Source organism: Onthophagus taurus, unplaced genomic scaffold (assembly GCF_036711975.1).
Source record: "Onthophagus taurus isolate NC unplaced genomic scaffold, IU_Otau_3.0 ScKx7SY_15, whole genome shotgun sequence".
NCBI classification, from domain to species: Eukaryota; Metazoa; Arthropoda; class Insecta; order Coleoptera; family Scarabaeidae; genus Onthophagus; species Onthophagus taurus.
In genome coordinates this window covers 1949957-2021824 of record NW_027248940.1, presented here as the reverse complement: position 1 = coordinate 2021824, position 71868 = coordinate 1949957, and the positions used below count along the sequence as shown (strand labels likewise).

The window sequence follows — 71868 nt, the reverse complement described above, 5'->3', positions numbered from 1 at the left end:
ATCTCAAGAACGAAAAAAGATTTTCAAAAACGGTTTATTTTATTAAAAAGGTAACACTTTCTTCTATAATAACTAAAAATTGCATAATGATATCTTCAGAAATCGATTTTTTATGATTTTTTGAAAAGGATTAATTAAATATGTGAAAAGGTAATTAAATTCAATTATCTCAGTATTGTACTTTTGAAACTGGTTTTATTAATTAATTAAGTCTTACTAGTTTCGGCCCATGGCCATCCTCCCAGACTAATTTTACAAGAGTTCACAAAAAGGTCATATCACAAAGTATAAAGTTCATAGGAGTAATTATTCAAATAAAATTCTTTTAACTTTAAGACGAAATAACAAGTTAACACGTTAAAATTGAAAAACATTCTTCATTTGAACCTATGAACTTAATACTTTGCGATATGACCTTTTTGTGAACTTTTATAAAATTAGTCTCTGAGGATGGCCATGGGCCGAAATTAGTAAGATTTAATTAATTAATAAAACCAGTTTCAAAAGCACCATACTGAGAAAATTAAATTTAATTACCTTTTCACAAATTAAACAACTGGTAAAATGGATTCTAATTATAATTATTAATTAAATAATTATAAATGTAAGATAGCGATGAGACAAAAAGTTTAATATGTCAAAAAGTAAGAAATATTTTAAAAAACGGCCTGTTTCGTTGAAAAGATCACAGTTTACTTTATAATTGGCGGTAGTTTTATAACGATTCATTAGATGCCCGATTTTATACGATTTTTTGAATTAAATCGAAAATCGTTGTATTCTCTACAAAGTGGGAAAATGTGTCGTTGTGTTTAAAAATTTTTAACTCAAGAACGAAAAAAGATTTTCACAAACGCTTTTCTTTATTAAAAAGGTAACACTTTCTTCTGTAATTACTGAAAATTGCGTAATGATATCTTCAAAAATTGTTTTTTTATGATTTTTTGAAAATGATTGATTAACTAATTTAAATATAAGATAGCGATAAGAAAAAGTTGAATATCTCAGGAAGTAGTAAATATTTTTAAAAACTGCCCTTTTCGTTGAAAAGACCACAGTTTACTTTATAACTGGCGATATTTTCATAACGATTCATTAGAAGTCCGATTTTATACGATTTTTTGATTCAAACCGAAAATCGTTGTATTCTCTACAAAGTGGGAAAATGTATCGTTGTGTTTAAAATTTTTATCTCAAGAACGAAGAAAGATTTTCAAAAACGGTTTTCTTTATTAAAAAGGTAACACTTTCTTCTATAATTGCTGAAAATTGCGTAATGATAGATTTAAAAATCGATTTTTTATGATTTTTTGAAAACGATCGATTAAGTAATTTGAATATAAGATAACGTTGAGACAAAACGTTTAATATCTCAAGAAGTAAGTAATATTTTTAAAAATGGCTTTTTTCGTTGAAAAGATCACTGTTTACTTTATAATTGGCGATAGTTTTATAACGATTCATTAGAATCCCGATTTTATACGATTTTTTGAACCAAATCGAAAATCGTTGTTTCCTCTACAAAGTGGGAAAATGTATCGTTGGATTTAAAAAATTTTATGTGAAGGATGAAAAAAAATTTTCAAAAACGGTTTTCTTTATTAAGAAGGTAACACTTTCTTCTATTATTACTGATAATTCCGTAATGATATCTTCAAATATCGTTTGTTTATGATTTTTTGAAAAGATTGATTAAGTAATTTAAATATAAGGTAGCGATGAGACAAAAAGCTTAATATCTCAAGAAGTAAGAACATTTTTTAAAAACGGCCTTTTTCGTTGAAAAGATCACAGTTTACTTTATAATTGGCGATAGTTTTATAACGATTTGTTAGATGCCCGATTTTATACGATTTTTTGAATCAAACCAAAAATCGTTGTATTCTCTACAAAGTGGGAAAATGTATCGTTATGTTTAATAGTTTTTATCTCAAGAACGACAGAAGATTTTCGAAAACGATTTTCTTCATTAAAAAGGTAATACTTTCTTCTATAATTCCTGTAAACGCTTTATCCATCGAACTTCCCAACACCACTCACAGAGGGGGCACCATCACGGAGTCACAGAATAACTACACTTAGCACATAATATCGTTTTTTAAAATAATTGTTATTTTTGAAATAACATGATTTTAATTTTTTCATTAATGAATGATTAAATCACTACATATCGCAGTTATTCGGCATTTCAGCGGAAGTTATTGCTTTTTCAAAAAATGTTTCGTACAATATTTGTTTAAAATGTCATTTAAAAACGATTATTAATAAAAAATTTTGATATCTCCACCAAGTGGTGCTCTGCATTGTTTTGGAGTCTTTCGCATAAAGATACAACCTCGTTTATAAATATTTTCATTAATATTAGGCGCCCATGAAAATCATGATGAATGTTGATATCAACAGTACTAGCAGTTTCTCTAGTTCACCTTCTTCTAGTTCGGGTGTACGAGCTGGCCTCTGATTCCCGTTATTTACATATCTTAACACTTTAAAATGAAGGTTGTATCTTTTTGCGAATAACTTGGAAACGATGCGTCTAATCAAAAATTTGTCAGAGTAAAAATAATTTGAAAATGAAATAGGTTTTTAGAATCAGTTGAAATAACTTTCGTGAACACCTGTATATCATTGATCCCGTGGTTGTCCCCCTGTATATAAATCAATGTTTTCGAGGGTATTTCAATAATTACTGATACAATCAAAACTTTTTATATACAACATTTGATTAGAATTGTATTATAAACAATTTTCGTTAATAAAGTTTTATAATATAGCGAAATTTTAATTTCCCTGTGAATAATACATATTCGAAATTCGGTATTTCCAGGTAAATCATTGAATTTTTCAAAAAACGTTTCCTATAATATTTGTTTAAAATGTGTTTTAAAATCGATTATTTTAATAAAAAAAATTAATATCTCCGTGGGGTGGTGCTCTATATTTTTATATAAATCAACGTTTTTGAGGTAATCTCAATAATTACGGATAAAATCAAAATTTTTTGTATACAACGTTTGATTAGAATTGTATTATAAACAATTTTTGTTAATAAAGTTTTTTAAAATAACGAAATTTTGATTTCCCTGTGAATAGTACATATTCGAAATTCGGCATTTCCAGGTAAATCATTGAATTTTTCAAAAAACGTTTCGTATAACATTTGTTTAAAATGTCATTTAAAATCAATTATTTTAATAGAAAAATTTAATATCTAAAGTATTACTTTAAAGTAAGAAGTACTAGAAGTAAGAAATATTTTTAAAATCGGTCTTTTTCGTTGAAAAGACCACAAGACCACTTTATAACTGGCGATAGTTTCATAACGATTTATTACAAGCCCGATTTTAAACGATTTTTTTAATCAAATCGAAAATTGTTGTTCTCCCTACAAAGTGGGAATACGTATCGTTGTGTTTAAACATTTTTATCCCAAGAACGAAAAAATATTTTCAAAAACTGTTTTCTTTATTAAAAAGGTAACACTTTCTTTTATATTTACCGAAAATTGCGTAATAATATCTTCAAAAATCGATTTTTTATGATTTTTTGAAAAGGATTGATTAAGTAATTTAAATATAAGATAGCGATGAGACAAAAAGTTTAATATCTCAAGAAGTAAGAAATATTTTTAAAAACGGCCGGTTTCGTTGAAAAGATCACACTTTACTTTATAATTAGCGATAGTTTCATAGCGATTCATTAGAAGCCCGATTTTATACGATTTTTTGAATAAAATCGAAAATCGCTGTATTCTCTATAAAGTGAGAAAATGTATCGTTGTGTTTAAAAATTTTTATCTCAAGAATGAAAAAAGATTTTCAACAACGATTTTCTTTATTAAAAAGGTAACACTTTCGTCTATAATTACAGAAAATTGCGTAATGATAGATTCGAAAATCGATTTTTTATGATTTTTTGAAAACGATCGATTAAGTAATTTAATTGTAAGATAGCGATGAGACAAAAAGTTAAATATCTCAAGAAGTAAGAACTATTTTTAATAACGGCCTTTTTGGTTGAAAAGATCACACTTTACTTTATAACTGGCGATAATTTTATAACGATTCATTAGATGCCCGATTTTATACGATTTTTTAAATCAAATCGAAAATCGTTGTGGAAATCGACTTATGATTTTTAGTAATTTTAACGTTTTAGGTTGCCAAAACTTTTGATTTTAGTTTTTTTGGGTTGGTATTGATTTAGTGGGAGTGGAGTGCCCTCTATGAGTGGTTTTGGGAAAATCGATGGATGAAGCGTTTACAGCAACCTGCAATATGTAAAGTCTGGTGTGTAGAGGAAAGTTGAATTGTTAAGCGATATAGTAGATGAGGTGCTTTGGTGTATCGCTTTATAAAGTAAGTATCTATCATCTTATGTTTCAGGTTTTAGAAAATTTTGAATAATAAGTAGATTAAATTTTTAATTTTTGTACTGTCGACAAGTGGTATTTCTGGACCTTCCGAAATGTCTGAACTGTTGATATCAACAGTACTAGCAGTTTCTCTAGTTCACCTTCTTCTAGTTCGGATGTATGAGCTGACCTCTGATTCCCGTTATTTACATATATACCTACTTCTGTCTTAAATTTTTTGTCTCACGTAAACGTATTAGACAAGTTTTTCTATCAGATTGTCTGCAGTTGGGACATTTTTCAATATCATCTCGCACCTGCGTTAGCATTCACTCTCCCAACATTATAAGAATGTCAGTTTGCTCACTAAAAACTATAATTATTTGCCGTTTTACAACTATTAGCAACTAACATATCTTAACACTTTAAAATCAAGGTTATATCTTTTTACGAATAACTTGGAAACGATGCGTTTAATCAAAAATTTGTCAGAGTAAAAATAATTTTAAAATGAAATAGGTTTTTAGAATCAGTTGAAATAACTTTCGTGAATACCTATATAGCATTGATCCCGTGGTTATCCCCTTGTATATAAATCAACGTTTTTGAGGTTATTTCAATAATTACTGATACGATCAAAACGTTTTATATACAACATTTGATTAGAATTGTATCATAAACAATTTTTGTTAATAAAGTTTTTTTATATAACGATTTCCCTGTGAATAGTACATATTCGAAATTCGTCATTTCCAGGTAAATCATAGAATTTTTCAAAAAACGGTTCGTATAATATTTGTTTAAAATGTCATTTAAAATCGATTATTTTAATAAAAGTTTTTAATATCTCCGCGAGGTGGTGCTCTATATTAATATATAAATCAACATTGTTGAATTTTCCAAAAAACGTTTCGTATAATATTTGTTTAAAATGTTATTTAAAATCGATTATTTTAATAAAAAAATTTAATATCTAAAGTATTACTTTAAAGTAAGAAGTACTAGAAGTAAGAAATATTTTTAAAATCGATATTTTTCGTTGAAAAAACCACAGTTTACTTTATAACTGGCGATAGTTTCATAACGATTTATTAGAAGCCCGATTTTAAACGATTTTTTTAATCAAATCGAAAATTGTTGTACTCCCTACAAAACATGTATCGTTGTGTTTAAAAATTTTTATCACAAGAACGAAAAAATATTTTCAAAAACTGTTTTCTTTATTAAAAAGGTAACACTTTTTTTTATATTTACTGAAAATTGCGTAATGATATCTTCATAAATCGATTTTTTATGATTTTTTGAAAACGATTGATTAAGAAATTTCAATATAAGATAGCGATGAGATGAAAAATTTAATAGCTCAGGAAGTAATAAATATTTTTAAAGACGCCTTTTTCATTGAAAAGATCACACTTTACTTTATAACTGGCGATAATTTTACAACGATTCATTAGTAGCCCGATTTTATACGATTTTTTGAATCAAATCGAAAATCGTTGTTTTCTCTACAAAATGGGAAAGTGTATCGTTTTGTTTAAAAATTTTTATCTCAAGAACGGAAAAAGATTTTCAAAAACGGTTTTCTTTATTAAAAAAATAACACTTTCTTCTATAATTACTGAAAATTGCGTAATGATAGATTTAAAAATCGATTTTTTATGATTTTCTGAAAACGATTGATTAAGTAATTGAAATATAAGATAGCGACGAGACAAAAAGTTAAATATCTCAAGAAGTAAGAAATATTTTTAAAAACGACCTTTTTCGTTGAAGAGATCACAGTTTACTTTATAACTGGCGATATTTTCATAACGATTCATTAGAACACCGATTTTATAAAATTTTTTGAATCAAATCGAAAATCGTTGTGTTTTCTACAAAGTGGGAAAATGTATCGTTGTGTTTAAAAATTTTTATCTCAAGAACGAAAAAAGATTTTCAAAAACGGTTTTCTTCATTAAAAAGGTAACACATTCTTCTATAATCACTGAAAATTGCGTAATATCTTCAAATTTCGATTTTTTATGATTTTTTTAAAACGATTGATTAATATTATTAGAATCCATAATGCGAGATTTAAATTAATAAAAATAAGATATAATAAAACAATAATGTGTTTTAAATTTCAGTTTCTCGCGTTTATTTTAAATTTCTTCGGTACCGGTTTCGACCTATATTGGGTCATCATCAGCCGAATGGTCAAGAATAAAACTAATTTGAAATTGGAAACATCTGTTTGGTCATTAGAGATAAAATTTCACACGTAACAAATTAAACTTATTTTCACGAAAAGACAACACTTAAAATTAAATAAAATTTATAATACATAAAATTTTATGTTTCATGTCATTGCGTTTAAAAATTTTTATCTCAAGAACGAAAAAAGATTTTCAAAAACGGCTTTCTTCGTTAAAAAGGTAACACATTCTTCTATAATTACTGAAAATTGTATAATAATATCTTCAAAATTCGATTTTTTATGATTTTTTGAAAACGATTGATTAAGTAATTTAAATATAAGAAACCGATGAAACAAAAAGTTTAATATCTCAAGAAGTAAGAACTATTTTAAAAAACGGCCTTTTTCGTTGAAAAGATCACACTTCATTTTATAACTGGCGATAGTTTCATAACGATTCATTAGATGCCCGATTTTATACGAATTTTTGAATCAAATCAAAAATCGTTGAATTCTCTATAAACTGGGAACATGTATCGTTGTGTTTAAAAATTCTTACCATAAGAACGAAAAAAGATTTTCAAAAACGGTTTATTTTATTAAAAAGGTAACACTTTCTTCTATAATAACTGAAAATTGCGTAATGATATCTTCAAAAATCGTTTTTTTATGATTTTTTGAAAATGATTAATTAAGTAACTTAAATATAAGATAGCGATAAGACAAAAAGTTAAATATCTCAAGAAGTAACAAATATTTTTAAAAACGGCCTATTTTGTTGAAAAGATCACAGTTTACTTTATAACTGGCGATAGTTTCATAACGATTCATTAGAAGCCCGATTATATACGATTTTTTGAATAAAATCGAAAATCGTTGTATTCCCTACAAAGTGAGAAAATGTATCGTTTTGTTTAAAAATGTTTATCTCAAGAATGATAAAAGATTTTCAAAAACGGTTTTCTATATTAAAAAGGTAACACTTTCTTCTATAATTACTGAAAATTGCGTAATGATGTATTCAAAAATCGTTTTTTTATGATTTTTTGAAAACGATTGATTAAGTAATTTAAATATAAGACAGCGATGAGACAAAAAGTTTAATATCTCAAGAAGTAAGAAATATTTTTAAAAACGGCCTTTTTCGTTGAAAAGATAACACTTTACTTTATAAATGGCGATAGTTTCATAACGATTCAATAGATGCCCAATTAAATACGATTTTTTGAATCAAACCGAAATTCGTTGTATTTCCTACAAAGTGGGAAAATGTATCGTTGTGTTTAAAAATTTTTATCTCAAGAATGAAAACAGATTTACAAAAACGGTTTTCTTTATTAAAAAGGTAACACTTTCTTCTATAATTACTGAAAATTGCGTAATGATATCTTCAAAAATCGATTTTTTACGATTTTTTAAAACGATTGATTAAGTAATTTAAATATAAAGTAGCGATGAGACAAAAAGCTTAATATCTCAAGAAGTAATAAAATTTTTTAAAAACGGCCTTTTTCGTTGAAAAGATCGCAGTTTACTTTATAATTGGCGATAGTTTTATAACGATTCATTAGAAGCCCGATTTTATACGATTTTTTGAATCAAATCGAAAATTTTGTATTTCCTACAAAGTGGGAAAATGTATTGTTGTGTTTGAAATTTTTTATCTCAAGAACGAAAAAAGATTTTCAAAAACGGTTTTCTTTATTAAATAGGTAACACTTTCTTCTATAATTACCGAAAATCTCATAACGATATCTGCAAAAATTGATTATTAATGATTTTTTGAAAACGATTGATTAAGTGATTTAAATGTAAGAAAGCGATGAGACAAAAAGTGTAATATCTCAAGAAGTAACAAATATTTTTAAAATCGGCCGTTTTCGTTGAAAAGATCACAGTTTAATTTATAACTGGCGATATTTTCATAACGATTCATTAGAAGCCCGATTTTATACGATTTTTTGATTCAAATCGAAAATCGTTGTATTCGCTACAAAGTGTGAAAATATATCGTTGTGTTTAAAAATTTTTATCTCAAGAACGAAAAAAGATTTTCAAAAGCGGTTTTCTTTATTAAAAAGCTTACACTTTTTTCTATAATTGCTGAAAATTGCGTAATGATATCTTCAAAAATCGATTTTTTAAGATTTTTTGAAAACGATTGATTAAGTAATTTAAATATAAGAACGCGATGAGAGAAAAAGTTTAATATCTCAAGAAGTAAGAAATATTTTTAAAAGCGGCCTTTTTCATTGAAAAGATCACAGTTTACTTTATAATTGGTGATAGTTTCATAACGATTCATTAGAAGCTCGATTTTATACGATTTTTTGAATAAAATCGAAAATCGTATTTTCTACAAAGTGGGAAAATATATCGTGTAACGAAGTTACATTTTGTTTATTTTCCGAAAAATTTATAACATCCGAATATACTTCCCACATTACCCCGACCTCCTACAGTTTCCGCCCGATTTAGAGAAATCCAAAAATTGATACCCTATTACCACCCACTTATGCAACTTTATTCGCATTTTCCTTAATTTCTTAATTTCCTTAATTAAACTTCAAATTTTCATGTTAAATCATTTAAAACCGTTAAACCTTTTTCCGAAAACGTTTCCTGACCGAGTTTCAAATAAACAAAAGCAATTAGTGGAAATCGCCGAACGACGTAATTACCGAAAGCACATGGTTTCTGAAAATTATTATTTAAAATAATTAAATAACACCACAACAAAGTAAAATACGAAGAAGTATCAGTAATCAGTGTGTTACTGTAAACAAGGCCGACCGTCCCGAGTGAGTTTCAGCAGCCAGCGAGCTACCGTTCAGCTACCGCACAGCGACTATTTTTTATGATGCGGAATTAGAAATCGTAGAACCATCAAACCGATTTCAAACAGTTACTAGTATCATGAAATAACCGTTGAATGATTCTAAAGACGATCCGATTATGAATAACATGATTATTAACCAAAATCATCCCGCATCTTAATTAATTAATTTACTTCATTCCTGATGGTCATCCATGGAAAATACTACCCGTATAGGATTGCCCCGGACACCGCCCGACTGCTGAAGCTACTTTGTGTTGAAGTGCGCGTTAATTAATACTGATTAATCGAAGTTAACGTGAAACACGCGGTCGGGAAAATGTTTTTGTATGTAAGTGCCGTAAACGCTAACCAATTTTGTAAATTATATTTTTGTAATTTTCCACATAAATAAGGGTATCTTTTGAATTATGTTATAAATTTTTCCGATTATTATTTTTAATTAATTGTTAATTACTCCGCTATTCCTTAATCAATTTAATCCGCTCAAAAAAGGGATTTAGTTAATTTTGTACCCCGCATCCGATAGCGCCGTTAAAATTTTGCTATTGTCATTAATTAGCCCCCCACATTGTAATTTAGTTTTGATAACTTGTTTTAATACGATCCCCCACTCGGAAAAATCCAGTTTTCACCCCGAACAAGTATAAATAGCCGGTCAAAATTTCATTTTAGATCAGTCTTCAACTGTCTCAACGAGTCTTCAACTGTCTTGATCAGTCTTCGACCGTTCTGGATTAGTCTTCGACATTCTTCAAGAGTCTTCAGCCGTCATCAACCGTCATCAACCGTCATCAACCGTCTTCAAGAAGTTCGCCAGACTTCACCGAAAAATCTCCGAGTTCTGGAAATAACCGAGTTTCATCGTAAGTTTGTTTTTGGTGGTGCAATTGTGGGACTTTGATTTTATTTTGCGAAATAAATTTTTATCCAATCTCCCGACCCGGTGTTGCTGCGAGTTTTCCGCAATACTCTCCCGACCTGGTATTGCTGCAAGTTTTCCGCAATACTTTCCCCGACCTGGTGTTGCTGCGAGTTTTCCGCAACACTCTCCCGACCTGGTATTGCTGCGAGTTTTCCGCAATACTTTCCCCGACCCGGTGTTGCTGCGAGTTTTCCGCAACACTCTCCCGACCTGGTATTGCTGCGAATTTTCCGCAATACTTTTCCCCGACCTGGTGTTGCTGCGAGTTTTCCGCAACACTCTCCCGACCTGGTATTGCTGCGAGTTTTCCGCAATACTTTCCCCGACCTGGTGTTGCTGCGAGTTTTCCGCAACACTCTCCCGACCTGGTATTGCTGCGAGTTTTCCGCAATACTTTCCCCGACCTGGTGTTGCTGCGAGTTTTCCGCAACACTCTCCCGACCTGGTATTGCTGCGAGTTTTCCGCAATACTTTCCCCGACCTGGTGTTGCTGCGAGTTTTCCGCAACACTCTCCCGACCTAGTATTGCTGCGAGTTTTCCGCAATACTTTCCCCGACCTGGTGTTGCTGCGAGTTTTCCGCAACATCTTCCCGACCTGGTGCTATCGCGAGTTTTCCGTAGCACTTCATCCAGACCAATTATTCCCTTATGAATAATCATATCAATTATTTGCACTAGGCCAGACACTTACCAATTATATATTTAAATAACGATTTTTGTTTTCTTCTTCCTCCTTAAACTCCTATGTTTATTTTTTTTCTTATTATTAATAAACTTTGATTTTATTTCTTAAATTTACGAACCGCATGTTTTTATTTTTTTTTACCCTCTCTCAAACACCCTGAATCTCCGACTGTAACCCCCAAAAGCTACTTGGAGGCGAAAGAGTTCCTTAACTCTTTAAACATAAGGTGGCGCCCGAGACCGATAACATCCCGAACATAAAAAAAGAGACACCAAGACCCCTTTCCTAGGACCGGACCAGGAAAGGACGTCGCAATCGTTATGTTTAAAAATTTTTATCTCATGAACGTAAAAAGATTTTCAAAAACGGTTTTCTTTATTAGAAAGGCAACAGTTTTTTCTATAAACACTAAAAACCGCGTAATGATATCTTCAAAAATCGATTTTTTATGATTTTTTGAAAACGATTGATTAAGTAATTTAAATATAAGAATGCGATGAGAGAAAAAGTTTAATATCTCAAGAAGTAAGAAACATTTTTAAAAGCGGCCTTTTTCATTGAAAAGATCACAGTTTACTTTATAATTGGCGATAGTTTCATAACGATTCATTAGAAGCTCGATTTTATACGATTTTTTGAATAAAATCGAAAATCGTATTTTCTACAAAGTGGGAAAATGTATCGTTATGTTTAAAAATTTTTATCTCATGAACGTAAAAAGATTTTCAAAAACGGTTTTCTTTATTAGAAAGGCAACATTTTTTTTTATAAACACTAAAAACCGCGTAATGATATCTTCAAAAATCGATTTTTATGATTTTTTGAAAACGATTGATTAAGTGATTTAAATATAAGAAAGCGAAGAGACAAAAAGTTTAATATCTCAAGAAGTAAGAAATATTTTTAAAAGCGGCCTTTTGCATTGAAAAGATCACAGTTTACTTTATAATTGGCGATAGTTTCATAACGATTCATTAGAAGCTCGATTTTATATGATTTTTAAATCAAGTCAAAGTGAGAAAATGTATCGTTGTGTTTACAAGTTTTTAACTCAAGAATGAAAGTATATTTTCAAAAGCGGGTTTCTTCATTAAAAAAGTGATACTTTATTCTACATGTATAGAAAGTTGCATACCGTTATTTTTAAAAATTGATTTTTTATTACTTTTTTACTGCATTTTGTACTCATATCAATATTGATATGTAAACGAACATTTTTGATGTTATCTTAATAATTATTGGTTATATCAATTTCGTTTATAAACAAACTTTGTTTAAGATTAAATTGCAAACAACTTTTATTAATAAATTTTTTTAATACAACGAGATTTTAATTTCCCTCTGAATAGTACAGTTCATTTGAGAATAAATTTGACATAAAAATAAAAACATTTTTCAACTTAAATATTTTATTACTGCATTAATTAACAAAAATATAAACTAAATCGAAACGAAAAAATCTATATTACAATATTTACATTAAATTAAATAAAAAAAATCATTTTCTTTGGATTTAATCATTTTCTACATCATTCAAAAATCACGAAATTTCTCTTTTAAAATTTTTTTAATTTCATTTATATTTATAGATAATCTGAAATAAAAATCTTCTTTAAATCGGGTACACTCCCCCCGGCCCCAGAAACGCATCTCACAAACGACTCCTTCTGCGCCAAATCCAACCCGGACCAAGTCGCTTCCGGTTTTAACCCGTTCACTTTCCCCAAATTCAAAAACCCCACCCCTCCACTCGTCTCATCCAAACACAAATACGAATAAGACCGTTGTTGAACATCGTTATTCGTCGTCACATAATCACTATCAATAAAAGCGCGAAAATTCTCCAACGATCGTTTCGAATTCGATCTTGTTATTTTAAAGTTACGGTTCACGTCGAATTTGGCACTTTTCGAACAACAATCCGAGGAGGAATTTATGGTAACATCTTTGTGATTCGATTTTGAAGTTAATAAATCTTTTTGGTTATGATTTGGTTTGAACGTTTTCAAGATGATTTGATTATTAAAAATTTCTTCTCTATCTCGTAAATATTCGAAAGTTTCGTGGCCATGCGATGTTATAAAATCTAATTGGGGGCTTTTTGGGCGGATTTCATAGAAATCAAAGTCACCGTTTGCTTCTGTTGTTATCGAAAACGAGCTCGTACTTGAATCAGAATCGAAATTGCTTGTTTTATTGATGTTAATGCTATCCGAAAAGGAATCTTCATCCGAATCGATTTCTTCGCTTAATTTCTCGATTTTATTAAAAGGGAGGAGGATTTTTCTTTCGAAATCTTCTCTCACCACAAAGTTTCGTTTCTCGAAATCTTCCAAACTATCCTCACTTTTCGATAATCTTAATTGGTGGTGATTAAACACCTTTTTATCCCCATCAATTGAAGCCATCCCATAACGATTTAAGCCGTTTTGACTCAAACTAACTCTTTTTTGATTACTATTATTATTTTGGATACCTTTTTGATGACTTTTAACCCCAATTTGAACCATTTCTCCTTTACTTTGATCATCACAACTCGAACATGAATACTCCAACTGATTAATCGCCTCAATTTGATGTGGTTTTTGAAGCTCTTGTTGCCTCAAATAAGTCGCGTGGACCCCCAAATTAATTAAATGACTACTTTCTAAGTTCCTCGATCCTTTGTGTCTCCGATAATTATGGATAATTGGAACCCTTCCATCAATACTTGTGTACAAAGAACCATTTGTGATGGGAAATTTCGGTTCTTGATTTAATTGGGTTGATTTTTGTTGGTGGTGGTGATGTTGGCGGTGGTGGATTTCGTTGTTGGAGGATTCGATGATGATTTCTGATTGTTGCGGGATTTCTGGGTGGTGGTGGCCCCCAAAGGGGCGAAATTTTCCATCTAATCCCACTAAAATTAGAAATAAATATAAAATTAATCAAAAAAAAATTGATTTTGTTACCTTGGGGTAATTTTTCGTTGAGCTTCTCCCGGTTTGAACAGCGATAAACGTTTGAGACCCACTGACAAAATCTGGTATCGACTAAACCAAGACTCAAAGGCACCAAGATGTCCTGAAGCAGCCCGAGGCAAAGTGCAGCGGTTGCTACACTCCATGGCGATATGAACCAAGGAAATAAACACAAAACCTATAAAGAAAAGAATGTGCTTTTTAGTGGTGAAAACCGCATTAAAAAAGCTTATTTAGTTCTTGAGATATTAATTTTTGAGCTAATTTCAATTTTTATTAACTTTGTAATTTTTAAAAATCGGTGAAAAATCGAATTCTTTTTGAAACTCCTTGAAACTATCACCACTTATAAAGGAAAGTGCGATCTTTTTAATGGCGAAAACACTTTTTGAAAATCTCGATTAGTTTTTGAGAAAAACAATTTTTAACTTGACCCAATTTGATTGAAATTTTTAGTTATCCCTCATTAATTAATAAATTCGTGAAAATTCGATTAATTCGAAAATATTTTTGTATACTTTACCACTAATAAAGAAAAGAATATACTTTTTAATGGAGAAAACCACATTAAAAAAGCTTATTTAGTTCTTGAGATATTAATTTTTGAGTTAATTTCAATTTTTATTAACTTTGTAATTTTTAAAAATCGGTGAAAAATCGAATTCTTTTTGAAACTCCTTGAAACTATCACCACTTATAAAGAAAAGTGTGATCTTTTTAATGACAAAAACAGTTTTTGAAAATCTCGATTAGTTTTTGAGAAAAACAATTTTTAACTTGACCCAATTTGATTGAAATTTTTAGTTATCCCTCATTAATTAATAAATTCGTGAAAATTCGATTAATTCGAAAATATTTTTGTATACTTTACCACTAATAAAGAAAAGAATATACTTTTTAATGCCGAAAACCACATTAAAAAAGCTTATTTAGTTCTTGAGATATTAATTTTTGAGTTAATTTCAATTTTTATTAACTTTGTAATTTTTAAAAATCGGTGAAAAATCGAATTCTTTTTGAAACTCCTTGAAACTATCACCACTTATAAAGGAAAGTGCGATCTTTTTAATGGCGAAAACACTTTTTGAAAATCTCGATTAGTTTTTGAGAAAAACAATTTTTAACTTGACCCAATTTGATTGAAATTTTTAGTTATCCCTCATTAATTAAAAAAATCGTGAAAAGTCGATTAATTCGAAAATCTTTTTGGATATTTTTCCACTAATAAAGAATGAAATATACTTTTTAATGGCGAAAACCACATTAAAAAAGCTTATTTAGTTCTTGAGATATTAATTTTTAAGTTTATATCAATTTTTATTAACTTTGTAATTTATAAAAATCGGTGAAAAATCGAATTCTTGTTGTGATTCCATGAAATTATCACCACTTATAAAGGAAAGTGTGATCTTTTTAATGGCAAAAACAGTTTTTGAAAATCTTAATTTGTTTTTGAGAAAAATAATTTTTAATTTGAACCAATTTGATTGAAATTTTTAGTAATCCTTAATTAATTAAAAAAATCGTGAAAAGTCGATTAATTCGAAAATCTTTTTGGATATTTTACCACTAATAAAGAAATATACTTTCTAATGGCGAAAACCGTATTAAAAAAGCTTATTTACTTCTTAAGATATTAAGTCTTGAGTTTATATCAATTTATATTACTTTACAATTTTTAAAAATCGGTGAAAAATCGATTTCTTTTTGAAACTTCATGAAACCAACACCACTTATAAAGGAAAGTATGATCTTTTTAATGGCGAACATAGTTTTTGAAAATCTCGAGTAGTTTTTGAGAAAAAAAAATTTTAACATGACCCATTTTTTTTGATATTTTTGGTTATCCCTCATTAATTAAAAAATTCGTGAAAAGTCGATTAATTCAAAAATCTTTTTGGATATTTTACCACTAATAAAGAAAGGATTATACTTTTTAATGACGAAAAGCTATTTAAGAAAGCTGATTTAGTTCTTGAGTTATTAATTTTTGAGTTTATATCAATTTATATTACTTTATAATTTTTAAAAATCGGTGAAAAATCGATTTCTTTTTGAAACTTCATGAAACCAACACCACTTATAAAGGAACGTGTGATCTTTTTAATGCCGAAAACAGTTTTTGAAAATCTCGATTAGATTTTGAGAAAAATAATATTTAACTTGACATAATTTTATTGAAATATTTAGCTATCCCTCATTAATTAAAGAAATCGTGAAAAGTTGATTAATTCGAAAATCTTTTTGGATATTTTACCACTAATAAAGCAAGAAATATACTTTTTAATGGCGAAAACCGCATTAAAAAAGCTTATTTAGTTTTTGAGATATTAATTTTTGGGTTTATATCAATTTTTATTAACTTTGTAATTTTTAAAAATCGGTGAAAAATAGATTTCTTTTTGTAATTCCATGAAATTATCACCACTTATAAAGGAAAGTGCGATCTTTTTAATGGCAAAAACAGTTTTTGAAAATCTCGATTAGTTATTGAAAAAAATAATTTTTAACTTGACCCAATTTTATTGAAATTTTTAGTTAATTAATTAAAAAATTTGTGATAAGTCGATTAATTCGAAAATCTTTTTGGATATTTTACCACTAATAAAGAAAGAAATATACTTTCTAATGGCGAAAGGAAAAATCGATTTCTTTTTGAAACTTCATGTAACTATCACCACTTATAAAGCAAAGGGTGACCTTTTTAATGGCGAAAACAGTTTTTGAAAATTTGAATTAGTTTTTGAGAAAAATAATTTTTACCTTGACCCAATTTTATTGAAATTTTTAGTTATCCCTCATTAATTAAACAATTCGTGAAAAGGCGATTAATTCGAAAATCTTTTTTGATATTTTACTACTAATAAAGAAAGGAATATACTTTTTATTGCCGAAAACCGCATTAAGAAAGCTGATTTAGTTTTGACATATTAATCTTTGAATTTATATCAATTTTTATTAACTTTGTAACTTTTAAAAATCAGTGAAAAATCGATTTCTTTTTGAAACTTCATGTAACTATTACCACTTATAAAGCAAAGGGTTACCTTTTTAATGGCGAAAACAGTTTTTGAAAATTTTAATTAGTTTTTGAGAAAAACAATTTTTAACTTGACCCAATTTTATTGAAATTTTTAGTTAATTAATTAAAAAATTTGTGATAAGTCGATTAATTCGAAAATCTTTGTGGATATTTTATCACTAATAAAGAAAGGAATATACTTTTTAATGCCGAAAACCGTATTAAAAAAGCTTATTTAGTTCTTGAGATATTAATTTTTGGGTTTATATCAATTTTTATTAACTTTGTAATTTTTAAAAATCGGTAAAAAATCGATTTCTTTTTGAAACTTCATGAAACTATCAACACTTATAAAGGAAAGTGCGATCTTTTTAATGGCGAAAACACTTTTTGGAAATCTCGATTAGTTTTTGAGAAAAGAAATTTTTAACTTGACCCATTTTTTTTTGATATTTTTAATTATACCTCATTAATTAAAAAATTCGTGAAAATTCGATTAATTGGAAAATCTTTTTGGATATTTTACCAGTAATAAAAAAGGGAATATACTTTTTAATGCCGAAAATCGCATTAAAAAAGCTTATTTAGTTCTTGAGATATTAATTTTTGAGTTTATATCAATTCTTATTAACTTTGTAATTTTTAAAAATCGGTGAAAAATCGATTTCTTTTTGAAATTCCATGAAACTATCACCACTTATAAAGGAAAGTGCGATCTTTTTAATGGCGAAAACACTTTTTGAAAATCTCGATTAGTTCTTGAGAAAAAAAATTGTAACTTGACACAATTTTATTGAAATTTTTAGTTATCCCTCATTAATTAAAAAAATCGTGAAAAGTCGATTAATTCGAAAATCTTTTTGGATATTTTTCCACTAATAAAGAGTGAAATATACTTTTTAATGGCGAAAACCGCATTAAAAAAGCTTATTTAGTTCTTAAGATATTAAGTCTTGAGTTTATATGAATTTTTATTAACATTGTTATTTTTAAAAATCGGTGAAAAATCGATTTCTTGTTGTGATTCCATGAAATTATCATCACTTATAAAGGAAAGTGTGATCTTTTTAATGGCAAAAACAGTTTTTGAAAATCTTGATTAGTTTTTGAGAAAAATAATTTTTAATTTGAACCAATTTGATTGAAATTTTTAGTTATCCTTAATTAATTAAAAAAATCGTGAAAAGTCGATTAATTCGAAAATCTTTTTGGATATTTTACCATTAATAAAGAAAGAAATATACTTTTTAATGGAGAAAACCGCATTAAAAAAGCTTATTTAGTTCTTAAGATATTAAGTCTTGAATTTATATCAATTTTTATTAACTTTGTAATTTTAAAAAATCGGTGAAAAATCGATTTCTTGTTGTTATTTCATGAAATTATCACTACTTATAAAGGAAAGTGTGATCTTTTTAATGGCAAAAACAGTTTTTGAAAATCTTGATTAGTTTTTGAGAAAAATAATTTTTAATTTGACCCAATTTGATTGAAATTTTTAGTTATCCTTAATTAATTAAAAAAATCGTGAAAAGTCGATTAATTCGAAAATCTTTTTGGATATTTTACCACTAATAAAGAAAGAAATATACTTTTTAATGGAGAAAACCGCATTAAAAAAGCTTATTTAGTTCTTAAGATATTAAGTCTTGAGTTTATATCAATTTTTATTAACTTTGTAATTTTTAAAAATCGGTGAAAAATCGATTTCTTGTTGTGATTCCATGAAATTATCACCACTTATAAAGGAAAGTGTGATCTTTTTAATGGCAAAAACAGTTTTTGAAAATATTGATTATTTTTTGAGAAAAATAATTTTTAATTTGAACCAATTTGATTGAAATTTTTAGTTATCCTTAATTAATTAAAAAAATCGTGAAATGTCTATTAATTTGAAAATCTTTTTGGATATATTACAACTAATAAAGAAAGGAATATACTTCTTAATGCCGAAAACCGCATTAAGAAAGCTGATTTAGTTCTTGAGATATTAATTTTTGAGTTTATATCAATTTTTATTAACTTTGTAATGTTTTAAAATCGGTAAAAAATCGATTTCGTTTTGAAACTTCATGAAACTATCACCACTTATAAAGGAAAGTGAGATCTTTTTAATGGCAAAAACAGTTTTTGAAAATTTCGATTAGTTTTTGAGAAACAAATTTTTTACTTGACCCAATTTTATTGAAATTTTTAGTTATCTCTCATTAATTAAAAAATTCGCGGAAAATCGATTAATTCGAAAATATTTTTAGATATGTTACCACTGATAAAGAAAGGAATATACTTTTTAATGGCGAAAACCGTATTAAAAAAGCTTATTTAGTTCTTGAGATATTAATTTTTGAGTTAATTTCAATTTTTATTAACTTTGTAATTTTTAAAAATCGGTGAAAAATCGAATTCTTTTTGAAACTCCTTGAAACTATCACCACTTATAAAGAAAAGTGTGATCTTTTTAATGACAAAAACAGTTTTTGAAAATCTCGATTAGTTTTTGAGAAAAACAATTTTTAACTTGACCCAACTTGATTGAAATTTTTAGTTATCCCTCATTAATTAATAAATTCGTGAAAATTCGATTAATTCGAAAATATTTTTGTATACTTTACCACTAATAAATAAAAGAATATACTTTTTAATGGAGAAAACCACATTAAAAAAGCTTATTTAGTTCTTGAGATATTAATTTTTGAGCTAATTTCAATTTTTATTAACTTTGTAATTTTTAAAAATCGGTGAAAAATCGAATTCTTTTTGAAACTCCTTGAAACTATCACCACTTATAAAGAAAAGTGTGATCTTTTTAATGACAAAAACAGTTTTTGAAAATCTCGATTAGTTTTTGAGAAAAACAATTTTTAACTTGACCCAATTTGATTGAAATTTTTAGTTATCCCTCATTAATTAAAAAACTCGTGAAAAGTCGATTAATTCGAAAATCTTTTTGGATATTTTACCACTAATAAAGAAAGGAATATACTTTTTAATGCCGAAAACCGTATTAAAACAGCTTATTTAGTTCTTGAAATATTAATTTTTGAGTTAATTTCAATTTTTATTAACTTTGTAATTTTTAAAAATCGGTGAAAAATCGAATTCTTTTTGAAACTCCTTGAAACTATCACCACTTATAAAGAAAAGTGTGATCTTTTTAATGACAAAAACAGTTTTTGAAAATCTCGATTAGTTTTTGAGAAAAACAATTTTTAACTTGACCCAATTTGATTGAAATTTTTAGTTATACCTCATTAATTAATAAATTCGTGAAAATTCGATTTATTCGAAAATATTTTGGTATACTTTACCACTAATAAAGAAAAGAATATACTTTTTAATGCCGAAAACCACATTAAAAAAGCTTATTTAGTTCTTGAGATATTAATTTTTAAGTTTATATCAATTTTTATTAACTTTGTAATTTTTAAAAATCGGTGAAAAATCGATTTCTTGTTGTGATTCCATGAAATTATCACCACATATAAAGGAAAGTGTGATCTTTTTAATGGCAAAAACAGTTTTTGAAAATCTTGTTTAGTTTTTGAGAAAAATAATTTTTAATTTGAACCAATTTGATTGAAATTTTTAGTTATCCTTAATTAATTAAAAAAATCGTGAAATGTCTATTAATTTGAAAATCTTTTTGGATATTTTACAACTAATAAAGAAAGGAATATACTTTTTAATGCCGAAAACCGCATTAAGAAAGCTGATTTAGTTCTTGAGATATTAATTTTTGAGTTTATATCAATTTTTATTAACTTTGTAATGTTTTAAAATCGGTAAAAAATCGATTTCTTTTTGAAACTTCATGAAACTATCACCACTTATAAAGGAAAGTGAGATCTTTTTAATGGCAAAAACAGTTTTTGAAAATTTCGATTAGTTTTTGAGAAAAAAAATTTTAACTTGCCACAATTTTATTGAAACTTTTAGTTATCCCTATTAATTAAAAAATTCGTGAAATGTCGATTAATTCGAAAATCTTTTTGGATATTTTACCATTAATAAAGAAAGAAATATACTTTTTAATGGCGAAAACCGCATTAGAAAAGCTTATTTGGTCCTTGAGATATTAATTTTTGAGTTTATATCAATTTTTATTATCTTTGTAATTTTTAAAAATCGGTGAAAAATCGATTTCTTGTTGTTATTCCATGAAATTATCACCACTTATAAAGGAAAGTGTGATCTTTTTAATGGCAAAAACAGTTTTTGAAAATCTTGATTAGTTTTTGAGAAAAATAATTTTTAATTTGACCCAATTTGATTGAAATTTTTAGTTATCCTTAATTAATTAAAAAAATCGTGAAATGTCGATTAATTCGAAAATCTTTTTGGATATTTTACCATTAATAAAGAAAGAAATATACTTTTTAATGGAGAAAACCGCATTAACAAAGCTTATTTAGTTCTTAAGATATTAAGTCTTGAATTTATATCAATTTTTATTAACTTTGTAATTTTTAAAAATCGGTGAAAAATCGATTTCTTGTTGTTATTCCATGAAATTATCACCACTTATAAAGGAAAGTGTGATCTTTTTAATGGCAAAAACAGTTTTTGAAAATCTTGATTAGTTTTTGAGAAAAATAATTTTTAATTTGACCCAATTTGATTGAAATTTTTAGTTATCCTTAATTAATTAAAAAAATCGTGAAATGTCGATTAATTCGAAAATCTTTTTGGATATTTTACCATTAATAAAGAAAGAAATATACTTTTTAATGGAGAAAACCGCATTAACAAAGCTTATTTAGTTCTTAAGATATTAAGTCTTGAATTTATATCAATTTTTATTAACTTTGTAATTTTTAAAAATCGGTGAAAAATCGATTTCTTGTTGTTATTCCATGAAATTATCACCACTTATAAAGGAAAGTGTGATCTTTTTAATGGCAAAAACAGTTTTTGAAAATCTTGATTAGTTTTTGAGAAAAATAATTTTTAATTTGACCCAATTTGATTGAAATTTTTAGTTATCCTTAATTAATTAAAAAAATCGTGAAATGTCGATTAATTCGAAAATCTTTTTGGATATTTTACCATTAATAAAGAAAGAAATATACTTTTTAATGGAGAAAACCGCATTAACAAAGCTTATTTAGTTCTTAAGATATTAAGTCTTGAATTTATATCAATTTTTATTAACTTTGTAATTTTTAAAAATCGGTGAAAAATCGATTTCTTGTTGTTATTCCATGAAATTATCACCACTTATAAAGGAAAGTGTGATCTTTTTAATGGCAAAAACAGTTTTTGAAAATCTTGATTAGTTTTTGAGAAAAATAATTTTTAATTTGACCCAATTTGATTGAAATTTTTAGTTATCCTTAATTAATTAAAAAAATCGTGAAATGTCGATTAATTCGAAAATCTTTTTGGATATTTTACCATTAATAAAGAAAGAAATATACTTTTTAATGGAGAAAACCGCATTAACAAAGCTTATTTAGTTCTTAAGATATTAAGTCTTGAATTTATATCAATTTTTATTAACTTTGTAATTTTCAAAAATCGGTGAAAAATCGATTTCTTGTTGTGATTCCATGAAATTATCACCACTTATAAAGGAAAGTGTGATCTTTTTAATGGCAAAAACAGTTTTTGAAAATCTTGATTAGTTTTTGAGAAAAATAATTTTTAATTTGAACCAATTTGATTGAAATTTTTAGTTATCCTTAATTAATTAAAAAAATCGTGAAATGTCTATTAATTTGAAAATCTTTTTGGATATTTTACAACTAATAAAGAAAGGAATATACTTTTTAATGCCGAAAACCGCATTAAGAAAGCTGATTTAGTTCTTGAGATATTAATTTTTGAGTTTATATCAATTTTTATTAACTTTGTAATGTTTTAAAATCGGTAAAAAATCGATTTCTTTTTGAAACTTCATGAAACTATCACCACTTATAAAGGAAAGTGAGATCTTTTTAATGGCAAAAGCAGTTTTTGAAAATCTTGGTTAGTTTTTGAGAAAAAGAATGTTTAACTTGACCTAATTTTATTGAAATTTTTTATTTTCCCTCATTAATTAAAAAATCCGTAAAAAATCGATTATTTTAAAAACTTTTTCGGATATTTCACCCAAAATAAAGAAAAGATCGTACTTTTTATCGGCGAAATCCATATCGAAAAAGCACATTTAGATCTTGAGATATTAAGCATTAAGTTAGCCGATCGTGGTTAATTCTTAAAAGGAAATCTAAATGCCAAAAGCTGCTCTCACATTCACTTGATCTTTCACGATTTCATCTTCCATCACGAACTCAAAGACGAAACCGAAAAAACCCCGGAAAAAGTGTTGCACCTCAAGATCTAAGCGATTTTTCAATGCGAATATTTAAATGGGATATTTGTAATCTTAGATGTCACCTTGAAAATGTTGACTTGAACGTTAATAATAATTGTAACAAGATCGTTTTTCTTTCGAATCTAACCGGGTTTAAAAAAGTTATGGTTGAGTGAACCGGAAAAAACAAGGTGTGGCATTCGTATATTATCTCTTTGAAAAACAACGAGTATATCTCGAATTACAACATAATAAGATATCTTCTGCTGCTGCTTGAGTACTGTTAAATCGATTAAAAATAGAATAAAAACGGTGTATGCAATTATGCACCTAAAAAGACCACGAGAAACTGTTAGGAATAATCAAGTAACTGTTATTTTTTCAACATGTTGAGAATTTATTTCAATTTGATGCTTAACCTCTTTTATTGTTGTAAAATATCATTGAGCCCTGACTCATAAAGTGAAAGTTGTGCATTAGAACCACATAAATTGCACTCTAATTTATTACGAAATTTATACTTTGAGATTATTTTGATTATTCATTTTGGAATTTGGGTCCAAAATAAACTTTAATAACAAAGATTTCAAACAATATTATTAGTCACAAAACCTTTAGGCAAAGCAAGGTCACCGTCGTCAATGAATTCTTGTTCACAATGTATTATTTATGAGTTCAACAATAAGTTATTTTATTCCTTGCAAACGAACTCACTCATTTGGACTTAATTGATCTGTTTTCTTTGTTACATAACGAACAAGGTTTATTTATAGCGAGGACTAAATGTTGTTTTTTGAAACTTCTTTTCCTGTATATACTAATTGAAAAGAAAAAAAATTGTAATCGTATGAAAACTTTCACCCAGAGTGTTTTGTAACTTGCCCACATTGAAAATTGTGGACGTCATTTTCTCTCTACATTGTATGTATACGAGATCTTGAAGTTACTTTCTTCTTTGGTATTCGAAATTTAATTCTGGAAAATAAAAACAATTATGTATTTAAAAATCGATTTCTTTATGAATTTTTCAAAACGATTCAAGAAAAAAATTAATATCTCGAAAAGTAAAACATGTTTTCAAAAATGGTTTGCTTCATTAAAAAGGTAACACTTTCTTCTATAAATCCTGAAAATTGCGTAATGATATCTTCAAAAATCGTTTTATTATGATTTTTTGAAAAGGATTGATTAAGTAATTTAAATGTAAGATAGCGATGAGACAAAAAGTTTAATATCTCAAAAAGTAAGAAATATTTTTGAAAACGGCCTTTTTCGTTGAAAAGGTCACAGTTTACTTTATAATTGGCGATAGTTTTATAACGATTCATTAGAAACCCGATTTTATACGATTTTTTAAATCAAATCGAAAATTGTTGTATTTCCTACAAAGTGGGAAAATGTGTCGTTGTGTTTAAAAATTTTTATCTCAAGAACGAAAACAGATTTTTAAAAACGGTTTTCTTCATTAAAAAGGTAACACTTTCTTCTATAATAACTGAAAATTGCATAATAATATATTCAAAAATCGATTTTATATGATTTTTGAAAATGATTGATTAAGTAATTTAAATGTAAGATAGCGATGAGACAAAAAGTTTAATATCTCAAGAAGTATGAAATATTTTTGAAAATGGCCATTTTCGTTAAAAAGATCACAGTTTATTTTATGACTGGCGATAGTTTCATAACGATTCACTAGAAGTATGATTTTATACGATTTTTTGAATCAAATCGAAAATCGTTGTATTTTCTACAAAGTGGGAAAATGTATCGTTGTGTTTGAAAATCTTTATTTCAAGAACGGAAAAAGATTTTCAAAAACGGTTTGCTTCATTAAAAAGATAACACTTTCTTCTATAATTACTGAAAATTGTGTAATGATAGCTTCAAAAATCGATTTTTTATGATTTTTTGAAAACGATTGATTGTGTAATTTAAAGGTAAGAAAGCGATGAGAGAAAAAGTTTAATATCTCAAGAAGTAAGAAATATTTTTAAAAACGGCTATTTTCGTTGAAAATATCACAGTTTAATTTATAACTGGCGATATTTTCATAACGATTCATTAGAACACCGATTTTATAAAATTTTTTGAATCAAATCGAAAATCGTTGTGTTTTCTACAAAGTGGGAAAATGTATCGTTGTGTTTAAAAATCTTTATCTCAAGAACGGAAAAAGATTTTCAAAAACGGTTTTCTTCATTAAAAAGGTAACACTTTCTTCTATAATTACTGAAAATTGTGTAATGATAGCTTCAAAAATCGATTTTTTATGATTTTTTGAAAACGATTGTTTAAGTAATTTAAATATAAAATAGCGATGAGACAAAAAGTTTAATATCTCAAAAAGTAAGAACTATTTTTGAAAACGGCCTTTTTCGTTGAAAAGGTCACAGTTTACTTTATAACTGGCGATATTTTCATAACGATTCATTAGAACCCCGATTTTATAAAATTTTTTGAATCAAATCGAAAATCGTTGTGTTTTCTACAAAGCGGGAAAATGTATCGTTGTGTTTAAAAATCTTTATCTCAAGAACGGAAAAAGATTTTCAAAAACGGTTTTCTTCATTAAAAAGGTAACACTTTCTTTTATAATTACTGAAAATTGTGTAATGATAGCTTCAAAAATCGATTTTTTATGATTTTTTGAAAACGATTGTTTAAGTAATTTAAATATAAAATAGCGATGAGACAAAAAGTTTAATATCTCAAAAAGTAAGAACTATTTTTGAAAACGGCCTTTTTCGTTGAAAAGGTCACAGTTTACTTTATAACTGGCGATATTTTCATAACGATTCATTAGAACCCCGATTTTATAAAATTTTTTGAATCAAATCGAAAATCGTTGTGTTTTCTACAAAGTGGGAAAATGTATAGTTGTGTTTAAAAATTTTTATCTCAAGAACGAAAAAAGATTTTCAAAAACGGTTTTCTTCATTAAAAAGGTAACACATTCTTCTATAATTACTGAAAATTGCATAATGATAGCTTCAAAAATCGATTTTTTATGATTTTTTGAAAACGATGGATTAAGTAATTTAAATATAAGAACGCGATGAGAGAAAAAGTTTAATATCTCAAGAAGTAAAAAATATTTTTAAAAACGGCCGGTTTCGTTGAAAAGATCACAGTTTACTTTATAATTGGCGATAGTTTCATAATGATTCATTAGAAGCCCGATTTTATACGATTTTTTGAATCAAATCGAAAATCGTTTTATTCCCTACAAAATGGGAAAATGTATCGTTGTGTTTAATAATTTTTATCTCAAGAACGAAAAAAGATTTTCAAAAACGGTTTTCTTCATTAAAAAGGTAACACTTTCTTCTATAACTACTGAAAATTATATAATGATATCTTCAAAATTCGATTTTTTATGATTTTTTTAAAAATGGTTGATTAAGTAATTTAAATATAAGACAGCGATGAGACAAAAAGTTTAATATCTCAAGAAGTAAGAACTATTTTTAAAAACGGCCTTTTTCGTTGAAATGATCACACTTCATTTTATAACTGGCGATATTTTCATAACGATTTATTAGAAGCCCAATTTTATACGATTTTTTGAATCAAATCGAAAATCGTTGTATTCTCTACAAAGTGAGAAAATGTATCGTTGTGTTTAAAAATTTTTATCTCAAGAACGAAAAAAGATTTTCAAAAACGGTTTTCTTTATTAAAAAAGTAACACTTTCTTCTATCATTGCTGAAAATTGCGTAATGATAGATTCAAAAATCGATTTTTTATGACTTTTTGAAAACGATTGATTAAGAAATTTAAATATAAGATAGCGACGAGAAAAAAGTTTAATATCTCAAGAAGTAAGAAATATTTTTAAAAACGGTTAGCACAGTTTACTTTATAACTGGCAATAGTTTCATAATAATTCATTAAAAGTCTGATTTTATACGATTTTTTAAATCAAATCAAAGTGAGAAAATATATCGTTGTGTTTACAAGTTTTTATCTCAAGAACGAAAAAAGATTTTCAAAGCCGGGCTTATTCATTGAAAAGGTGACGCTTTATTCTATATACCGGTGTCCCTCAGAAGTGGCTCACCCCCATATTTTTTTTATTATTAGTGATATAAGAAAACCACTTGGAGTGCATAATTAGGCCGTTAAAACGGATTATTACGATATGAAATCATTCTCTTTGTACTTCCGGTTATACCGGATGTGAGTACCAATTTCGCTATTTTTTTAATTCTATACATTTTTTTTTCTTCAGTTGGGTAGACAGCATAATTTCACATAACTTTTACTTGAAAAAATTTAATAAAAAAAATCAAAAATTTAGGTTGGTATTAATATTTAAAAATTAAATTGCTATCTTCATTGTGGCTAACTTCGGGTTTAATGCTTTTTATTCTAACTTTTTTGTTTTTTGAGATAAGTGCGTCATGTTTGGACTTATTTTAAAGGTTATTTACAGATTTACAATGTCAACCTCAATTTTGACATATTTGTAATCTTCATTAAAAAACCTTTAAAACGAGTACAAACACGACATATTTATCTTCAATATTAATGAAGTTATGATCAACTTCCGGTTGGGAATGTCAACGTCAATTTTGACATATTTGTAATCGTCGTGAAAAATCCTTTAAAATGAGTACAAACATGATACGTTTAATTCTAATATTACTCGAGATATAAGCAACTTCCGGTTTGAAATGTCAATGTCATTTTGATATATTCTTAATTTTTATAAAATGTCTTAAAATTTGTCACAAAAACAAAATAATAAAAAAAATTAAAAATTAAGGTTGGTATTAATATTTAAAAATTAAATTGCTCTCTTCATTGTGGCTAACTTCGGGTTTAATGCTTTTTATTCTAACTTTTTTGTTTTTTGAGATAAGTGCGTCATGTTTGGACTTATTTTAAAGGTTATTTTATAACGATTACGAATATAACAATAAAATTAAAGTTGATATTAATACCTGAAAGTTTTCTTCAGGTTTAGCCTCACGTCTTTCGAGACGGCTAAACCCGAATGGTTCTAGTTCTAGGTCTAGAGTTAGTTCTAACGATATAAAACTAAAACTAACACTAGAACTAGTAAGTTTCTGGATTAGCCGTACGTCATTAATTTTAATTCCTATTCATCGCTAGATTTTTGTATATTTTTATTAAACTAATACTAGACCTACAACCAGAAATAGTCTGGTATAGCCTTCTTAAGAGACGCACTAGTGCTGTTATCTGTTCATTGAACAGATGCAAGCGAAACCACGTCAAGTGACCAGTTTCACACTTCGAACCAGTTTCTGAAGAAGGTTGCAACATGGCATCCGAAACGTCAAACCTTTTCTAGAAAGTTTCTAGTGTTAGTTCTAGTTTTAGTTCTAATCTAAGTTTAATTCACACCGGCCGTGAAAGCCTTCGTACTTATGCCAATTTTAATGTTATTAACTTCTCTTGTTATTGTCAAGTAACCTGAAGCTATTTTCTATCAATTATTACCATTTTTACATATTCCATCAAGCTTTTTCAATTTTTTTTCAAATAAAATATATATGTATATATATACAGGGTGTCTCAGCGAGACTGGTCATTAGTCGTTTCTGGGGTTCTGGCGAAAATAAAAATTTGAGAATTCAGACTTAAGTATTATCAATTACGATCTCTTCGTCTAAAATATTTTCAGATTTCTTGCACTTCCGGTTATACCGGAAGTCGCCACCAACTTTATTTTTTTTAATGGAACACCCTGTATATTTTTACATATTTGGATTTGTCTGTTTTCAAGGTTTATAAATAACTTTACTTTTTGCAATGTGATTCGGTCGTTCTCGAGTTGTTCGAATTTTTCTAGAAAAATCTGCTCCAGCAGACATTTGTTCAAAAAATCAGAAAACACTCAATTTTTGGGATATCAATTTAGTATTGAGAACATGCTTAAGCAACATGATAGAGTATGTTTTGGTGCCGAGAACTGCGGTCTAGAACGTTTGATCACTTTACTATGGCACGTTAACTTTTCAAAATTTGGAAGTACCATAACTTCATTTTTTTAAATGGCACCCCCCATATTTTATTTTTTAGTCGTCTTCGGTGTCTCATTCTACATCTTTTATATCCCATATGACCCACACCTAATATTAACAGTTTGGGAGATAATTAGGGTTTTTTGAAAAATGCACACATATCATATAGATATTTAGCCTAGTGTGCCATGAAAAACAAGCCTTCTCAATGAGTTCTTGTCAAAGACTCACTTGTTTACGTCACTTGATGAATGTGAGCAAATAATTATCTGTTATGTCCCTTAATATTAGTACTGAAAAGAGTTAAAATCGATAACAATAACGAAAGTAATATCAAGTACACAAATCAAGAAATTCTTAACTTATTTTCTATGCATGAAAAGCGCGACAAAGTTCATAGTATGATTCCCAGATCTTCTTTGGCAGCTCGAATTGAGGTGTTGGGACTGGGCTCGAAATAAGCCAAGGTATTCACCTCTTCCGTTGCATTATTTACTACATTTTTTGGTCAGTTTAACACGTGATTAATTCGTCCAAAATGCAAAAAATTTGCTTCTATTCCTCTAAATTTACCTTTTGTCATCGGAGATAAATGTGGATAATTTTCATTAAACATTCTGCAAGTTCTACTAAGAACTTTGTCGCACTTTTCATGCACAAAAATAAATTATGGATTTCTTCATTTGTATAAACATTATTTACGTTATTAATATCCATTTTAACTGGTTTTAGACTCACAAGCATCAAACAACCTAAATTAGACTTTGACGTTTGTCAATAAGTCATTAAACATTTGTTTTCCATGGCTCACTAGGTTAATATCCATATGATATGAGCATTTTTCAAAAAACCCTAATTATTTCTCAAACTATTAATGTTAGGCATAGGACATATGGAATATAAAAGATGTAAAATGAGACGCCGAAGACGACTAAGTAATAAAATATGGGGGGTGCCATTTAAAAAAATGAAGTTATGGTGCTTCCAAATTTCGAAAAGTTAACTTATCATAGTAAAGTGACCAAACGATCTAGACAGCCGTTCTCGGCACCAAAACATACTCCATCATGTTGTTTAAGCATGTTCTGAATCCTAAATTGATATCTCAAAAATTGAGTGTTCTATGATTTTTTAAACAAATGTCCGCTGGACCAAATTTTTCTAGAAAAATTCGAATAACTCGAGAATTGCTGGTTCAAATTGCAAAAAGTAAAGTTATTTATAAACCTTCAAAACAGACAAATCCAAATATGTAAAAATACACAGGTGTTCCATTTAAAAAAATAGAGTATGTGGCGACTTCCGGTATAACCGGAAGTGCTAGAAATCTGAAAATATTTTAGATGAAGAGAACGTAATTGATAATACTTAAGTCTGCATTCTCAAATTTTTTGTTTGGCTAGAACCCCAAGAACGTCTAATGACCGTGTATGTGAGACACCCTGTATATATATACAGGGTGTCCCACCTAAGTTGCCTCGGTTCATAGCCGAATTATGATTGAGTTTTTCAAAAAATGTTTCAAATAAAAGTTGAATCGAATCATATTGTACATATTTTAAAATTAGTTTCAGTAATGGCAGACTTCCGCTTCTACCGGAAATGGATATCAACTTTGTTATTTTAAATAGAACATCCTGTATATTATTGCATTTTTGGATTCCTCGTGAAATTTCATTGGTACTTTGTTAAGGATACCTTAGGTCTAACTGGTATCGTTTTTTAATTATGTGACGATTTTCGAAAAAAATGACATTTGTAGCATCTTATAAATTTGGCAATATTGCCGAAACTGTGAAAGCTAGAAAGATTTGGTTTTCTGTTTTGGATTAACAATAAAAGAGCACACGTTTGCTAATAGAAAATTATGCATTTATATTACGGAGTTCTTAAGTAGGGATCTGTAATTTTCGAACTTTTTAATCATGGATAACTTATTTTTTTTAAATGGAACAATATACCAATTTTTGCATAACTGGATGTAAAATTTAATTTCCTTTTAGTTTTATACAGTTATCATGGTGTCTATCTTCAACGGTTTTGGAGATATTCCCGATTTTTCAGTTTTTAACGATAGATACTTATTTCGCAGCGCCGGCCACCTTCCCCTCGCATATTACCAGGATTGGGACTGGCAGAAATATTACTGGCATGCTTAAAAAGTGGCCAACAAAACACAACAAGACCACTGAAAACAAAACACAAATAAAAAAACACTATTGCATCAAATGTTCAAAATGTTGTCCGTTTTGTTCACTACATAATAGAAATCGTTTTTGTAAGGAGTTTTGCACATTTCTGAGAATTTCTGGTGTGATTTCTTGAAAAGCTCTTACAATGCGTTGACGCATATCGTCAGGAGTAGTTGGTGATGTCTCATAAACCTTGCTTTTAATGAAACCCCATAAAAAGAAATCGCAAGTGGTAAGATCTGGCGATCTCGGAGGCCATCTAACAGCGGTCCGGAAAGGACACATCCAAATACCGACGTACTTGGGCGTATTGTGCGGTGGAGCACCATCGTTTTGGAACCACATCCACTGACGAATAGCTAGTGGAATATTTTTCAACAAAACGCCCAAACTATTTTCTAAAAATTCTAAATAAATCCTACCCGTCAAACGTTGATTATGAAAGAAAGTGCCTATGATATGCGTTCCAATGACACCTGCCCAACGTTCACTGACCATCTGTACTGGCTATGCGTTGCAAGGAATCGATGGGGGTTTGTTGTATTATAATAATGACAATTGTGACGATTCACAAACCCATTTTTGTGAAAGGTAGCTTCATCCGAAAAAATTCGCATCAAGATTAGTTCTTTCAATTGCCCACGACAGAATAACAGCCTGCTTTCGAAATCGTCTTCAGTAATTTCCTGGTGCAACTGGATTTGATACGGATGATAATTATGTTTTCTTAAAATCCTGTGTACCGAAGATTTACTGATGTTTGTCCTCCTACTTATTTCACGCACACTACATTTTGCATTTTCTTGCACGGCTAACAATACGTGCAATTATTACGGTTGCGCTTAGTACTTTTTACGGATGCAGTATTTGTAAATCTTTCCAGTTTCTTTCCAGATATTGTTGTGCGTAAAGTCTTGACGCTAACAAAGCGTTCTTGTTACATTCGCCGAGAACGAAAACCATATCGACTAATTCTTTCCGCGTATGTGACATTTTTAATTATTATGTTAACAAATAATACTTTGAAAACCAGTTCTAATGCGTAGAACACTAATGACAGTTCTAATGCGTGGAACAGTAATGACAGTTTACCTAGTTTGTTTTCCAAGCCTACTTCAATTTTTAATAGTATTGCAAAGCGTCAACCACCTTCCATTTTACCAGTCCTAAGCCTACTTCGCAATACATATCTATCGTAAAAAACTGAAAAATCGGGAATATCTTCAAAATTTGAAGATAGACACCATGATACCTGTATAAAACTGAAAGGAAATTAAATTTTACATCCAGTTATGCAAAAATTGGTATATTGTTCCATTTAAAAAAAATAAGTTATCCATGATTAAAAAGTTCGAAAATTACAGATCCCTACTTAAGAATTCCGTAATATAAATGCATAATTTTCTATTAGCAAACGTGTGTTCTTTTATTGTTAATCCAAAACAGAAAACAAAATCTTTCTAGCTTTCACACTTTCGGCAATATTGCCAAATTTATAAGAAGCTGCAAATGTCATTTTTTTCTAAAATCGTCATATAATTCAAAAACGATACCAGTTAGACCTAAGATATCCTTAACAAAGTACCATTGAAATTTCACAAAGAATCCAAAAATGCAATAATATACAATCTGTTCCATTTAAAATAACAAAGTTGATATCCATTTCCGGTAGAAGCGGAAGTCCGCCATTACTGAAACTAATTTTAAAATATGTACAATATGATTCGATTCAACTTTTATCTGGAACATTTTTTGAAAAACTCAATCATAATTCGGCTATGGACCGAGGCAACTTAGGTGGGACACCTGTATATAATAAATTCAGAGTAAAAATAAATCACATAAAATTCGTTTTGTATCCATGGTTGGGTTTTAACACAGGAAATCAACGACGATAAATTATGAAAGAAAAAAACGAATAAAACAAACACAACAAAAAGTACGTGATTTACCGGAGTACCGTTCCGGTTAGGAGTTCCGGTTGTAGATTTATAAAAATCATTGCGGCGAGTACTTAACATCCGTGAAGGTTGAAAGCGACCAACGCCCTTTCATTATTACATATTCATTATTGCTTTTAAATCAACTTTTACAATTTAATTGAATCCCCAACACAATAACATTTTAATTCAATTCCAACAATTAATAATATTATTATTATTTTTTTAACGACTCTTTGTTACAAAGATATTAATTTCTCCTACGATTTCTTGCATCATTATAAAAGTAGCCTTATTTTATTAATTTTCAATTTTTAATTAACCACAACGTCATGAAGCTGTTTCAATCGGTGAGTTACATAATTTATTAATTAATTTTTTTTAATTTTTTTTATTTTTTATTATAGATTTTCTATTTCTTCGCTGTGATTTTGTTATCAGCGTTTGTCGTTGCTGATGGAGGAAGTCAGGATGGAAAAATTATTCTGGCAGATACCGATCAAAACGATGCCCCCGCTCAGAATCTAAATGCTAATAATAATAATTAACGATTTGTTAATAAATCCGGTCTCTAAATGTACCATGTTTTATTTTTTTTTATTATTTCCTAAGCAATTAAAAGCGACTTTTATTATATAAAATTGAGTGCGTGCGAATTCTTGGCACGAAAGTCGACCAACGAACGAGCGAACCGCGTTCCATATTGTATTATTTCCTTTCGACCAAGCGAAACAATACGCCTAAATCGTACCCAGTAAGTATATCGTAACACGTTTTACGGGTAACGAGCAAACTAATAATACATCATACATTTTTTATCGTTACTTAAACCCGGTTACTAAATCCAATGATTCCATCACCCATAAATCTTTACCGGATTACGATTTTTCTTTAAATCATTTTTTTTTTCATCATACATTTTCTCACGCAGAAATTATTATACAATTAATATGTAACGTAACATTTTTTTGGAATTAATTTGGTTTATCGAATTAACTAGATGAGTTAAACGCCATCTGGTGTTGGTTTTTAGATAAGATAAAACGGCAGATTATGATTTTTATTAATTTATTATATCAGGAACTTGTTAATATTTGAAAAATCCATGAACAATTTCAATTACTCTTTAATGAAAAAAAACGTTTTTAAAAATATTAAAAACTTTTTGTCTCATCCCTATCTTATATTCAAATTACTCAATCGTTTTCAAAAAATCATAAAAAATCGATTTTTGAAGATATCATTACGCAATTTTCAGTTATTATAGAAGGAAGTATTACCTTTTTAATGAAAAAAACCGTTTTTAAAAATCCTTTTTCGTTCTTGAGATATGAATATATGTTCTTCGAATGAATCGTTATGAAAATATCGTGCGATATAAAGTAAACTGTGAGCTTTTCAACGAAAAAGGTCGTTTTTAAAAATATCTTTTACTTCTTGAGATATTAAACTTTTTGTCTCATCGCTATCTTATATTTAAATTACTTAATCAATCATTTTCAAAAAATCGATTTTTGAAGATATCATTACGCAATTTACAGGTATTATAGAAGAAAGAGTTACCTTTTTAATAAAGAAAGCCGTTTTTGAAAATCTTTTTTCGTTCTTGAGATAAAACATTTTAAACACAACAATACATTTTCCCACTTTGTAGGGAATACAACGATTTTGATTTGATTCAAAAAATCGTATAAAATCGGGCTTCTAGTGAATCGTTATGAAAATATCATGAGATATAAAGTAATCTGTGATCTTTTCAACGAAAAATTCCGTTTTTAAAAATATTTCTTACTTCTTCAGATATTCAACTTTTTGTCTCATCGCTTTCTTATATTGAAATTACTTAATCAATCGTTTTCAAAAATCATAAAAAATCGATTTTTGAAGATATCATTACGCAATTTACAGTTATTATAAAAGAAAGTGTAACCTTTTTAATGAAGAAAACCGTTTTTAAAAATCTTTTTTCGTTTTTGAGATAAAAATTGTTAAACACAACAATACATTTTCCTACTTTGTAAGGAATACAACGATTTTCGATTTGATTCAAAAATCGTATAAAATCGAGCTTCTAATGAATTGTTATGAAAATATCGCCAGTTATAAAGTAAACTGTGAGCTTTTCAACGAAAAAGACCGTTTTCAAAAATATCTCTTACTTCTTGAGATATTAAATTTTTTGTCTTATCGATATCTTATATTGAAATTACTTAATCAATCGTTTTCAAAAAATCATAAAAAAACGATTTTTGAAGATATCAGTACGCAATTTTCAGTTATTATAGAAGGAAGTATTACCTTTTTAATGAAGAAAACCGTTTTTAAAAATCTTTTTTCGTTCTTGAGATAAAAATGTTTAAATACAACGATACATTTTCCCACTTTGTAGGGAATACAACGAATTTCGATTTGATTCAAAAAATCGTATAAAATCGGGCTTCCAATGAATCGTTATGAAAATATCGCCAGCTATAAAGTAAACTGTGATCTTTTCAACGAAAAAGGCCGTTTTTAAAAATATCTCTTACTTCTTGAGATATTAAAATTTTTGTCTCATCCCTATCTTATATTCAAATTACTTAATCAATCGTTTTCAAAAAATCATAAAAAATCGATTTTTGAAGATATCATTACGCAATTTTCAATAATTATAGAAGAAAGAGTTACCTTTTTAATAAAGAAAGCCGTTTTTGAAAATCTTTTTTCGTTCTTGAGATAAAACATTTTAAACACAACGATACATTTTTCCACTTTGTAGGGAATACAACGATATTCGATTTGATTCAAAAAATCGTATAAAATCGGGCTTCTAATGAATCGTTATGAAAATATCGCCAGTTATAATGTAAACTATGATCTTTTCAACGAAAAACACCGTTTTTAAAAATATCTCTTACTTCTTGAGCTATTAAATTTTTTGTCTCATCGCTATCTTATATTTAAATTACTTAATAATCAATCGTTTTCAAAAAATCATAAAAAAACGATTTTTGAAGATATCATTACACAATTTGTAGTAATTATAGAAGAAAGTGTTACCTTTTTAATAAAGAAAGCCGTTTTTGAAAATCTTTTTTCGTTCTTGAGATAAAACATTTTAAACACAACAATACTTTTTCCCACTTTGTAGGGAATACAACGATTTTCGATTTGATTCAAAAAATCGTATAAAATCGGGCTTCTAATGAATCGTTATGAAAATATCCCCAGTTATAAAGCAAACTGTGATCTTTTCAACAAAAAACACCGTTTTTTAAAATATTTCTTACTTCTTGAGATATTCAAGTTTCTGTCTCACCGCTTCTTATATTTAAATTACTTAATCTATCATTTTCAAAAAATCATAAAAAAACGATTTTTGAAGATATCATTACGCAATTTTCGATAATTATAGTAGAAAGTGTTATCTTTTTAATAAAGCAAACCGTTTTTGAAAATCTTTTTTCGTTCGCGAGATAAAAATTTTTAAACACAACGATACATTTTCCCACTTTGTAGAGAATATAACGATTTTCGATTTGATTCAAAAAATCGTATAAAATCGGGCTTCTAATGAATCGTTATGAAAATATCCCCAGTTATAAAGCAAACTGCGATCTTTTCAACGAAAACGGCCGTTTTCAAAAATATTTCTTACTTTTTGAGATATTAAATTTTTGTCTCATCGCTATCTTATATTTATTTAAATTACTTAATAAATCGTTTTTAAAAAATCATAAAAATCTATTTTTGAAGGTATCGTTATGCAATTTATGGTAATAATGGAAGAATGTTTCACCCTTTTAATAAAGCAAACCGTTTTTGAAAATCGTTTTTCGTTCTTGCGATAAAAAATTTTAAACACATCGATACATTTCAATTTATTTTCAAAAAATCGTATAAAATTATGTCTCTTATTGATGAGACTTCACAGCATCATAGTAAATAAAAAGTTCATTCAATAACTTTCAATTTGGGTTTAGAAAACAGCATGGTGCTATAGAACAAGTGCACAGACGTAGTGAAGAGTAGTGAAGTCAGCTAGAGATTCAGAGTCACTATTGGAATCATATTTGACGGAAAGATACTTTTTCGTTAAAGAAAACGGCATTCTAGAACCTTTAAGCTTCAATTTAACATTCATATCATATCATAAGTCTTAAAAATACAATAGATATGACATTTTGAAAATTTCGTATTATTTTTGATTTATAAATTGACAATTTCTTCTTTAATAATTATTTCCAGGAAATTTCAATAATATTATGTCATAGTTTTTATATCACATCATAAACTAGAACCTTTAAGCTTCAATTTAACATTCATATCATATAATAAGTCTTAAAAATACAATAGATATGACCTTTTGAAAATTTCGTATTATTTTTGATTTATAAATTGACAATTTCTTCTTTAATAATTATTTCCAGGAAATTTCAATAATATTATGTCATAGTTTTTACATCACATCATAAACTAGAATCTTCAAGCTTCAATTTAACATAGATATCATATCATAATACTTAATAATACAGTAGATATGATTTTTTGCAAATTTTATATTATCTTTGATTTATAACATGACAATTTTTTCTTTAATAATTTTTTCCAGGATATATCAATAATATTATCTTATAGTTTTTATATCACATTATAAACCAGAAACTGTGAGCTTCAATTTAACATACCTATCATATCATAATTCTTAAAAATACAATAGACAAGATATTTCGAAAATTTCGTATTATTTTTGATTTATAAATTGACAATTTCTTCTTTAATAATTATTTCCAGGACATTTCAATAATATTATGTGATAGTTCTTATATCACATCATAAACCAGAATCCTTAAGCTTCAATTTAACATATATATCATATCATAATACTTAAAAATGTAGAAGATATGATTTTTTGAATATTTCTTGTTATTCTTGATTTATAGATTTGACAAATTCCTTTTAATAATTTTTTCCAGGAAATTTCAATAATGTTATCTAATAGTGTTTATATCACATCTTAACTAGAACCTTTAAGCATTAATTTAACATTCATTTCAAATCATAATTCTTAACAATATAGTAGCTATGATTTTTTGGAAATTTCGTATTACATACTTTCGATGTATAATTTGACAATTTCCTCTTTAACAGTTTTTGGTGGAAATTTCAATAATATTATCATATAGTTTTTATATCATATCATAAACTAGAATCTTCAAGCTTCAATTTAACATTCATATCATACCATAATTCTTAAAAATACAGTAGATATGATTTTTTGAAAATTTCGTATTACTTTCGATTTATAATTTAACAGTTTCCTCTTTAACAGTTTTTTGGTGGAAATTTCAATAATATTGTCATATAGTTTTTATATCAGATCATAAACTAGAATCTTCAAGCTTCAATTTAACATTCATATCATATCATAATTCTTAAAAATTCAGTAGAAATGATTTTTTTGAAAATTTCGTATTACTTTCGATTTATAATTTGAAAATTTCCTCTTTAACAGTTTTTTGGCGGAAATTTCAATAATATTATCATATAGTTTTTATATCAGATCATAAACTGGAATCTTCAAGCTTCAATTTAACATTCATATCATATCATAATTCTTAAAAATGTAGTAGATATGATTTTTTGAAAATTTCGTATTATTTTCGATTTATAATTTGACAATTTCTTCTTTAACAGTTCTTTGGTGGAAATTTTAATTATATTATCATATAGTTTTTATATCATATCATAAACTAGAATCTTCAAGCTTCAATTTAACATTCATATCATATCATAATTCTTAAAAATACAGTAGATATGATTTTTTGAAAATTTCGTATTACTTTCGATTTATAATTTGACAATTTCCTCTTTAACAGTTTTTTGGTGGAAATTTCAATAATGTTGTCATATAGTTTTTATATGATATCATAAACTAGAATCTTCAAGCTTCAATTTAACATTAATATCATGTCATAATTCTTAAAAATACAGTAGACATGATTTTTTGAAAATTTCGTATTACTTTCGATTTATAATTTGACAATTTCCTCTTTAACAGTTTTTTGGTGGAAATTTCAATAATGTTGTCATATAGTTTTTATATCAGATCATAAACTAGAATCTTCAAGCTTCAATTTAACATTCATATCATATCATAATTCTTAAAAATACAGTAGATATGATTTTTTGAAAATTTCGTATTACTTTCGATTTATAATTTGACAATTTTCTCTTTAATACTTTGTCGGTGGAAATTTCAATAATATTATCATATAGTTTTTATATCAGATCATAAACTAGAATCTTCAAGCTTCAATTTAACATTCATATCATACCATAATTCTTAAAAATACGGTAGATATGATTTTTTGAAAATTTCGTATTACTTTCGATTTATAATTTGACAATTTCCTCTTTAACAGTTTTTTGGTGGAAATTTCAATAATGTTGTCATATAGTTTTTATATCAGATCATAAACTAGAATCTTCAAGCTTCAATTTAACATTCATATCATACCATAATTCTTAAAAATACGGTAGATATGATTTTTTGAAAATTTCGTATTACTTTCGATTTATAATTTGACAATTTCCTCTTTAACAGTTTTTTGGTGGAAATTTCAATAATGTTGTCATATAGTTTTTATATCAGATCATAAACTAGAATCTTCAAGCTTCAATTTAACATTCATATCATATCATAATTCTTAAAAATACAGTAGATATGATTTTTTGAAAATTTCGTATTACTTTCGATTTATAATTTGACAATTTCCTCTTTAACAGTTTTTTGGTGGAAATTTCAATAATGTTGTCATATAGTTTTTATATCAGATCATAAACTAGAATCTTCAAGCTTCAATTTAACATTCATATCATACCATAATTCTTAAAAATACGGTAGATATGATTTTTTGAAAATTTCGTATTACTTTCGATTTATAATTTGACAATTTCCTCTTTAACAGTTTTTTGGTGGAAATTTCAATAATGTTGTCATATAGTTTTTATATCAGATCATAAACTAGAATCTTCAAGCTTCAATTTAACATTCATATCATATCATAATTCTTAAAAATACAGTAGATATGATTTTTTGAAAATTTCGTATTACTTTCGATTTATAATTGACAATTTCCTCTTTAACAGTTTTTTGGTGGAAATTTCAATAATATTATCATATAGTTTTTATATCACATCATAAACTAGAATCTTCAAGCTTCAAGTTAACATTCATATCATTTCATAATTCTTAAAAATACAGTAGATATGATTTTTTGAAAATTTCGTATTGCATATTTTCGATTTATAATTTGACAATTTCCTCTTTAACAGTTTTTTTGGTGGAAATTTCAATAATATTATCATATAGTTTTTATATCATATCATAAACTAGAATCTTCAAGCTTCAATTTAACATTCATATCATATCATAATTCTTAAAAATACAGTAGATATGATTTTTTGAAAATTTCGTATTATTTTCGATTTATAATTTGACAATTTCTTCTTTAACAGTTCTTTGGTGGAAATTTTAATTATATTATCATATAGTTTTTATATCATATCATAAACTAGAATCTTCAAGCTTCAATTTAACATTCATATCATATCATAATTCTTAAAAATGTAGTAGATATGATTTTTTGAAAATTTCGTATTACTTTCGATTTATAATTTGACAATTTCCTCTAACAGTTTTTTGGTGGAAATTTCAATAATATCATCATATAGTTTTTATATCACATCATAAACTAGAATCTTCAAGCTTCAATTTAACATTCATATCATATCATAGTTCTTAAATATACAGTAGAAATGATTTTTTGAAAATTTTGTATTACATACTTTCGATTTATAATTTGACAATTTCTTCTTTAACAGTTTTTTGGTCGAAATTTCAATAATATTATCATATAGTTTTTATATCACATCATAAACTAGAATCTTCAAGCTTCAATTTAACATTCATATCATATCATAGTTCTTAAATATACAGTAGATATGATTTTTTGAAAATTTCGTATTACATACTTTCGATTTATAATTTGACAATTTCCTCTTTAACAGTTTTTTGGTGGTAATTTCAATAATATTATCATATAGTTTTTATATCATATCATAAATTAGAATTTTCAAGCTTCTATTTAACATTCATATCATATCATATTTCTTAAAAATACAGTTGATATGATTTTTCGAAAATTTCGTATTACTTTCGATTTATAATTTGACAATTTCCTCTTTAACAGTTTTTTGGTGGAAATTTCAATGATATTATCATATAGTTTTTATATCATATCATAAACTGGAATGTTTAAGCTTCAATTTAACATTCATATCATACCATTATTCTTAAAAATACAGTAGATATGATTTTTTGAAAATTTCGTATTATTTTCGATTTATAATTTGACAATTTCCTCTTTAACAGTTTTTTTGGTGGAAATTTCAATAATATTATCATATAGTTTTTATATCACATCATAAACTAGAATCTTCAAGCTTCAATTTAACATTCATATCATATCATAATTCTTAAATATACAGTAGATATGATTTTTTGAAAATTTTGTATTACATACTTTCGATTTATAATTTGACAATTTCTTCTTTAACAGTTTTTTGGTGGAAATTTCAATAATATTATCATATAGTTTTTATATCACATCATAAACTAGAATCTTCAAGCTTCAATTTAACATTCATATCATATCATAGTTCTTAAATATACAGTAGATATGATTTTTTGAAAATTTCGTATTACATACTTTCGATTTATAATTTGACAATTTCTTCTTTAACAGTTTTTTGGTGGTAATTTCAATAATATTATCATATAGTTTTTATATCATATCATAAATTAGAATTTTCAAGCTTCAATTTAACATTCATATCATATCATAATTCTTAAAAATTCAGTAGAAATGATTTTTTGAAAATTTCGTATTACTTTCGATTTATAATTTGACAATTTCCTCTTTAACAGTTTTTTGGTGGAAATTTCAATAATATCATATAGTTTTTATATCATATTATAAACTAGAATCTTCAAGCTTCAATTTAACATTCATATCATATCATAATTCTTAAAAATACAGTAGATATGATTTTTTGAAAATTTCGTATTATTTTCGATTTATAATTTGACAATTTCTTCTTTAACAGTTCTTTGGTGGAAATTTTAATTATATTATCATATAGTTTTTATATCATATCATAAACTAGAATCTTCAAGCTTCAATTTAACATTCATATCATATCATAATTCTTAAAAATTCAGTAGAAATGATTTTTTGAAAATTTCGTATTACTTTCGATTTATAATTTGACAATTTCCTCTTTAACAGTTTTTTGGCGGAAATTTCAATAATATTATCATATAGTTTTTATATCAGATCATAAACTGGAATCTTCAAGCTTCAATTTAACATTCATATCATATCATAATTCTTAAAAATGTAGTAGATATGATTTTTTGAAAATTTCGTATTACTTTCGATTTACAATTTGACAATTTCCTCTAACAGTTTTTTGGTGGAAATTTCAATAATATCATCATATAGTTTTTATATCATATCATAAACTAGAATCTTCAAGCTTCAATTTAACATTCATATCATATCATAATTCTTAAAAATACAGTAGATATGATTTTTTGAAAATTTCGTATTACTTTCGATTTATAATTTGACAATTTCCTCTTTAACAGTTTTTTTGGTGGAAATTTCAATAATATTATCATATAGTTTTTATATCACATCATAAACTAGAATCTTCAAGCTTTAATTTAACATTCATATCATGTCATAATTCTTAAAAATACAGTAGATATAATTTTTTGAAAATTTCGTATTACTTTCGATTTATAATTTGACAATTTCCTCTTTAACAGTTTTTTGGTGGAAATTTCAATAATATTATCATATAGTTTTTATATCATATCATAAACTAGAATCTTCAAGCTTCAATTTAACATTCATATCATATCATAATTCTTAAAAATACAGTAGATATGATTTTTTGAAAATTACATATTACATACTTTCGATTTATAATTTGACAATTTCCTCTTTAACAGTTTTTTGGTGTAAATTTCAATAATATTATCATATAGTTTTTATATCATATCATAAACTAGAATCTTCAAGCTTCAATTTAACATTCATATCATATCATAATTCTTAAAAATACAGTAGATATGATTTTTTGAAAATTTCGTATTACTTTCGATTTATAATTTGACAATTTCCTCTTTAACAGTTTTTTGGTGGTAATTTCAATAATATTATCATATAGTTTTTATATCATATCATAAATCAGAATTTTCAAACTTTAATTTAACATTCATATCATATCATAATTCTTAAAAATTCAGTAGAAATGATTTTTTGAAAATTTCGTATTACTTTCGATTTATAATTTGACAATTTCCTCTTTAACAGTTTTTTGGTGGAAATTTCAATAATATTATCATATAGTTTTTATATCAGATCATAAACTAGAATCTTCAAGCTTCAATTTAACATTCATATCATATCATAATTCTTAAAAATACAGTAAATATGATTCTTTGAAAATTTCGTATTATTTTTGATTTTATAATTTAACAATTTCTTCTTTAATAATTTTTTCCTGAAAATTTCAACAATATTATCCAATAGTTTTTACATCACATCATAAACTAGAATCTTTAAGCTTCAATTTAACATACATATCATATCATTATTCTTAAAAATACAACAGATATGATTTTTTTTAATTTTCATTTCTTCAAATCTTACAATTAGTTTAATATTTATTTCTCGTTATTCTTATTATTAAACCGTATTATTTTTATACCTCGTCATAAAATACAATGTTTTAGCTCCAATTTAAGATATGAACAACGATATGGATCGGGGTTAATTTTTATATATTAATAAAGTGCAAATACTTACTATCACAGGTACATGGTTGAATAGATAACAAACAGTTAAAATCGGTAAAATAGTCTCCAATCCCACACTTTCCACTTCGTCCTCATTATTAATTTTTCTTCCCAAACACGGCCTTCGACTATTCGTCGAGCTAACAGTCGTTGAAATATTCGAAGTATCACTATTCCAATGTAACTGCTGCTGTTGTAATTGCTGTAACTGTTGATGGTGAAGACGATGACCTTCCGAGCTTCGAAAATCATCCGATTGCCGATGATCGTTTTTATAAACCTCCAAATAATGCCTCGGGTAACCACCTTGTTGCGACGCCAAACTTAATTCGCTCAAATCCGAATTCGATTTCTTAACGTACTCAAACCCCACGTCTTTCTTGCAAGCGTAAAAATTATAACACGTCAACACGAAAGCGACCAACGAAATAAACGCCAAAAACGAATGCAAAGTGATTATAAAAACGTTATATTTAACATCCATCTCGTACGGCATAAACTTACAAAGATTTAGGGGGAAAAAATCGAACGAAATCGTGGCGAATTCTTTAGATTTTTGCTTGGCTAAGATCGCAGCGACCCCGACGCAAGCACACAAAGTGGTTAAACAAAAAAGATGATAAACCATATGGGCCACGGTTAAATAATTTTTTAATCGCTCACGCTTCCGGTATAATCGGATCGAGAATAATGCGATTACCGCTAAAGTGGATAAGGTGCTCGCTTGGAACGTGTGAATCGAATTGAATATCCACACGAATACCGTGCAATATTCGAACCGAATTGCACTTTGCTCGATCATTTGTAAAACGGTATAAACGATTATCGAAACGTTTCGGAATATACTTTGAACGATTATCGCGACGATTGCCGTGTCGAAACATCTCCAGTTTTTTCGGTTTTTGTAGAAAATTACTACGGTCCATATTAAGATTATTGAAACGATCGGAACTGCTACGATTGTCGCTAATTGTAGGCGAGAGTAGTGGAGCATTATTGTTTGGTTCGTTGGGGATGCTATCTGAAAAGATAATAAATATTTTACAATTTGTAAAATAATACAGGGTGAGTTAGAAAGAATGGGAAATCCGAATTACTCCGTGATTACTCGTAGAGGGCGCTAGATACACACTGTACGTTTGAGTTATCAAGTCATGACTATTTTATCAGTTGAGGTATGGTGAATTAGAACCAGAAATCTGAAGGAGTTTTCAATTCTGCACAAAAAAGGTACTCTTGCTTACATTGTCTAAGTCTACTGGTTTCCAAGTTATCTGCTTTTAATTGTTTCAGAGTAATTTTAAGGTTAACATTTAAAATCAATAACACACAGTAACTATAGCAATTAGTAACGATAACAATAACAATTAATTAATAACAATAGAATATTGTAACCATTTTCAAAAATCCAGTGGACTTAAATCTGGATTTCTCACTATTAAAAAACTCATTATGTCGTGGCATTTTCAAATTGGTAATAACTTTATTGTTGGTAAAAATGATTATTGCACACGGAAATTAGATCAATGTTGACAATTAACAGGCAATTGTCGAAACATAAGCGGAAAAATAACCCAACTTTGCTTATGTTAAAAAATAAATACTTTAGAAGAAAAAATACATTTAAACATTTAAAAGTAAACAATTCGAAAACCGATAGACTTCGACAATTTCAATAAGAGTACCTTTTTTTATGTAAAATTGAATGCTCTTTATGATTTGCAGTTCTTATTGGTCGTAGCTGTCGAGCCAAAAAACTTATGATTTGATTTATCAAACGACCAGGGTGTTTCGAAATAAGAATTTAACTTTCAACACCCTATGCCTCGAAAACCACTGACATTTGCATAAGAGATGTTACGTTAAATCATCATATATTATTTTGGTGTCTAGTACCTCCGGTATTCGGATTTCCCATTCTTTCTGACTCACCCTGTATATTTTATGCATGATGTTAAAGAGAATTTTAATTTAAGATTAAACTCACGTCTTTATGATCATAACTACCCCCTCACGATATTTTAAGTTTCGCCCTGCATTTCAACATTTCAACTAATAAAGTATTAAACTAATTAATGAATCATATTTATGGGACAATTTTTGAATATTTTTGATTCAAAAAGTTTCTTTCTATCGTTTTTCATTTTTGAGTTATAATCTATTATGTAATCAAAAACTTCAAATTTAGATATTTTATCATTTTAAATTTGCAACGTTGGTAATAATAAATAATGTATTAAACTAATTAATCCTTCATATTGTTGGGATAATTTGGAATGTTTTTTATCCGAAACGCTTCTTTCTATCATTTTTGATTTTTGAGTTATAATCGATCTTGATATCAAAAACGTCAAATTTAGATATTCTTTCATTTTAAATCTATAACATTGGCAATAACAAATAATGTGTTAAACTAATTAATCCCTCATATTCCTAGGATAATTTGGAATGTTTTTTATCCGAAAAGTTTCTTTCTATCGCTTTTGATTTTTGAGTTATAATCGATTTTGATATCAAAAACGTCAAATTCAGATATTTTATAATTTTAAATCTATAACATTGGTAATAACAAATAATGTATTAAATTAATTAATGGCTCATATTTCTAGGATAATTTGGAATGTTTTTTATCCGAAAAGTTTCCTTCTATCGTTTTTAATTTTTAAGTTATAATCAATTTTGATACCGAAAACGTCAAATTTTGGTATTTTAAATCTATAACATTGGTAATAACAAATAATGTATTAAACTAATTAATGGTTCATATTTCTGGGATAATTTCCAATATTTTTTATCCGAAAAGCTTCTTTTTACTGTTTTTAATTTTTGAGTTATAATCGATTTTGATATCAAAAACGTCAAATTTACATATTTTATCATTTTAAATCTATAACATTGGTAATAACAAGTAATGTATTAAACTAATTAATGACTCATATTCCTGGGATAATTTGGAATATTTTTTATCCGAAAAGTTTCTCTCTATCGTTTTTGATTTTTGAGTTATAATCGATTTTCATATCAAAAACGTCAAATTTACATATTTTATTATTTTAAATCTATAACATTGGTAATAACAAGTAATGTATTAAACTAATTAATGACTCATATTTTTGGGATAATTTGGAATATTTTTTATCCGAAAAGTTTCTTTCTATCGTTTTTGATTTTTGAGTTATAATCGATTTTGATATCAAAAACGTCAAATTTTGACATTTTATCATTTTAAATCTATAACATCGTTAATAACAAATAATGTATTAAACTAATTAATGTCTCATATTCCTAGCATAATTTAGAATGTTTTTCATCGGAAAAGTTTCTTTCTATCGTTTTTGATTTTTGAGTTATAATCGATTTTCATAGCAATAACGTCAAATTTAGACATTTTATCATTTTAAATGTATAACAATGGTAATAACAAATAATGTATTAAACTAATTAATGCCTCATATTCCTGGCATAATTTGGAATGTTTTTTATCCGAAAAGTTTCTTTCTATCATTTTTAATTTTTGAGTTATAATCGATTTTGATTCCGAAAACGTCAAATTTTGATATTTTAAACCTATAACATTGGTAATAACAAATAATGTATTAAACTAAACTAATTAATGGCTCACATTTCTGGGACAATTTAGAATGTTTTTTATCCGAAAAGTTTCTTTCTATCGTTTTTGATTTTTGAGTTATAATCGATTTTCATATCAAAAACGTCAAATTTACATATTTTATCATTTTAAATCTATAACATTGGTAATAACAAGTAATGTATTAAACTAATTAATGACTCATATTCCTGGGATAATTTGGAATATTTTTTATCCGAAAAGTTTCTCTCTATCGTTTTTGATTTTTGAGTTATAATCGATTTTCATATCAAAAACGTCAAATTTACATATTTTATCATTTTAAATCTATAACATTGGCAATAACAAGTAATGTATTAAACTAATTAATGACTCATATTCCTGGGATAATTTGGAATATTTTTTATCCGAAAAGTTTCTCTCTATCGTTTTTGATTTTTGAGTTATAATCGATTTTCATATCAAAAACGTCAAATTTACATATTTTATTATTTTAAATCTATAACATTGGTAATAACAAGTAATGTATTAAACTAATTAATGACTCATATTTTTAGGATAATTTGGAATATTTTTTATCCGAAAAGTTTCTTTCTATCGTTTTTGATTTTTGAGTTATAATCGATTTTGATATCAAAAACGTCAAATTTTGACATTTTATCATTTTAAATCTATAACATCGTTAATAACAAATAATGTATTAAACTAATTAATGTCTCATATTCCTAGCATAATTTAGAATGTTTTTCATCGGAAAAGTTTCTTTCTATCGTTTTTGATTTTTGAGTTATAATCGATTTTCATAGCAATAACGTCAAATTTAGACATTTTATCATTTTAAATCTATAACAATGGTAATAACAAATAATGTATTAAACTAATTAATGCCTCATATTCCTAGCATAATTTGGAATGTTTTTTATCCGAAAAGTTTCTTTCTATCATTTTTAATTTTTGAGTTATAATCGATTTTGATTCCGAAAACGTCAAATTTTGATATTTTAAACCTATAACATTGGTAATAACAAATAATGTATTAAACTAATTAATGGCTCACATTTCTGGGATAATTTAGAATGTTTTTTATCCGAAAAGTTTCTTTCTATCGTTTTTGATTTTTGAGTTATAATCGATTTTGATATCAAAAACGTCAAATGTTGAGATTTTATTATTTTAAACCTATAACATTGGTAATAACAAATAATATATTAAACTAATTAATGGCTTATATTTCTGGGATAATTTGGAATGTTTTTTATTCGAAAAGTTTCTTTTTATCGTTTTTGATTTTTGAGTTATAATCGATTTTGATATCAAAAACGTCAAATTTAAATATTTTATCATTTTAAATCTACAGGGTGAATAAAAAGTCTGGAACACCTGAAATATCTTCAAAACGAGTTCCTTTTTGAAAGAATCCTTCCAGGTTTCGAAGACTATAATAAATTTGTCGTCTTTTCCTGTGTCTAAATTTTTTTTACAGTAGCATACATTTTCGGGGTCCAAGGGAGCAACAATTTTTTATTCGATAATCTGAAAGAACACATTTTTTTAAGTATCTTACAACAAATTTTGAATTAGGTTGCATAAGAAAAATTCTGCGAAAAAAATTTTTTTTACTAATAAATACTTGATTTGGAGAAATTTCTAGTAGGCGCTGAAACTAATTGAAAATGCTTTCAAACTATCGCGATGCATGAACTTATCGAAATAATCCAAGTAGGCTTTGTTCGTATCTATGGTTACGTTGAATGATATTTTTACAAACAAATAAATGATTAGTTGTTTTTTGAACATTCAAAATTATTTTAATGTGTTAGTTAAATCAAATTTTCTTCGAAAATACATAATTCTACTATTAATTTCAAGAGATCTTCTAAAAAATGTCTCTTTCTGAAAAAGATAGAATTGAAATCCTCATGATGTGTGTACGGAGATATTTTTTATGAAAATCTGACAGGCGCTAGATATTTGCAATTTTTACAGGAAGATGTAGTTCCAACACTAATAGCTATATACCCAGATGCAGATCAACGGGCAAATTCGATAAACAACTATGGTTTCAGCACCACCTCATTATGCCCTTCCCGTTCGAACGTATTTGGATGATATTTTTCCACAAAAATGGATAGGTCGACGTGGGTTTTTAGAATGGCCACCTCGTTCCCCAGACTTAACTCCCCTGGATTTCTTTTTATGGGGTCACTTAAAGAGTAAGGTATAGCAAGATGAGTTTATTTTTAGGTTAGGGCACTAGTAAATGGACAACAGTTTGAGCATCTTATTCATTAATATTTTCTGTTTTGTTTTGCATGTAAATAAAATCAATTTTTCTACTTATAAATGGATTTCTTTTCATAAAATTATTACATGGCAACGTAATAGAAAGCTTACTCTTAAAATCAACTGGCCTTGCATGCTATGCTATAAAAATGGGAATTGCAACGTCTACTAGAAATTTTTCCAAATCAAATATTTATTAATATTTTAAATTATATTTTAATATTTATTTATTATTATCTTTCAAAAAGAAACTCGTTTTGAAAATATTTGAGGTGTTCCAGTCTTTTTATTCACCCTGTATAACATTGGTAATAACAAATAATGTATTAAACTAATTAATGGCTGATATTTCTGGAATAATTTGAAATATTTTTTATTCGAAAAGTTTCTTTTTGTCGTTTTTGATTTTTAATTAAAATCAAAGAAAATTTCCCAATTTCTTTTCAAAAAATGATTATTATCAAACCCAACATTGATGTGTGATACATCAATTTAAAGAGGAGTCTTTTAGCTTTATTTTAGCACTAAAATCGTTTCTTAAATTCCGTGAATAACCCTTGGGCAATGTTAACAATGTTATCTCCTAATTATTAAGAAAATAGCAACAGTTTTTTTAAAAAATCATATAAAATCAATTGTTTATAGAATTTTTCTATTTTTCTTAATTTTTAATACAAAAATTAATCATCTTTTTAATGAAAGCGACCGCGTTTGAAAATTCCTTTTGGTTCTTGAGAAAAAAATTCTTAAAGATGAATCAAAATATTACCCGATTTTCAATTTAACAATTTTAGTTTTTGACTTTAAAAAATCGTATAAAATCAATTTATTAACAAATTGATACGAAATTTATTGAGTAGATAAAAGAAAGTTTATCCTTTTTAGTAGTCAAAACCGTTTTTAAAAGTATCGCTTAGTTTTTGAGATAAAATTCTTTTAATTTACCTAAATTATCACCTTATTATTGGTAAATGATTTGTTTTAAAAAATCATATAAAATCAATTTTTTATTAAATTTTTCTAATTTTCTCAATTTTTAATAGAAAAATTAATCCTCTTTTTAATAAAAGTGGCGGTTTTTAAAAATTCCTTTTGGATCTTGCGAAAAAAATTCTTAAAGATGAATCAAAATATTACCCGATTTTCAATTTAACAATTTTAGTCTTTGACTTTAAAAGATCGTCTGAAATCGATTTATTAATAAATTGATACGAAATTTATTGAATAGATAAAAGAAAGTTTATACTTTTTGGTGGTCAAAACCGTTTTTGAAAGTATCGCTTAGTTTTTGAGATAACATTTTTTGAATTTACCTAATTTATCACCTTATTATTGGTGAAGGATTTATTTTAAAAAATCATATAAAATCAATTTTTTATTAAATTTTTTTAATTTTCTCAATTTTTAATAGAAAAATTAATTCTCTTTTTAATGAAAGTAGCGGGTTTTAAAAATTCCTTTTGGTTCTTAAGAAAAAAATTCTTAAAGATGAATCAAAATATTACCCGATTTTCAATTTAACAATTTTAGTCTTTGACTTTAAAAAATCGTATAAAATCGATTTATTAACAAATTGATACGAAATGTATTGAGTAGATAAAAGAAAGTTTATCCTTTTTGGTGGTCAAAACCGTTTTTGAAAGTATCTCTTAGTTTTTGAGATAAAATTTTTTCAATTTACCTAAATTATCACCTTATTATTGGTGAAGGATTTGTTTTAAAAAAATCATATAAAATCAATTTTTTATAAAATTTTTCTAATTTTCTCAATTTTTAATAGAAAAATTAATCCTCTTTTTAATGAAAATGGCGGTTTTTAAAAATTCCTTTTGGTTTTTGAAAAAAAAATTCTTAAAGATGAATCAAAATATTACTCGATTTTCAATTTAACAATTTTAGTCTTTGACTTTAAAAAATCGTCTGAAATCGATTTATTAACAAATTGATACGAAATTTATTGAGTAGATAAAAGAAAGTTTATCCATTTTAGTAGTCAAAACCGTTTTTGGAATTATCGCTTAGTTTTTGAGATAAAATTTTTTCAATTTACCTAAATTATCACCTTATTATTGGTGAAGGATTTGTTTTAAAAAATCATATAAAATCAATTTTTTATTAAATTTTTTTAATTTTCTCAACTTTTAATAGAAAAATTAATTCTCTTTTTAATGAAAGTAGCGATTTTTAAAAATTCCTTTTGGTTCTTGAGAAAAAAATTCTTAAAGATAAATTAAAATATTACCCGATTTTTAATTTAACAATTTTAGTCTTTGACTTTAAAAAATCGTATAAAATCGATTTATTAATAAATTGATACGAAATTTATTGGGTAGATAAAAGAAAGTTTATACTTTTTGGTGGTCAAAACCGTTTTTGAAAGCATCGCTTAGTTTTTGAGATAAAATTCTTTTAATTTACCTAAATTATCACCTTATTATTGGTGAATGATTTGGTTTAAAAAATCATATAAAATCAATTTTTTATAAAATTTTTTTAATTTTCTCAATTTTTAATAGAAAAATTAATCCTCCTTTTAATGAAAGTGGCGGTTTTTAAAAATTCCTTTTGGTTCTTGAGAAAAAAATTCTTAAAGATGAATCAAAATATTACCCGACTTTCAATTTATCAAGTTTAGTCTTTGACTTTAAAAAATCGTACAAAATCGATTTATTAATGAATTGATACGAAATTTATTGGGTAGATAAAAAAAAGTTTATACTTTTTGGTGGTCAAAACCGTTTTTGAAAGTATCGCTTACTTTTTGAGATAAAATTTTTTCAATTTACCTAAATTATCACCTTATTATTGGTGAAGGATATGTTTTAAAAAAATCATATAAAATCAATTTTTAATTAAATTTCTTTAATTTTCCCAATTTTTAATAGAAAAATTAATCCTCTTTTTAATGAAAGTGGCGATTTTTTAAAATTCCTTTTGGTTCCTGAGAAAAAAGTCTTTAAGTTAAACCCCAATTTTTAACTCAACAATTTTTCTCCTTCCACTTTAAAAATTTATATAAAATCGATTTATTTATGAATTGATTCGAAACTTATTGAGTAGACAAAAGAAAGCTTTCTCCTTTTAATGGTTAAATCCGTTTTTGAAAACATCTCTTAGTTCTTGAGATATTTTTTAAACTACTTCCTTTTTTAAATAATTCAAACAATTTTAAACCGATTTCTTTTTCGAGTCACTCTCAACTAGTTTCGTTGTCCGCATATCTCGAGTGAAACCTTATTTTCCTTGTCCTTTTCATTTTCCTAATTTTCACATCATCGGATATCAATTTATAAAAATATTAAAATCAAAACTTGAATGCAACGGTGTAAACAAAGAGATTTAATAAATAAAAGTTGTCTTTCTCAACTTGAATCAACTTGAATTAATTTGAATCGTTGTCTGCATATCTCGAGTGAAAATTGCCATCTTTAACGAAGAACATTAATAAAATGAGAAAACTAAGTAATTCAATTTAAGCCGTGAAGCAATAATTAAATTTGTTAACAACAATAAATTCGAGGCGATTTCTTCGCTATAATAGTTTACAGTTTTGCCGTTTCGTCGAGATTGGTTTAAAGTTTTTGTTGAAATTTAATTAAACACTTCTCGCTTCAAAGTGGGTTTTGGTTTGCTCCAACAACTGCGGAGGTAAGTTTATTACAAAATCTGTTTCTCTTTTAGTTTCTTTTCCCATTGAAGTAACCGCAAAGCAGATGTTACCTTCCAATTTGTATGGAATTAATTGATAATGATGAGATTTCTAATAATTTAAAAATGCCAAAGTTACGGAGGATATTAAAAAAATTGTAGAAAGGTTATTTATGGGAATTAAGAAACGATTTCGGTGTTAAAACAAAGTTGAAAGATTCCTCTTTAAATTGATGTATGATACATATTGGGTTTGATTATAAAAATTTTGTGAAAAAAAATCTAAAAGATATATTTTGACCACTCAATAGGGAACGCTTTCTTTTATTTACTCGATAAATTTCGAATCAATTCATAAATAAATCGATTTTGTATGAATTTTTAAAATTGAAAGAGAAAAATTGTTGAATTAAAAATCGGGATTGAACTTAAAGACTTTTTTCTCAGGAACCAAAAGGAATTTTAAAAAACGGTCGCTTTCATTAAAAAGAGGATTAATTTTTCTATTAAAAATTGAGAAAATTAAAAAAATTTAATAAAAAATTGATTTTATATGATTTTTTAAAACAAATCCTTCACCAATAATAAGGTGATAATTTAGGTAAATTAAAAAAATGTTATCTCAATAACTAAGCGATACTTTCAAAAACGGTTTGGACCACTAAAAAGGATAAAGTTTCTTTTATTAACCAAATAAATTTCGTATCAATTTATTAATAAATCGATTTTTTACAATTTTTTAAAGTCAAAGACTAAAATTGTTAAATTGAAAATCGGGTAATATTTTGATTCATCTTTAAGAATTTTTTTCTCAAGAACCAAAAGGAATTTTTAATAACCGCTACTTTCATTAAAAAGAGGATTAATTTTTCTGTTAAAAATTGAGAAAATTAAAAAAATTTAATAAAAAATTGATTTTATATGATTTTTTAAAACAAATCCTTCACTAATAATAAGATGATAATTTAGGTAAATTCAAAAAATGTTATCTCAAAAACTAAGCGATACTTTCAAAAACGGTTTTGACTACTAAAAAGAATAAACTTTCTTTTATCTACTCAATAAATTTCGTACCAATTTGTTAATAAATCGATTTTATACGATTTTTTAAAGTTAAAGACTAAAATTGTTAAATTGAAAATCGGGTAATATTTTGATTCATCTTTAAAAATTTTTTTCTCAAGAACCAAAAGGAATTTTTAAAAATCGCCACTTTAATTAAAAAGAGGATTAATTTTTCTATTAAAAATTGAGAAAATTAAAAAAATTTAATAAAAAATTGATTTTATATGATTTTTTAAAACAAATCCTTCACCAATAATAAGATGATAATTTAGGTAAATTAAAAAAATGTTATCTCAAAAACTAAGCGATACTTTCAAAAACGGTTTTGACTACTAAAAAGAATAAACTTTCTTTTATCTACTCAATAAATTTCGTATCAATTTGTTAATAAATCGATTTTATACGATTTTTTAAAGTCAAAGACTAAAATTGTTAAATTGAAAATCGGGTAATATTTTGATTCATCTTTAAGAATTTTTTTCTTAAGAACCAAAAGGAATTTTTAAAACCCGCTACTTTCATTAAAAAGAGAATTAATTTTTCTATTAAAAATTGAGAAAATTAAAAAAATTTAATAAAAAATTGATTTTATATGATTTTTTAAAACAAATCCTTCACCAATAATAAGGTGATAATTTAGGTAAATTCAAAAAATGTTATCTCAAAAACTAAGCGATACTTTCAAAAACGGTTTTGACCACTAAAAAGGATAAACTTTCTTTTATCTACCCAATAAATTTCGTATCAATTTATTAATAAATCGATTTTTTACAATTTTTTAAGGTCAAAAACTAAAATTGTTAACTTGAAAATCGGGTAATATTTTGATTCATCTTTAAGAATTTTTTTCTCAAGAACCAAAAGGAATTTTAAAAAACCGCTACTTTCATTAAAAAGAGGATTAATTTTTCTATTAAAAATTGAGAAAATTAAAAAAATTTAATAAAAACTTGATTTTATATGATTTTTTAAAACAAATCCTTCCCCAGTAATGAGATGATAATTTAGGTAAATTAAAAAAATGTTATCTCAAAAACTAAGCGATACTTTCAAAAACGGTTTTGACCACTAAAAAGTATAAACTTTCTTTTATCTACCCAATAAATTTCGTATCAATTTATTAATAAATCGATTTTTTACAATTTTTTAAAGTCAAAGACTAAAATTGTTAAATTGAAAATCGGGTAATATTTTGATTCATCTTTAAGAATTTTTTTCTCAAGAACCAAAAGGAATTTTTAAAAACCGCTACTTTCATTAAAAAGACAATTAATTTTTCTATTAAAAATAGAGAAAATTAAAAAAATTTAATAAAAAATTGATTTTATATGATTTTTTAAAGCAAATCCTTCACCATTAATAAGATGATAATTTAGGTAAATTAAAAAAATGTTATCTCAAAAACTAAGCGATACTTTCAAAAACGGTTTTGACCACTAAAAAGGATAAACTTTCTTTTATCTACTCAATAGATTTCGCATCAATTTGTTAATAAATCGATTTTATACAATTTTTTAAAGTCAAAGACTAAAATTGTTAAATTGAAAATCGGGTAATATTTTGATTCATCTTTAAGAATTTTTTTCTCAAGAACCAAAAGGAATTTTTAAAAGCGGTCACTTTCATTAAAAAGAGGATTAATTTTTCTATTAAAAATTGAGAAAATTAAAAAAATTTAATAAAAAATTGATTTTATATGATTTTTTAAAACAAATCCTTCCCCAATAATAAGATGATAATTTAGGTAAATTCAAAAAATGTTATCTCAAAAACTAAGCGATACTTTCAAAAACGGTTTTGACCACTAAAAAGAATAAACTTTCTTTTATCTACCCAATAAATTTCGTATCAATTTATTAATAAATTGATTTTATACGATTTTTTAAAGTCAAAGATTAAAATTGTTAAATTAAAAATCGAGTAATATTTTGATTCATCTTTAAGAATTTTTTTCTCAAGAACCAAAAGGAATTTCACCAATACCAATTTCACCAATTTCACTTCACCAATAATAAGGTGATAATTTAGGTAAATTAAAAAAATGTTATCTCAAAAACTAAGCGATACTTTCAAAAACGGTTTTGACCACTAAAAAGTATAAACTTTCTTTTATCTACCAAATAAATTTCATATCAATATGTTAATAAATCGATTTTATACGATTTTTTAAAGTCAAAGACTAAAATTGTTAAATTGAAAATCGGGTAATATTTTGATTCATCTTTAAGAATTTTTTTCTCAAGAACCAAAAGGAATTTTTAAAAGCGGTCACTTTCATTAAAAACATGATTAATTTTTATATAAAAAAATTGAGAGAATTAAAAAAATTCAATAAAAAATTGATTTTATATGATTTTTTGAAATAACTTTCGGCATTTTACTTAATAATGAAGAAATAACATTGTTAACATTGCGGAAGAGTTATTCATAGAAATTAAGAAACGATTTTGATGTTAAAATAAAGCTAAAATATTCCTCTTTAATTTGGTATATGATACATGTTGGCTTTGATAATAAAAATTTTGTGAAAAAGAGTGGGGAAATTTTTTTTGATTTTAGGTTGAAATCAAAACGTTGAAATGTAGGGTGAAACTTAAAATATCGTGAGGAGGGTAGTTATGATAATAAAGACGTGAGTTTTATCTTAAATTAAAGCCAAAGATTTCCTTTTTAAAATGATGTATAAAACATGTTGGGTTGTGTTATAAAAAATTGCCGAAAAAAAGTCGGGAAAAATCATAATTTTTAAAAACCTCAAATCGAAGGATGAAATTAAAAATATTGTGGAAGGGTTATTTATGAGAATTAAGAAACGATTTTGGTGTTAAAATAAAGCTGAAAGATTCCTCTTTAATTTGGTGTATGATACATGTTGGGTTAAATAATAAAAATTTTGTGAAAAAAAATCGGGAAGTTTTCTTTGATTTTAATTAAAAATCAAAAACGATAAAAAGAAACTTTTCGGATAAAAAACATTCCAAATTATGTCAGGAATATGTAGAACATTATTTGTTATTACTAATGTTATAGATTTAAATGATAAAATGTCTAAATTTGACGTTTTTGGTGTTAAAATCGATTATAACTTAAAAATCAAATACGATAGATAATAACTTTTCGGATAAAAAACATTCCAAATTATGCTAGGAATATGACACATTAATTAGTTTAAAACATTATTTGTTATTACCAATGTTATAGATTCAAAATGTTAAAATATCTAAATTTGACGTTTTTGATATCAAAATCGATTATAACTCAAAAATTGAAAACGATAGAAAGAAACTTTTCGGATAAAAAACATTCCAAGTTATGCCAGGAATATGAGTCATTAATTAGTTTAATACATTATTTGTTATTACCAATGTTATAGGTATAAAATTATAAAATGTCTGAATTTGACGTTTTTGATATCAAAATCGATTATTACTCAAAACTAAAAAACGACCAAAGGAAACTTTTCGGATAAAAAACATTCCAAATTATGCCAGGAATATGAGCCATTAATTAGTTTAATACATTATTTGTTATTACCAATGTTATAGATTTAAAATGATAAAATGTCTAAATTTCACGTTTTTGATATCAAAATCGATAATAACTCAAAAATCAAAAACGATAGATAGTAACTTTTCGGATAGAAAACATTCCAAATTATGCTAGGAATATGGGATATTAATTAGTTTAAAACATTATTTGTTATTACCAATGTTATAGATTCAAAATGTTAAAATATCTAAATTTGATGTTTTTGATATCAAAATCGAATATAACTCAAAAATAAAAAACGATAGAAAGAAACTATTCGGATAAAAAACATTCCAAATTATCCCAGGAATATGAGGCATTAATTAGTTTAATACATTATTTGTTATTACCAATGTTATAGATTTAAGATGATAAAATATCTAAATTTGACGTTTTTGATATCAAAACTGATTATAAATCAAAAATTAAAAGCGATAGAAAGAAATTTTTCGGATAAAAAACGTTCCAAGTTATCTCAGGAATATGAGGCATTAATTAGTTTAATACATTATTTGTTATTACCAATGTTATAGATTTAAAATGATAAAATGTTTAAATTTGACGTTTTTGATGTCAAAATCGATTATAACTCAAAAACAAAAAACGACAAAAAGAAACTTTTGGGATAAAAACATTCCAAATTATGCCAGGAATATGAGCCATTAATTAGTTTAAAACATTATTTGTTATTACCAATGTTATAGATTCAAAATGTTAAAATATCTAAATTTGATGTTTTTGATATCAAAATCGAATATAACTCAAAAATAAAAAACGATAGAAAGAAACTTTTCGGATAAAAAACTTTCCAAATTATCTCAGGAATATAAGTCATTAATTAGTTTAATATATTATTTGTTATTACCAATATTATAGATTTAAGATTATAAACTATCTAAATTTGACGTTTTTGATATGATTGTAAATCAAAAATTAAAAGCGATGGAAAGAAACTTTTCGGATAAAAAACATTCCAAATTATCCCAGGAATATGAGTCATTAATTAGTTTAATACATTATTTGTTATTATCAATGTTATACTTTTAAAATGATAAAATGTCTAAATTTGACGTTTTTGATATCAAAATCGATTATAACTCAAAAATAAAATACGATAGAAAGAAACTTTGCAGATAAAAAACATTCCAAATGATGCTAGGAATATGAGTTAGTTTAATACATTATTTACTATTATCAATGTTGTAGATTTAAAATGATTAAACGTCTAAATTTGACATTTTTGATATCAAAATCGATTATATCTCAAAAATAAAATACGATAGAAAGAAACTTTTCGGATAAAAAACATTTCAAATTATGCCAGGAATATGAGTCATTAAGTAGTTTAATAAATTATTTGTTATTATCAATGTTATAGATTTACAATTACAAAATATCTAAATTTGACGTTTTTGATACCAAAACCGATTATAAATCAAAAATTAAAAACGATGGAAAGAAACTTCTTGGATAAAAAACATTCCAAACTATCTCAGGAATATGAGTCATTAATTAGTTTAATACATTATTTGTTATTACCAATGTTATAAATTTAAAATGATAAAATGTCTAAATTTGACGTTTTTGATATCAAAATCGATTATAACTCAAAAATCAAAAACGATAAAAAGAAACTTTGCAGATAAAAAACATTCCAAATTATGCCAGGAATATGAGTAATTAATTAGTTTAGAACATTATTTGTTATTACCAATTTTATAGATTCAAAACATTAAAATATCTAAATTTGACGTTTTTGATATCGAAATCGATTATAACTCAAAAATCAAAAACGATAAAAAGAAATTTTTCGGATAAAAAATATTCCAAATTATCCCAGAAATATAAGCCATTAATTTGTTTAATACATTATTTGTTGAAACGTTGAAATGCAGGGTGAACCTTAAAATATCGTGAGAAGAATATATATGATCATAAAGACGTGAATTTAATCTTAAATTAAAGCCAAAGATCTCTCTTTAATATAATGTATAAAACTTATTACGTTGAATAGCAAAATATTATCGAAAAATTGAATAAAAAAAATACTTTTTGATCGTAATAATTTAACGTGAAGTATAGTTGTTATGGAATGTTGCCAAAAGATTTTCGTGCTTGGTCGTGTAGGTGCGATTTAAACTCGACTTTTTGAGCGTTTTTTATTCGATTTTCTGACCTCTTTCATGCGGCGATACTAAATCACGAGAGTTCGCGTAATTCAATATTAACGCGCGCCCCCGAAAGCAAAACCTTCTCAACCGAGAAAATGTTATTGTCGTCCACGAAACGGAAAGATTTATTTCCAGGACTTCCTCTCAAAGAGTTTCAATTTGTTTTTATTAATAATGACTCAGATGAAATGGAATGCATACCATAATATTTAATTAATTCTTGTGGGAGGAACAATGTTGTTTTCGTGTTCCTGCTTCAACTAACTTGAGTAGGCTCAAATAAATTATTTATTAAGAATTAATTCGAACACCAACATAGTTTATTTAGATTCATTTTGAAATTCTTTGCTAAATGTTTTCTAAATTTTATCTTGGACAAAAAGAAAATCGAGTTGAGTGAAAATTCTAATTGTTAGTCAAGTTGGAGTCACTTCTGACATGAATACCTGGTAACCTACAATCGACATTCACCTGGTGTGTGTGATACACAAATAATAAACTCGCATTATGCGTAGAACAAGATAGAAAAGCGTTCTTTTAATAGAATTAATTTTATCTTTTACACTGTAATCGTTTTGAACTAGTTGAAAAAAGGTGTGTCTCGTACGTTAAAGTCATTCTTGATCGCTTGTGCAAAGTAAAACACCAAAGAGAGGCAGGAAACAGCTGGCCGACTGGTTTTTCATGGTGTCGCAATTGAAATGTAGTGAAATGGACACCGTAAAGGTCTTTGTAACTGTTCTTTTTCTCCCATCGAGAAAAAAGACAATTTCTTAAAAAAACTAAAAGCTTGGAACAAAGAAAGAAGAGTTGCTTTTTACCTTGAGGACTCATTAAGCGTAATTAATTCAGTTTAAAAATTACGCAATGTCAAATGCATCAAGTTCCTCGTTGTTGTTTTAATTGGAATTAAAAAAAAACAGTTTCATTGTGATGGTTAAATTTGACGTATTCAACAAAGTATCTCAAAAATTATGAATGATAGAAATAATCTTTTTAGACAAAAAAGTTTCTAAATTAGCCCTAGAATGTGTATCATTAATAATATTCGCATATTGGTTATTATTACCCATCTTAGATTCAAAAAATAGTTAAAATATATAAAATTGACGTTTTTGATATCAAAATCGATTATAACTCAAAAATCAAAAACGATAAAAAGAAACTTTTAGGATAAAAAATGTTCCAAATTATACCAAAAATATGAGTCATTAATTGGTTTCATACATTATTTGTTATTACCAATGTTATAGATTTAAAATGATAAAATGTTTAAATTTGACGTTTTTGATATCAAAATCGATTATAACTCAAAAATCAAAAATGATAGAAAGAAACTTTTCGGATAAAAAACATTTCAAATTATGCTAGGAATATGAGACATTAATTAGTTTAATATATAATTTGTTATTACCAAAGTTATAGTTTTAAAATGATAAAATATGTAAATTAGACGTTTTGGGATATCATAATTGATTATAATTCAAAAATGAAAAAAGGTAGAAGGAAACTTTTAGGATAAAAAACATTCCAAATTATCCCAAGAACATGAATCATTAATTAGTTTAATACATTATTTGTTATTACCAATGTTATAGATTTAAAATTATAAAATATCTAATTTTGACATTTTTAATATCAAAATTAATTATAATTTAAAAATGAAAAACGATAGAAAGAAACTTTTCGGATAAAAAACATTCTAAATTATCTCAGAAATATGAATCATTAATTAGTTTAATATATTATTTGTTATTACCAAAGTTATAGTTTTAAAATGATTAAATGTCAAAATTTGACGTTTTTGATATCAAAATCGACTATAATTTAAAAAAGAAAAACGACAGAAAGAAATTTTTCGGATAAAAAACATTCCAAATTATCCCAAGAATATGAATCATTAATTAGTTTAATACATTATTTGTTATTACCAATGTTATAGATGTAAAATGATAAAATGTCTAAATTTGACGCTTTTGATATCAGAATCGATTACAACTTAAAAATCAAAAACCATACAAAGAAACTTTTCGGATAAAAAACATTCTAAATTATCTCAGAAATATGAGTCATTAATTAGTTTAATATATTATTTGTTATTACCAAAGTTATAGTTTTAAAATGATAAAATATGTAAATTAGACGTTTTGGGATATCATAATTGATTATAATTCAAAAATGAAAAAAGGTAGAAAGAAACTTTTAGGATAAAAAACATTCCAAATTATCCCAAGAACATGAATCATTAATTAGTTTAATACATTATTTGTTATTACCAATGTTATAGATTTAAAATGATAAAATATCTGAATTTGACGTTTTTGATATCAAAATCGATTATAACTCAAAAATCAAAAATGATAGAAAGAAACTTTTCGGATAAAAAACATTCCAAATTATGCTAGGAATATGAGACATTAATTAGTTTAATACATTATTTGTAATTACCAATGTTATAGATTTAAAATGATAAAATGTCTAAATTTGACGTTTTTGATATCAAAACCGAGTATAACTCAAAAATTAAAAACGATAGAAAGAAACTTTTCGGATAAAAAATATTCCAAATTATCCCAGAAATATGAGCCATTAATTAGTTTAATACATTATTTGTTATTACCAATGTTATAGATTTAAAATGATAAAATATCTGAATTTGACGTTTTTGATATCAAAATCGAGTATAACTCAAAAATTAAAAACGATAGAAAGAAACTTTTCGGATAAAAAATATTCCAAATTATCCCAGGAATATGAGTCATTAATTAGTTTAATACATTATTTGTTATTACCAATGTTATAGATTTAAAATGATAAAATATCTGAATTTGACGTTTTTGATATCAAAATCGATTATAACTCAAAAATCAAAAACGATAGAAAGAAACTTTTCGGATAAAAAATATTCCAAATTATCCCAAAAATATGGGTCATTAATTAGTTTAATACATTATTTGTTATTACCAATGTTATAGATTTAAAATGATAAAATGTCAAAATTTGACGTTTTTGATAACAAAATCGATTATAACTCAAAAATTAAAAATGATAGAAAGAAACTTTTCGGATAAAAAACATTCCAAATTATGCTAGCAATATGAGACATTAATTAGTTTAATACATTATTTATTATTACCAATGTTATAGATGTAAAATGATAAAATGTCTAAATTTGACGTTTTTGATATCAAAATCGATTATAACTCAAAAATTAAAAATGATAGAAAGAAACTTTTCGGATAAAAAACATTCCAAATTATGCTAGCAATATGAGACATTAATTAGTTTAATACATTATTTATTATTACCAATGTTATAGATGTAAAGTGATAAAATGTCTAAATATGACGTTTTTGATATCAAAATCGATTATAACTCAAAAATTAAAAACGATAGAAAGAAACTTTTCGGATAAAAAACGTTTCAAATTGTCCTATAAAAATGAGTCATTAATTAGTTTAAAAGATTATTTGTTATTATCAATGTTATAGATTTAAAATGATAAAATGTCTAAATTTGACGCTTTTGATAACAAAATCGATTATAACTCAAAAATCAAAAATGACGGAAAGAAACTTTTCGGATAAAAAACATTCCAAATTATGCTAGGAATATGAGACATTAATTAGTTTAATACATTATTTGTTATTACCAAAGTTATAGATTTAAAATTATAAAATATCTAATTTTGACATTTTTAATATCAAAATTAATTATAATTCAAAAATGAAAAACGATAGAAAGAAACTTTTCGGATAAAAAACATTCCAAATTATCCCAAGAACATGAATCATTAATTAGTTTAATACATTATTTGTTATTACCAATGTTATAGTTTTAAAATGATAAAATATGTAAATTAGACGTTTTGGGATATCAAAATTGATTATAATTCAAAAATGAAAAAAGGTAGAAAGAAACTTTTAGGATAAAAAACATTCCAAATTATCCCAAGAACATGAATCATTAATTAATTTAATACATTATTTGTTATTACCAATGTTATAGATTTAAAATTATAAAATATCTGAATTTGACGTTTTTGATAACAAAATCGATTATAACTCAAAAATCAAAAATGATAGAAAGAAACTTTTCGGATAAAAAACATTCCAACTTATGTTAGGAATATGAGACATTAATTAGTTTAATACATTATTTGTTATTACCAATGTTATAAATTTAAAATGATAAAATATCTGAATTTGACGTTTTTGATATCAAAATCGATTATAACTCAAAGATCAAAAATGATAGAAAGAAACTTTTCGGATAAAAAACATTCTAAATTATCTCAGAAATATGAGACATTAATTAGTTTAATACACTATTTGTTATTACCAATGTTATAGATTTAAAATTATAAAATATCTGAATTTGACGTTTTTGATAACAAAATCGATTATAACTCAAAAATCAAAAATGATAGAAAGAAACTTTTCGGATAAAAAACATTCCAACTTATGTTAGGAATATGAGACATTAATTAGTTTAATACATTATTTGTTATTACCAATGTTATAGATTTAAAATTATAAAATATCTGAATTTGACGTTTTTGATAACAAAATCGATTATAACTCAAAAATCAAAGACAATAAAAAGAAACTTTTCGGATAAAAAACATTCCAAATTATCTCAGGAATATGAATCATTAATTAGTTTAATATATCATTTGTTATTACCAAAGTTATAGATTTAAAATTATAAAATATCTAATTTTGACATTTTTAATATAAAAATTAATTATAATTCAAAAATGAAAAACGATAGAAAGAAACTTTTAGGATAAAAAACATTCCAAATTATCCCAAGAACATGAATCATTAATTAGTTTAATACATTATTTGTTATTACCAATGTTATAGATTTAAAATTATAAAATATCTGAATTTGACGTTTTTGATATCAAAATTAATTATAATTCAAAAATGAAAAACGATAGAAAGAAACTTTTAGGATAAAAAACATTCCAAATTATCCCAAGAACATGAATCATTAATTAGTTTAATACATTATTTGTTATTACCAATGTTTTAGATTTAAAATGTTAAAATATCTAAATTTGACGTTTTTAATATCAAACTCGATTATAATTCAAAAATGAAATACGATAGAAAGAAACTTTTTGAATAAAAATCATTAAAAATTACACCAGGAATATGATCTAATGATTAGTTTAATATATTATTTGTTATTACCAATGTTATAGATTTTAAATGATAAAATGTCTAAATTTGATTATAACTCAAAAATCAAAAACGATAAAAAGAAACTTTTCGGATAAAAAACATTCCAAATCAGCTCAGAAATGCGTGTTATTAATTATTTTAATACTTCGTTCTTTATTATCAACGTTATTGAATGAAAATGATAAAATACCTAAATTTAACATTTTCGATATCAAAATTGATTATAACTCAAATATAAAAATTGTTAGAAAGAAACTTTTCGGGTAAAAAACGTTCCGAATTATCCCAAAAATTTTAATCATTAATTTAATATAATGCATAATTTATTATTACCAAAATTTGGTAATAATTCAAAGGAATTATTCAAAGAATCTCTATAATATATCACATTAACGGTTACATTAAACAGTTAATATATTAATATTCTATTCAGAAATTTTAAAAATTAATTAATTTATGTATTCGAATGTTACACAACAACATCAATTACAACAAAAGAAATAACGACACCATTCACAATTTAACATTTACCATAAACCAATTACCGTTAATGAATGATAATTTTATGCCGAAATGGTTACGAGACATAACGGATATTGTATATTATTTGTTGGATTTTTCTAAAATCTAACAAAAAATCCTTAGATTAAAAAAAAACAACATTTAAAAAATAATTAAGTTGATTTCATCGTTAACACTTGGTTTTATTGATTTTATGGCGGGTTTTTAGTATAATTCGTGCCGCGCATTTAAATTTTATGACCACATTAAAGTCAGGTTTGGAACGATTTTAATTTCATGATTTATTATATGATTTGTTTTTAAATAAAAAAATTATTATTAAAAAAAATGTGTTATGGGGTTGTAAAATAAAAAAGAAAAAGGAGAAGAAAAAGAAAAAGTAGATTATTAAATTAGGCACAAGCTCATAATACACCAGGTATTATGTATAGTTATAGGTCAAGGCTTTTGTTTAACTATTGCATTGTCTTGAGAGGCCCCACTTTTTTTTTTTCGTTCTTAAGCTGCTTATTCTCATTGCTTTAAACTGTTTAAAGAGTATTTCTTTTTCACTTAACCTACTCGGTAAACTAATTCCTCAACCAACGAGGTTTCGGGTCAACTTTCTTCTCTCAATGTAAAATTTAAAAAATACAATTAAAAAAATTATCAACGATATAAAAACGAATTAATCAAAGTTTTAATTAATTAACTTTCACTTTCTTATGAAACAAAATTACAACAAAGTTATTATAACGAAGTTAAAAATGTTTCAATCGCACTCACCTCCCAATCTCAAAAAATTTGCAATCCAAATCAATTTTTTTTTAATTCGAATCGAAAAAAGTTGTTTTATCCATGTGGAGTTTCAAATTCTTTAAGCACCACCAAAAGCACACCGAAAAAGTTGTTGAATTAATCACATTTTTCTTTAAAGGTTAATTTTGGTGTTTTATTTTAATAAAATTTTAATAAATAACGTTGGTTATTTCCCATCGCGTTTCTTTCTCTCTTTCGATGGAAACACGAGGAGCACGTTCCGATATTATGCTAACGGCTTCGCGGTCGCGGTACTAGTGTGTGCAAAAACTGGGTCATACAAACCACCGGGTTTTCTCAAACGTGGGGCCCACAGCGATGGTTCCACCTCCAACAAGGAGGTGGTACACACAACATTTCACGTTGGAATGCATCCTTTTAATATTATTTTTGAAAGAATTTTAACTAAATTAAAAATTAAGTTTTAGTACAACAAAAAAGTCAAGAATTAAAGTTGTAGGAAGGTGAGATCGTTTATTTTGCCCCACCTTAATCTCAAGTTGCAGTCTTTATTCTATGGAACTGTCAAAATTAGATGAAATTGCGATTATTTCAAAAGAAATTTTAGAATAAAAGTTGTGGCAAATTTAATTCTTAACAATTTTGCTCTCTTTCACTTTTGCTGTAAAATGTATAAATATAGAGAAAAATGCTAAAATTAGATAAAATCCTGTTTTATATGATGTTGATGGTAGCGCATGGGATTCGGAACATATTGCAAAAAAACTTTTAATATAAAAGTTGTGGCAAATTTAATTCTTAACAATTTTACTCTCTTTCACTTTTGCTGTAAAATGCATAAATATAGAGAAAAATGCTAAAATTAGATAAAATCCTGTTTTATATGATGATGATGGTAGCGCATGGGATTCGGAACATATTGCAAAAAAACTTTTAATATAAAAATTATGGCAAATTTAATTCTTAACAATTTTGCTCTCTTTCACTTTTGCTATAAAATGCATCAATATAGAGAAAAATGCTAAAATTGGATGAAATCCTGTTTTATATGATGTTGATGGTAGCGCATGGGATTCGGAACATATTGCAAAAAAACTTTTAATATAAAAGTTGTGGCAAATTTAATTCTTAACAATTTTACTCTCTTTCACTTTTGCTGTAAAATGCATAAATATAGAGAAAAATGCTAAAATTAGATGAAATCCTGTTTTATATGATCTTGATGGTAGCGCATGGGATTCGGAACATATTGCAAAAAAACTTTTGATATAAAAATTATGGTAAATTTAATTCTTAACAATTTTACTCTCTTTCACTTTTGCTGTAAAATGCATAAATATAGAGAAAAATGCTAAAATTATATGAAATCCTGTTTTATATGATGTTGATGGTAGCGCATGGGATTCGGAACATATTGCAAAAAAAATTTTAATATAAAAATTATTGCAAATTTAATTCTTAACAATTTTACTCTCTTTCACTTTTGCTGTAAAATGCATAAATATAGAGAAAAATGCTAAAATTAGGTGAAATCCTGTTTTATATGATGTTGATGCTAGCGCATGGGATTCGGAACATATTACAAAAAAACTTTTAATATAAAAATTATGGCAAATTTAATTCTTAACAATTTTACTCTGTTTCACTTTAGCTGTAAAATGCATAAATATAGAGAAAAATGCTTAAATTAGATGAAATCCTGTTTTATATGATGTTGATGGTAGCGCATGGGATTCGGAACATATCGCAAAAAAACTTTTAATATAAAAGTTGTGCTAAATTTAATTCTTAACAATTTTACTCTCTTTCACTTTAGCTGTAAAATGCATAAATATAGAGAAAAATGCTAAAATTAGATGAAATCCTGTTTTACATGATGTTGATGGTAGCGCATGGGATTCGGAACATATTGCAAAAAAACTTTTAATATAAAAATTATGACAAATTTAATTCTTAACAATTTTACTCTCTTTCACTTTTGCCGTAAAATGCATAAATATAGAGAAAAATGTTAAAATTAGATGAAATCCTGTTTTATATGATGTTGATGGTAGCGCATAGGATTCGGAACATATTGCAAAAAAACTTTTAATATAAAAGTTGTGGAAAATTTAATTCTTAACAATTTTACTCTCTTTCACTTTTCCAAAAAAAGGCATAAATATAGAGAAAAATGCTAAAATTAGATGAAATCCTGTTTTATATGATGTTGATTGTAGCGCATGGGATTCGGAACATATTGCAAAAAAACTTTTAATATAAAAATTATGGCAAATTTAATTCTTAACAATTTTACTCTCTTTCAGTTTTGCTGTAAAATGCATAAATATAGAGAAAAATGCAAAAATTAGATGAAATCCTGTTTTCTATGATGTTGATGGTAGCGCATGGGATTCGGAACATATTGCAAAAAAACTTTTAATATAAAAGTTGTGGCAAATTTAATTCTTAACAATTTTACTCTCTTTCACTTTAGCTGTAAAATGCATAAATATAGAGAAAAATGCTAAAATTAGATGAAATCTTATTTTCTATGATGTTGATGGTAGCGCATGGGATTTGGAACATATTGCAAAAAAACTTTTAATATAAAAATTATGGCAAATTTAATTCTTAACAATTTTACTCTCTTTTAGTTTTGCTGTAAAATGCATAAATATAGAGAAAAATGATAAAATTAGACGAAATCCTGTTTTATATGATGTTGATGGTAGCGCATGGGATTCGGAACATATTGCAAAAAAAATTTTAATATAAAAATTATTGCAAATTTAATTCTTAACAATTTTACTCTCTTTCACTTTTGCTGTAAAATGCATAAATATAGAGAAAAATGCTAAAATTAGGTGAAATCCTGTTTTATATGATGTTGATGCTAGCGCATGGGATTCGGAACATATTACAAAAAAACTTTTAATATAAAAATTATGGCAAATTTAATTCTTAACAATTTTACTCTGTTTCACTTTAGCTGTAAAATGCATAAATATAGAGAAAAATGCTTAAATTAGATGAAATCCTGTTTTATATGATGTTGATGGTAGCGCATGGGATTCGGAACATATCGCAAAAAAACTTTTAATATAAAAGTTGTGCTAAATTTAATTCTTAACAATTTTACTCTCTTTCACTTTAGCTGTAAAATGCATAAATATAGAGAAAAATGCTAAAATTAGATGAAATCCTGTTTTACATGATGTTGATGGTAGCGCATGGGATTCGGAACATATTGCAAAAAAACTTTTAATATAAAAATTATGACAAATTTAATTCTTAACAATTTTACTCTCTTTCACTTTTGCCGTAAAATGCATAAATATAGAGAAAAATGTTAAAATTAGATGAAATCCTGTTTTATATGATGTTGATGGTAGCGCATAGGATTCGGAACATATTGCAAAAAAACTTTTAATATAAAAGTTGTGGAAAATTTAATTCTTAACAATTTTACTCTCTTTCACTTTTCCAAAAAAAGGCATAAATATAGAGAAAAATGCTAAAATTAGATGAAATCCTGTTTTATATGATGTTGATTGTAGCGCATGGGATTCGGAACATATTGCAAAAAAACTTTTAATATAAAAATTATGGCAAATTTAATTCTTAACAATTTTACTCTCTTTCAGTTTTGCTGTAAAATGCATAAATATAGAGAAAAATGCAAAAATTAGATGAAATCCTGTTTTCTATGATGTTGATGGTAGCGCATGGGATTCGGAACATATTGCAAAAAAACTTTTAATATAAAAGTTGTGGCAAATTTAATTCTTAACAATTTTACTCTCTTTCACTTTAGCTGTAAAATGCATAAATATAGAGAAAAATGCTAAAATTAGATGAAATCTTATTTTCTATGATGTTGATGGTAGCGCATGGGATTTGGAACATATTGCAAAAAAACTTTTAATATAAAAATTATGGCAAATTTAATTCTTAACAATTTTACTCTCTTTTAGTTTTGCTGTAAAATGCATAAATATAGAGAAAAATGATAAAATTAGACGAAATCCTGTTTTATATGATGTTGATGGTAACGCATGGGATTCGGAACATATTGCAAAAAAACTTTTAATATAAAAATTATGGCAAATTTAATTCTTAACAATTTTACTCTCTTTCACTTTTGCTGTAAAATGCATAATTATAAAGAAAAATGCTAAAATTAGATGAAATCTTATTTTCTATGATGTTGATGGTAGCGCATGGGATTCGGAACATATTGCAAAAAAACTTTTAATATAAAAATTATGGCAAATTTAATTCTTAACAATTTTACTCTCTTTTAGTTTTGCTGTAAAATGCATAAATATAGAGAAAAATGATAAAATTAGACGAAATCCTGTTTTATATGATGTTGATGGTAACGCATGGGGTCGGAACATATTGCAAAAAAACTTTTAATATAAAAATTATGGCAAATTTAATTCTTAACAATTTTGCTCTCCTTCACGTTTGCCGTAAAATGCATAAATATAGAGAAAAATGTTAAAATTAGATGAAATCCTGTTTTATATGATGTTGATGGTAGCGCATGGGATTCGGAACATATTGCAAAAAAACTTTTAGTATAAAAGTTGTAGCAAATTTAATTCTTAATAATATTGCTTTCTTTCTCTTTTCCTCTCAGACGCATAAATAGTGAAAAAAGAATGTAAAAATGTGAAAACTTATTATTTATTTATTAATTATCTTTTGGAAAAGATGAATACTGCTTGAACATTAATCTCCCCATCTGCTTAAAGAGGTCCTAATTTAAACGAATCGTTTTATTTAAAAAAAAAGTATACATTCCTTTTATAAATGTATTATC

The 71868-nt window shown here is 26.1% G+C and overlaps 1 protein-coding gene and 1 long non-coding RNA gene across 2 annotated transcripts; one reads left to right on the top strand and one right to left on the bottom strand.

Moving 5' to 3' along the window:
• Nucleotides 1-12428: 12428 nt before the first annotated feature.
• LOC111416482 (uncharacterized) lies at nucleotides 12429-67195 on the bottom strand. Its single transcript, XM_071200881.1, has 4 exons — nucleotides 67065-67195; nucleotides 44312-45322; nucleotides 13935-14121; nucleotides 12429-13882 (listed from the first exon to the last, which is right to left on the bottom strand). The coding sequence occupies exons 2-4, from the start codon at nucleotides 45293-45295 to the stop codon at nucleotides 12567-12569; spliced, it is 2487 nt and encodes an 828-aa protein (XP_071056982.1). The 5' UTR covers nucleotides 45296-45322; nucleotides 67065-67195; the 3' UTR covers nucleotides 12429-12566.
• On the top strand, nucleotides 32991-33969 carry LOC139432402 (uncharacterized). The gene is made up of 2 exons (XR_011642210.1): nucleotides 32991-33739; nucleotides 33797-33969. It is a non-coding gene; the product is annotated as an uncharacterized lncRNA (long non-coding RNA).
• Nucleotides 67196-71868: the final 4673 nt, after the last annotated feature.

Bases quoted from the DNA above. Each gene is read 5' to 3' on its own strand.
- LOC111416482 (XM_071200881.1), bottom strand. From the start codon at position 45,295: ATGCTCCACTACTCTCGCCTACAATTAGCGACAATCGTAGCAGTTCCG. The intron at 14,122-44,311 runs GTAAGTATTTGC...TTTTCTTTATAG, and splicing joins TCAACCATGTACCTGTGATA to GTTTTGTGTTTATTTCCTTG. The intron at 13,883-13,934 runs GTAACAAAATCA...TTCTAATTTTAG, and splicing joins CAACGAAAAATTACCCCAAG to TGGGATTAGATGGAAAATTT.